Consider the following 72,089-nt stretch of genomic DNA (forward strand, 5'->3'; position numbering starts at 1 on the left):
ACGAACTCATAGTGACCGTACCGAGTCCTGAAAGTTGTCTTCGGTATATCCTCCTCCCTAATCCTCATCTGATGGTATCCCGACCAAAGATCAATCTTGGAGAACCAAGATGCGCCCTGAAGTTGATCAAACAAATCATCGATCCTTGGGAGTGGATAACGGTTCTTCACCATTAGCTTGTTCAGCTCCTGATAATCGATGCACATCCTGTGTGACCCATCCGTCTTCTTCATAAACAGGATCGGTGCTCCCTACGGAGAACTGCTCGGACGAATAAACCCTCGGTCTAGCAGCTCCTGATGCTATGTAAACAGCTCCTGCATCTCGGTCGGAGCTAGCCGGTACGGTGCCTTGGCTATCGGAGCAACACCCGTCACCAAATCAATACGAAACTCTACTTGCCTCTCCGGAGGCACCCCAGGTAATTCGTCGGGAAAGACATCCCGAAAATCCCGTATGACCGGTACACTGCCCAAATATGTCATGGTCTCAAACCTCGTATCTGAGATGTATGCCAAAAATCCCGAACAAAACTGATGGAGAAGTATCCTAGCCCTCGCAGCTGAACAGAGGGTTGGCCCCTGCGAGGCCCTCTCCCCATGAATAACTAGTTCTCCCCCACTTGGGGTTCGAACTCTCACCAGCTGGCGCTCGCAGTCTATCATGGCCCCATTGGCCCCTAACCAGTCCATCCCGACGATCACCTTCAGCCCTCGCAACGGTATAGGAACCAAATCAACACAGAACCTCTCCCCAAATACATTCAGGACACAGTCCCAATATACCCTCGCAGCATTCACGGTGCGGTCATCCGCAATTTCAACCTCCAACGGGGAATCCAAAGTCCCCAGAGCATCCCAGAACTTCTTGCTAAGCGCAATAGATATGAACGATCGGGTAGCTCCCGAATCGAAAAGAACATGAGCCGACATGCCATTGACCAGAAAGGTCCCTATACAAACACACACATATACATATAAGCATAACAAATAATATCAACAAGAAAAATAGATTACGTACCAGCCACGACGTCTGGTGCTGCCCGAGCCTCCTCGGTAGTCAACTGAAATGTGCGGCTCTTCACCGCAGGAGCTTCCGCCTTGGCAGGGCCCATCAGTGATCCTCATTGTGGCGGGCGCAGGCGCCGCCACTGCTCCTCCTCCTCCATGCAATCTCGGACAATCGGCCTTTTTATGTCCGTTATGGTTACAGTGGAAACATATCAAGCCCTTCTTGGGGCAATCCCTGCTCACGTGGCCTAGCTGGCCACACACATAACATCCTCATCCTGCCGCTCGGCAAACCCACTGTGCGGCCTACAAAACTTGGCACACCGGGCACAACCCTGTTGGCCCCTACTGGAAGATTCGGAGGTCTTAGGATTTTTAGCCTGACCAACAGCCGCCTGAACTTGCTCCGGCTTCCGCTTTGTGCGGAGCTCTAACTCAATCTCCCGTTGTCGGGCCTTCTCCACCATCTCATTCAGGGTTTTGCACCCTGAAAAGCTCATGAAATCACGTATATCATCCCTCAACATAGAATGATATCTCGTCCTCCTCATATCCTCATCCGCAATATACTGTGGGATCAACAATGCTCGCTCCCGAAACTTGGCGGTGATCTCCGATACAGTCTCGGTGGTCTGTTGTAGCTCCTGGAACTCCCTCAATAACCGTTGCACCTTGATGGATGGTGCAAAATCCAAATCAAAACACTTGACAAACTCCTCCCATGACATCTCAGCCACCCCGGCTGGTCACCTCCTCCCACCAGTCCCTGGCTCGGTCCCTCAACATACACGAAGCAAACCCCACTTTTGCCGCCTCAGGGCAAGAGCTCGTGCGTTGGGAATTCTCAATGTCTACCACCCAGCGTCGAATAGCTATGGGGTCCCTAGCCCCAAAGAACTCAGGCACCCCATATGCCTTGAACTCCCGGAATGAGGGAGTTCGGGCCCTGACCTGGCCCGTAACAATCTCGGCTCGGAAAAACCTAAGCCGCTCCTCCATGATCTCCATCATCCCCTCCTTCACGGTCCCGAAAATCACTGGGGTAGCGTCAATGATGCCCTTCATAACCTATGTTGCGATAAGCTCGCTCAGCCTCTCGTCAATAGGCTCAGTACCGTAGCCCGACCCAGATCATGATCCTGATCCTGATCTTGATCCCTTTCTCCATGACGTGTCATCACCATACTGCACTGAAATACCATAAGACAGGATGATCAAGATATTCAAAAAGGGGATACTTCCACACTACTCTCATTAGATCTTCCAGATCTAACATTAGTTCGGGTACAGGTCTTGTGCTTTCAGTAGTATGGGACCAATACTACCTTCCACACCTACCTGTACCTTCCCCAAGGCTCTACCTGATAACTCTAATTCGTCCCAGAACAAAACATATCTCACAAACTACCGCATAACTGAAATCTTAGGCTATCCTAAGATTTGCTCCATCCCCATCAAACCAGAACTCAAATCAATCATAACATGTTGCCTTATGCATGCAAATTATACACAGAACATGATCAAATAGAATGTCGAATAACAGACTCTACCCTAGGACCACAACCAAACAAGGAACAAGAAATAATGCCAAATCGATTATTCTAAGGCTACAAGATCCTAACCGTATACAATTTTTAAAGCATACACATAGCAAAATCCATACGACTATCACATTTCAAATATCAATATAGCATGGCTAACATATTGGGGAAAACACTTACTTGAGCTCGCGATTACGCGCATTGCACTCTCCTTTTTTCTTACAAGAAATCGATTTTTAAAAAGTTTTTACTTTGATTTTTGAAAGACACTCTTTACCATTTCCTCAGTTTGAGTTCCGACACACCCAAGAGTGTGCTCGAATCCCTCAAACCAAGACTCTGATACCAACTTGTAATGACCCAAATTTCCAATAAAACTTTTCATTTTTAGTAACGAAATCATTTTCATAAAATATAACATTCCAATCACATATGTTTTCAAAAATCCATGACATCAGATAAATTATTCAAAAAATCAGAGTGTCTAAACTAAAATGTTGGAGAGTGCACGCCGCATCATCATGTCGGGCCCTTGCCATTAGACCCTGAAGTACCTGAAACAACCAACAACCTGTAATCTATATAAACCCACATAAACCACATAATCACATAACCATATAAACCACATATATACTACATAAGCCATTCATACAAACATATACAAATGTCGTGGACTCCCTCCGGGGTCTTACTCCAGGATGATGTGGGCTCCCCCCCTAGGGTCTTATACCTATGTGCCATGGGCTCCCCCACATGGTCTTAAATGGAATGCCATGGGCACCCCCACATGGTCTAATATCTAGCTGCCACGGGCTCCCCCCGGGGTCTTCGCATATCTAACCAATAAGGTACCAACACATTCACATACATACATACTAGGCATATCCATACTGATTCCGCAATAATCATCACAACTAATTGAATGGACCAGCCCTGGTGCCTTCAACCCATTGGTATGGTGAGGAGACTCACCTCTGTCTGCTGAACTCGAAAGTTGCTCGCATAACAGTCCGAAACCATGAGTGCTTAACAATAATACAATTATCCCTAAATTAGGATTAAACACAGTCTGATTGAAGGACCCAATTACCTAAGCCCAAGTCCTTTGATAAAAGCCCAAGAGTCTTTCATTTTTCTAATGGTCCCGAAATCCATGTCCAAATCTATTAATAGTCCACATGGCCCAACTAAAACAACTATGGCCCCAAAACACAATATCAACCCAAAATTCTAAAAGGGAACCAAACCCAACGTTGAATAAGGCCCAATAGGCTTTCAAGCCCAAAACAAGCCCAAACCCATCTGAGAGCGTACGCTTTGTGTACCACTCCAGTATGCTCAGCGTACTTGCTCCTCAAGCCGTACGCGTTGCGTACATGCTACTACGCGTGGCGTACAAGTCAGGCATGCACAAACGACCATTAAGCTCTTAATGCTTGGGATACTAACGTCACGCTTTAGATCTGAGTCCATTAAGATGTTCTAAGGCATAAAGTTGGCAACTTTATGCCCTTGCATGCTCCATATGTTCCCAACAACCCCTTATGACCCATTAAGACCTTTACCAGGATCTTAACTCATGCATGAGGTCAAAACACTCATCAAGACTGCATTTTTATGGTATAAATGAACTAAGGAACCTCAGATCTACTATTCCTAAGCTCTGGAGTTGCTCAAACTCCCAAGAGACGATTCATGAACACAAAAGGGGACAATATAGCAAACCCTAGCTCAATATAATGAATAAGATGGCAAGTTTACTTTATACCTCCAGAAGCTCCTCAAGGTTAACTCGATGCAGGTTCTTGAAGCCCAATACCACACCAAGCTTGCCCACTAACTTCTTCTTCTTGAATAAGCTGCAAAATGGCCACCAACACACTTCTATGATCCAAAATCACACTTTCAAAGGAAAACTAAGGTAAAGGGACGAAATGAGACTATAGAGGTTGATTAGGGTTTGGTCCAAGTGGCTTAAGGATGAATAAATAGGTCTCAAGTCTGGGTTTTAAGGTTTTGGTCCTCTGTCGCGTACACCCCGCGTACCTACATGTACGCCCCGCGTACCCAATATTCCTTCGCGATCCTTCCTCCATAGTACGCTAAGCGTACACTTAGGTACGCCCAGCGTACAAAAGGGACCTATTTTGCCAAATTAAATCATTTCAAGGGGTTGGAACGGTTTACCTGATTTGGAGTGTTAGAATTGTTTCCGCATATGTGTATGTGTATAGCATGCTAGATTAGGGACAAGGATCTGCTTAGAATTCCATGGTAGAAGGCTAGGAGAGATTCATTTGTATGCCCGTTGTATGAACCTTTAAAAATGCCTGCTAGTATAGGTTTCAAATGATTAGTTAGAGTGGGCTGGTTAGGTAGTGCTCTGGTTTAGAACTCAATGCTTGAATGCTGCTTGCTTTGTGCTTTTAGGGACTCCACTGGTGTCGGCTACTTATTAAGTGAATACGTTAAAGTACATGTTGTGGGGATTATATAATTCTCGAAGGTTAGGCTCAACCCTATTGTGCAGCTCTTGTTTGGTTCCAACCGCTATAAGTTGGGATCTAGCAGTCGAAAATTATCTGATGTCGATAACATGTAATTGTTTTCGTGAGGTAGTTAGAAGATGTTGGAAGGAGTCTCTTTTGCAGCTGATGGCAGAGGGTGATGGGAAAAAGAGAATCCTAGGAAAATCCTAGGATATGTCTTAACGCATAGGGGGCTCTATAGTGTGAGTGAAATTAATAGTAGGGAAGTGACTCGGAGGATTTTAGAGAGTACCTGAGGGAGGTATAGATAGGTGTGGAAGGTAGTATTGGGCCCGTACTATTAAAAACACAGGATATATACCCAAGACAAGGAAGGTCTTGATGATTTTGTGAAATTTTAGGAGTGTGAACCTCTTCGTCCGTGTACTGATTTTGTATGTATTGTGTTTCAGCATGGTGATGACACGTGGCGGAGCAGGAGGTTCACGATCTGGATCTGGTTCGGGCACGGGCACCGAACCAATTGATGAGGGGTTATGCAAGTTCATCGCATCTGAGATTACGAGAGGCATCCTTGATGCGACCCCGGTCATGTTCGGGTTAATCAAGAAGAGTATCATCGAGTTGATAGAGGAGCATTTATGGGCCTTTAGATCCGACCAAGCTACTGGTCAGTACGGAGCCCAAATTCTTTCTTTCAAAGACTTTAAGGAATGTGGGGGGCCAGATTTCTTTCGAGTGAAGGACCCCATAGCCACCATACGATTGATAACAGATATGGAGTGTTCTTAGATGACTAGCTTCTACCCCCAGGGGTCGAATGTGCGGTTCACTGCAGGCTGTATGAGGGAGCGAACCCGGGATTGGTGGGAGGAGGTTGGTTGTAACGCCCCGATTCTCAGGTATTGATTTAATATAAGAATTCTCTTGATTTCAAGGGCTACTTGACGAGTTAGTTGACCTACTCGTCGAGTAGCAACGGGTTGGTCCACGTGTTTTAGTGACCTACTCGCCGAGTCCAAGAAGGGACTCGACGAGTAGGAGCTGGGGGATGAAACCCTAATTTCCGGGGTTTTGCACCCTATTTAAGGATCACTTATTCCCCCTTAGCCTCTCTTACTGCTCCCCTCGAATTCAGAAACCCTAATTTGTGCTGGTTCTCTATATTGTTGTGCTGCTTAGCTTGGAAGAGGGATTTTGGTGAGGAAAGGTTTGAAGATCAAGAAGCTTAGAGCAAGGAACAGTTGGGGATCTGAAGTCTACCTCAGTTTGTCACCATTTTGAGGTATCTAGTCATCACCTTGAGCTTCTCCTAATTAGACCCCTTCTATATTTGAGTTTTGGGAGCATTTTGGGCATTTGGTGTTGCATTTCGAGTGATGAACCAAGATCTGAAGTTGCAACTTCAGATCTAGACTCATCTTGGCTCTTATCATCATAAAGTCTCAGTCTTTGGCATGTTGGTGAAGCTCTTTTGCCTAGAACATCTTCTTTAGCTTATTTTGGGTCATTATCATCTTGCATGCACGTAAAGTTTGGAACTTTACGTGATAAACATGCCTTGGGAAGCTGGATCTACAATATGGAGCCTTAGCATGGCCTAAAAAGCATCTGTATGGTTGAAGGATTGAAGGGCCTCGGTGACTCGCAAGGTCGACTCAGCGAGTCATATGAAGATGGCCATGTACTCGACGAGTTGGATGAACAACTCGGCGAGTCCGTTGAAGATTGCCTTGAGCTCGGCGAGTCAGTCGAATGACTCGACGAGTCGACTAGGGTTTTTCCCCAACCCTTGGACACGCATGAACTCGGCGAGTTGCGGGGAAACTCGACGAGTCAACCAAGGATTTCACGACTTCTCGAGTTCAGGAAGGAATCAACGAGTCGGTAAACTGCACTCGACGAGTCGGGTTAACATGGACTGTTGACCTTGACTGTTGGCTTTGGCTTTGACCAAGGGTTGACCAATTGACCTCTGGGGATATTTTAGTAATTTGGAAATTTATGAAAAAGGGTTTTATGGTAACTATAGGTGGTGGAGTTCGTGTTGGTGATTTGAGAGTTGACCCTATCACTTTAGTGCGACATTTGGGAGGTGAGTTATCCTCACTATATCAACCGGGTCTACGGCACCAAGGCCGGTCCTTTATGATTTACATCCTCGTTTAGGATGGTTGCTATGTTATTGTTATGCTAGATTTCATCCTGGTTTAGGATGATTGCTATGTTAGATTACATCCTGGTTTAGGATGGTTGCTATGTTGTTGCTATCTTAGATTTCATCCTGGTTTAGGATGGTTGATATGTTAGATTTCATCCTGGTTTAGGATGGTTGCTATGCTAGACATCGGTTAGATCGGTATCCTGGTTATAGGATGGTTGCCATGTTAGTGATCTGTTAGATCTGCATGTTTACTTGTTTATATGTATGTGCACATGTTTGTTGGTTTGGGGAAAGGGTTGAGGCAGGTCCTGCTGTGTGCAGTAGGCCAAGACACCCTGGGCGGACCGGGTAGAGCGCAGGCCCGGGCCGGGAAAATCTAGTCAGGCCGAAGGCCAGCGAGCGGTCCGGGTAGGCTGAAGGCCCCGAGGAGGGCGGTCCAGACGTGCCGAGGGCTCGGAGAGCGGTCCAGGTAGACCGAGGACCGGGATTTGGTCTAGTCATACATATGGATCATTATGCATGATGTTTGCTTATATGTTATATGATATGATTATGACTGTATGACGTTGGTATTTTGGGGGTAACTCACTAAGCCTTCGAGATTACATCTATTGATTATTTTTTCAGGTACTTCTGATGATCGCGGGAAGGCGAAGGCGTGATCGTACCGCTCCTCAAATTTTATGATTTTATGATTTGATTCTAGGATACTCTGACAATATACTATTTTGAAAACAAGTTTGTAATAATCATGTGTTTTGAAATGTTTTAAAAAGTTTTAAATTTGCTCGAATTTTATGGAAGTTACATTGGTTATGCTCTAGGAGCACCAACCATCGAGGCCATGACTTGGTTGGATTTTGTGACCGGCTGTTAAGGTGCAACAGTTGGCGAGGGAGTTCTAGGATGTGCGTCAGACGACTGAGTCCATGGCGGATATCACCTCCAAGTTCCAAGAGAGAGCTTTATTGGTACCCCAGTATGTTGCAATGAGGCGATGAAGAAGACTCAATACCACGATATGATGAGATCAGATATCAGGGAGTTTGTTAGCTATTCATCCTGTCCGACATTGGAGGACATGATATCCAGGGCCCAGAAACGGGAAATCAATTTGGAGCATATCAGAAATAGGAAGGTAGAGCATGTGTAGACGATTGGGGGTTCAACAAATAAACCCAAGATTTTTGATTCTAGATCGAGGGGCCAACAGGGTCGGGGTCGTTGTAGCAAGTACGACATGATGCATGATGGGGTTTACATGGTGGGTGGTTTGGGCTGCTATAAGTGTGGCAATAGTGGGCACTTCAGCAGAGATTGCACTGTCACCACCACCACCACCCATGCTTCAAGTCTGATCTGCTTCCATTGCAATAAGAGGGGCCACAATAAGGCCGACTACTGTGAAAGAAAAGAACTGCACGGACAAGGTTTGAGAACTCAAACCTTGAATTAACTTAAGATCAATGTATTCTAGTAATAAAGATACAGTCAAGTATGGTAAACCAATCTTGTCTCAGAATTAAGATAATCAACAAAGTGCTCAGTATAAAAAGGATAATGATAAGTATGAACAATATGTAAAGTGATTTAACAACAATAATAATGTAAGAAAATTATTTGAATAAATGATTCTCGATAATGGTGAAAAAAGGTGTACACTTCTTTATATGAGATACAAGGTGGATGACTCCTTAAATAGACAAAGAGTAACTAAAAGATAAATCAGGAAAAGGTGCACATAGACTGAGAGACATATGAAGATCAACAGACTGACACATATGTTGTTGTTGATCTTTTCTCTTGTACAACACTCGAAAACAACAAGAATCATACAAAAAATTACTTGCAACATTAAATGTATTACAGACACAAAACATTTCTAAACAAAGATTCTATCTCGGACTAATCTTAACTTCAGAATGGACTCCCCTTCGAAATGCAGTTATCTCAGACATGTTTCACCTCATATTACATAAGGATCACTTTTCATGTTCTAACAATCTCCCCCCCTAAGTGGCCTTAGAAATCTTGCACCATTCTACTTAGATTCTTGATGTGTTTGGAATAATCACTTTTAGCAGCATTCAAGATAAAATTCTGAAGAATCTTGGTGGGAACGAGATGTTTATCAAGAACTCAAAAAAAATCTTTTTGATTAGACTTTTTCTTGAGATAGACATAACCAAGTTCAGGTTCTTCAATGGGACCTTCTGCTAAGATCTGAGCTTCAGAAAACTCATAGGTTATTTTGGCCAAAAGCTTTTCAGTTCCAAAACGATGAGCAAACTCCACATCGGATCTACAATACTCAATAATGTAGTCCTTGAGAAAGGTGATTGTGGAGTTGTAAGCTTCAATTCTTGATTCATTCATTTGACGATCTCTGAGATGAACAACTATAGTGATAATTTCATTTGGATTCAAAGAGGGAGAGTTTGCATCTGTGATGGTGATAGTGGATTGATTTTTCCAAGATACGAAGTATATGTGAAGAAGACAGTCAATATCAAACTTGATTTGAACCTGATTACCATAGCCAACAATCTTGGTAATTATTTTCTAAGACCAGACTTCCTTTTGAGGCCATGTGTTGTTTGAGTAGAAGGTTCTCAATCTCTCACGCTCAGTTCATATGATGGTTTGAGGATCATCTGATGGATGTAAAGGTGCGAACTTGACGTACTAACGTCCATGATGAAAGATTGGTAAGTCAAGTTGGTATGCATCATTTGTTGGAAGATCAAAGGACATGAAGAGCACAAAATTGATATCGTGTAAGATTCCTTCTCGGAAAAGAGGATATATGCCCAACATCGGATTGGGATTGTGTTTTAGAGATTGAATTCAGATGCTTTCTTCTAGTGCCTGCTGCAATTGTTCTTTGGACCATCCCTCGGAATTTTTAAACTTCACTGGGATGTCCAATTCAAATGTGATCCTTTTTCCTTTGTCTTTTGATTGATCTTCAAGAGTAAAGATGGCTGAGATGATTTGATGACCTGGTTGAGTGATAAATAGCTCAAATGGAGGAGGAACTAAAGGTTCTTCAGGAATTTCATCAGGTTTCCTGATAGGATATACGCGTCAATTTGAACAGTCCTTGGAGCAGGAATTGGAGGAAACATTGGTTGAGTAGTTCGGAAGGCTTCAATTGTCAGCTTTGTTTTTAACTTATCCATGTAAGGACTTCTTTTGAAAGCATCTGCTAGAGTTGATGGCCAAGAAACTCAATGACCATTTCTTCTTCTCTTATTCTGAAAGGATTTTGGAGATGACAGGTTGTTCCTTAATAGCTTGAAGTCCAATAATTGCATTACTCACTAGATCGTTTTTATCAACATCATATTCTTCAGAATCTTCTATTAGCATGATTTCTTCATCAGATTTTTCATCAGTGCGCAAATTATGAGATTAGTTTCCATTGAATTAACCTCTCTACCCCTCTTGCATGGGACAACCATGCCTCCGATGTAACCAATGCATCTGATTTCAACGTGTCTAACCGGTCGAACACCTGTTGAAAGGTCATGTTGATTTGCTTGGAGAGCAAATCATAAGCATCGACTATTGGATCTTGAGCTTTGATATGATTGAAGGTTTCATTTAGAATGATGATTATCTCAGCAAATTTGTGGTTCGGAGTATCCACAAGATTGTTGACCTGAACGGATGACTTTGATAAGCACTTCCTGCATATCCATGTCCATGGAATCCTTGTGATGAATTTCCTTCTCTAACCTCTGAATTTGTTATCATGACGAACATGATGTTGGGTTTTCAGCATAACAACATTCCTATGGTGTACATGCAACCCTAATTGCTTTGGATTTAGGTTTTTCTAATTGGAACATACAATTATGAATACCAAGGCAATAACCCTATAACTAGCATACATATATCGAAATTGACATATGATTAGGGTTAGAATCTTTACCTCTCTTGTTATGTAGCAATAACAAGTTTAATCCTTCTTGATCTTGACTTCTGAAATCCTAGTGCCCCAAGTGTTGCACCTCTAATGGAGTCACAAACACCCAATGCAAGGCGAATGACTTATAAGAGAAGGATTTCGGCTAGGGTTTCTTTCTTGAATGCTTAGGCCGAAAATCCCCTTGTATGGGGTCCTTTATATAGTTGTGGCTGCTAGGGTTTTCAGGTGGAAACCCTAATACCTAACTTAGGCAACAAGCAGCCCATGAACTCTTTCCTTAGAGCCCATGGATGAAATCTATAGGGCTTCCTTATAGGATTTTGTCCACTCCACTCTATGGAGTCCATCAACCCATTTATGCAACTATCAATGATTTGCATAACAGTCCCCCAATTATTAATCACTCTCTTTTAATCCTAAAATTAATACCTGATTAATTTCTGATTAACTACTAATTAATGACATGATTTCCAAATAATATATTAATCTTGTAATATATTAATAAAACCATTTTGAGTACCAATTTATTATTCATATAATAAATTCTACTCTCTCTCCTCTTGTCATCCTATAAAGTTGCATGAGTGAAGGCAACCCAAAAAGACCATGCTCATAATCATATCAAGTACATACCAAAAATAGTTATGGGCTTAGACACCTAATCCAACAGTCTCCCACTTGGATAAGTCTAACAACTATTATTGCGTACGACTTCAGAATCTAATTAGCAATCGTAGCTTTCAAAAGCCGCTGTCAAACTCTGATCTTATCAATAACGCGTCCTTTAGATAAGGGATCATATATTCCTCCATTCTCAATATATCGTATAGACATGAGACATAGATTATAATTATTCTCTTTGTCTATGTGTTGTTTCCCGATTTACGATTTAAGACGACTGGCAATAGACTTCAGTTGAACACATCAACTTAGTCCAGGCTTGGCCAAACGCTTTAGGGTGTCATCACTAAATCATCAAGGGGCCCACATATCGCTTTTATCCCACTTTGGGTAAAAGGAACAGATTGCACTATTTACTCATCAAATCACACACAACAATACGTTTTATAACATCAAGTTACTGATGCGTTTACATATTATCAATGTGCAACCGACTTGTAAACAACAACTCATATCTCTCTGTTTCAAGAATATAAGATATTATCGTCTCACAATCACTCGTGATAAAATCCATGAAGTGATTCACGTGAGCGTGGGTTTAATCCAATACTAAAATCTTATTTCAGGAGCACTCATGAACACTGCAACAGACTTTTGTTATGTCTGAACGCTTTAGACAATCTACAGTCGGATTCATGACAGTCTTACCTCATTATCTACTTCCAAAGTATGATTGATTGTGAATGTTTATATAGCCAGTTATTCAGGAAGTCAAAACATGCGAAGTGAAACACAAGAATAATCGAATCCAATATGGTCTCAAAACTTTTGAGTATAAATAAAACACTTATTATTTAATCACCATATTGATTACACATTATTCATTGTATAATGTTTCGAGTAATCAACTTAATACTTGAATTGAAACAATAGTTTTTCCATGCTCCAAGCATCCACACTATGTTTACCTGTGGTCCTTACTTTGTGAAATAGATCAATTGAACACACTTCCAATGACACACATTTCACAATTCCTAATCCTTATTATAAGTGTAAGAATACCAAATTATTGCCACTATTAGAATATATTAGATTCTAACATTTTACGCAACGATCATTTTGTATCATAGCACCAAAGTCACAAAGACTTTGCCAATGATATTATAAAGCGCTCTATTGGAGATTGTTACACGACAACTCCATAGATATGAAGTCTCACATTCAAAGTACATTCCTTTGAACATCCTTCTTGCATAAAAGTTTCTAATCTACATAGATTCTTAATATCCAACTCCCATTATGGAAACATTTCCATATCTGTCATATGCCAACTCATTCTTAATAGAATCCTATCTATCCATAATAATGTCAATATGGTCCATCATCCATTACTATACTTCCAATTGTGCACAAGAGGCCAATCCTCAGCGAACCTTAGAATTTCCTTAATAGTTGTTTAATTACTTTAGTCATATCCGGTTCTGGTCCCTTTTCCCTCTTAAAGCCCTAGGCATTCGGAAAATCAGAACGGTCGAATATTACAACATATGCAATCGATCCTATACCCGAAGCGTATAGGATACGATACATAATGTCCTACATGAAGACATGATACTTTACCAGTCTCCTTCTATAATATTGCCATATATAGAATTTCCTTATGTTGAACCTTTTCAACATAACGTTCATATATGTCCTTTGACTAAATTTGATTAAAATTTATTAATCTAAGCTTTTAGATTTGAAATGAAGTATAAGTTCCTCTCCCTTAATTATAGCAAAAAAACTTTTCAACCTCTGCAACTTTGCAAATTTAAAGTTTTGTTTTCTATAATTAATATTGTTAACTCGCAACATAATAATCATGCTCCCACTAACACGATAATTATATCCTTACCTGCATAACACTTATGCTCCCACTAGCTTTGACATGTACTTCAGAAATCAACCGGACTTCTAGAAATCAATACTTATTGACTTTCATTACCAAGGTTCATATTTCTGATATGTAATGCTTCGATAAGACTTTATCTAAGCTCATACACCTTTTATTCGAAAGCCCATATGTGTGTCCAAACTATTTCAGAACTTATATCAATAAGTCCCAAATGTTCAGACTAATCGCCAAATCTCACAATTCGAACTATGAAGAGGGATGTTGTAATCATAATCGAATTTGAGAATGTAATTTACACAATCGCTATCTCCTTAAAATCTTCCTAGTGAAAGCGTTTCCTCATAATCATTATCATAAAATGGAGAGAAACCTTACCACATATATTTTATGGTGTATGTGTTCCTATCCATGTGAATTTGTCATAACCATAATCATAAGACAAATCCAACTCATATGGACAGAACTTGTTTAATCTTAATTTCTTGCATCTAGTAGCACAACGGGCTACCATTGCTTCCAAGTTGTTCATTATAATTCCTAATTTATCGCATCTAAACCACACCTTACAGGCAGTGAACCCGATCGAGTATAGTATAGCTTTGATAAGCAAGGGTGTCGAACACAAGGGGAACAGTAATGAATTAATTTAAAATATTTGATTATAGGTTACAAAACATACGAAAGGAATAAATAAATGTTTAATTAAATCTCAAACGAATTACTAAATAGCAAATCTCGATAAACTGGCAGGAAAAAAAATCTCTTTAGGTACTTTGGTTTAGACAGATTACACCTTAAAATCATAGACAATTGCACACACAGATTTATTTATTTATGTTCACCGATTTCTAAAATGATTAGGTTCATGTTCATTATTACTAATCATTTAGCAAACAAGTCAATTCAAGCAGTGATCAATTGATTAAACTAACATGTTTCCTAGTGTTCAGTTCGTATCAAGCAAGACTTGTAATAATAGTTAATCGAATTGGTTAATTCAATTAGCTCATATGTGGTTGGTCGTCACATATGCTCACACATTAATTTACTTATTTCCTAGTTAACCCTAGTTTCATGTTCACTATTCCTAGTCATATAATCTTGATGGTCATCAAAATCATAAGAGGCGAGCAATCAAGCAGACGTTCATACAACTCGATATACTTAATAATTAACAGAAAATAATTGTCATTAACACATGAGGATCTTTTAACAAGCTTAACAAGATAAATTAAACACAAATAAAACAATCCAATATAGCAATTAATCCACAAATCAAGGTTTTATCTAAACATAAACTCAAAGCAAATGGTTTTGATACCAAAATCAGAAAGTAAAAACATAGTAGTATCACAGTGGAATGCTAAACATGGTCACGATAACAAACCACATGATTACCGACACGAATCCGCTCTCTAATCCTTCAGATCTTCGCTCCCGTTAGCTTAACGGCCTTCCGGCCGCCTTCTAGACCCTCAAAACGGCAGCTATGAAGTTTTATTGTTGCACAAGTCGAAGTGGAATATCATAGATTAGGAAAATGGGTGAATGATATGGGGTATTTATAGTTGAATGGAGATGGAATTAATATGGAATATTAGAGTTGGATAGGAATAAGGAAACTAATGCTGGCTTAGGGATTAAGCAAATAAAAATAAGGTAAGTGGTGCTTGGGGAATAAGTAACTTGGAGGGAATTTTCGTACAGCTTTTATGCTTCATCTTCAAGGCCGATTTTGGATAAGATAAGTCCCGAATTAGCAAAAATTCCCTCTCACATAAATCGTAGGAAATTTCTTCTAGTTTTTACAGCCTTTTGAATCTCGTAAATTGGACTTATGAGTCATCAGATATACCCGAAACACTGAAGAGGGGTCAATCTGCCAGCAATATCCTTTTTGCATCTTTTCAGCTCCATTTTCCTCCTTTTGCATTCCAGCTCCCATTTTAATTGTAATTGAATATTTCAAAGCTTATTAAGTATCTTTTAGTTCTAAATAGCATAAAACATAGTATAAAGTAATAAGAAAACATCATAAATGTATGCATAAAATAGACGTTATCAGTTCAGCAGCTCACCCATACAGATCAATGAACTTTCACCAATCAAGGTGCTTTGCCTTATGCAATCAATTGAGAACTCTTAGGACTCACATGCATAGTTAACTTAACTGGAATGGCACGGAAAACAAGAATATGTCAACAAGATAGGTTATAAACCTCAAGTCGTGTGCTAGTGATAGACAATAGGTTTACTCTTGATTAGTTCTTAAAACCTTTTCAAGATCTTTAAGACTCCCACTTTCCTCTTGACATATAAGATTTTCTTGTCAAGAAACATTCCTTGAAAAACAAATATTCAAGAGTTAGTGCGGATTCTTATCAAGACAAACACTTCACACAATTGGTTTTAGTTGGTCTTTGTCTTATCCAAGACATCACAGTTTACCAATTTCAAACGTGTAGGAGTAAGAAACTTTTCTACTCCACATTTGATGAGTGTTATAAACCTTCTTAAGATGATGTCACTCAAGTCACAATCTTGGAGTATGACTCTAAGACTCGATTTTGAAACAAAGTATGATTCACCTTTTGATTTAACCATTCTAACAGTTTCTGATTCCTCTTCTTAGCCATACTAGTGCGCTAAGGTGTCCTTAGAGGATCAATTGTGACACTGTTTCATAATTACTAAGTTAATCATAAAACACAATACTTAAGTACTCTCCCTTCTTTTCAGATTGGAGAAACTTTTATCTTTCTGCCTAATTGATTCTTCCTATTCGTTCTGCTTTACATTGAAACCTTTTCAATGATTCAGAATTACACTTAATCTTGTAAGCATAACCATATTTACTAAACCTTTAGCAAATCATGACAAATATTCTTATCGTTCTTTGTGGTGGACTTGACCAGTGCACAACAATGCGTACTAGATCCTTTAGTCATTCACTTGACTCACATACTTATGTGAACAAGGAATTAGTCTTAATTTCCCAAATACGAAGGTTCTCATTAACCATACAATACAAGTCGCATGATTCCAAGTTTCCGTCCAATTGAAACTTGGGTGATGAGAATCTTCCTTTATTTGGTAAATATTCGACACTACCACAAATAACATAACTAATAATCACATCCATTTTCAATATTGCTGACAATAGAAGCATACAAACATCAATTTTCACAAAAGTCATTGCAATGATACATATAAATAAGACAAAAATCAAAATTTATTTTATTTATAAAAACATGGAAAAAAACTTGTCCTTACAACGTAATTACAAATGAAAACTATGTTACTAAATATTCCTAAGCAATCTATCATAACTACTATGCAGCAGCTCAAAAATCTGATCATTGAACCATGAGATCGAAATTCATCTCTTCGCGATCAGACTCAACATACCTTTCCTTTAAGCTTCCTTTTTTTCTTCGATCCTACAAAACATCAAAATGCAATCTTATCACATCATGCATTAAGAATCTACAAATAGGAGCTTAATAGAGTTAGATAGTGGATTTTACCTGAAGCAGAGTCATACATCTTGACTCTCCCATCCTTGTGATATTTAAGGTAAGTATGACAGCTTCGCAACCAATGCCCCTTTTCTTGGCAGTAGAAGCAAACATACTCTTTTGGAATAGCACATAGGACAATCTCAGACTTAACCTTTCTCTTTACCAGGTGGTCAAACGGTTTAACCTTGGCCGATCCCTTTCCATTGGGAAGAGAAGACTTTTCTGGACTTCCAATTTTGCCATCGTCAGTGTCCATGGAAGTTTGGGAGATTGATCTACCAGGCGAATTTGCTTGACTAGTGCGCCAAATCATTGCTAATTCAACAACAATGAGCAAATAGGTAAGATCGATAAGGGTCATGTCGTGGTCTTTCATATAGTATTCTTTAATGAACTCACTATATGAGTCAGGAAGTGATTGAAGAACCAAGTCAACAGTCAGCTTCCTTGAGACATCGACACCCAACATTCCCAACCTGTCAATATGTAACTTCATCTCCAAGACGTGAGCACATATAGACTTTCCATCTTCGTGTTTGCTTGCCAATAGGGCTTGAGTGACCTTGAACATTTCAAGTCTTCGAACATGTGAGTTAGGGATAATTATTGGAGGAGGTGGAGGAAGTGAAGGATGATTTCCATTTCCACGATCCAATCGTGGAACATCATCTTCATGTGGAAAGCTTTTTCCAAAGGATTCAGGAAGACCATAGTTGTTAGAATTTGAGTCCATACATGGAATCGTCGAGTAGACATGTCAGACAGTAAAATTTTCGACTTTTTGATCTTTTGGCGGTTCAGTTTTGCATCTATTCAATACAAAAACGACATAGGCTATGATACCACTGTTGGGTTTTGAGCATAACAACATTCCTATGGTGTACATGCAACCCTAATTGCTTTGGATCTAGGTTTTTCTAATTAGAACATACAACTATGAATACCAAGACAATAACCCTATAACTAGCATACATATATCGAAATTGACATATGATTAGGGTTAGAATCTTTCCCTTTCTTGTTATGTAGCAATAACAAGTTTAATCCTTCTTGATCTTGACTTCTAAAAGCCTAGTGCCCCAAGTGTTGCGCCTCTAATGGAGTCACAAACACCCAATGCAATGAGAATCTTAGGAGAGAAGGATTTCAACTAGGGTTTCTTTCTTAAATGCTTAGGCTGAAAATCCCCTTGTATGGGGTCCTTTATATAGTTGTGGCTTCTAGGGTTTTCAGGTGGAAACCCTAATACCTAATTTAGGCAACAAGCAACCCCTGAACTCCTTCCTTAGAGCCCATGGACGAAATCTATAGGGCTTCCTTATAGGATTTCGTCCACTCCACTCTATGGAGTCCATCAGCCCATTTATGCAACTATCAATGATTTTCATAACAGTCCCCCAAATCCTAAAATTGATACTTGATTAATTTCTGATTAATTTCTGATTAATAATATGATTTCCAAATGATATATTAATCTTGTAATATATTAATAAAACCATTTTGAGTACCAATTTATTATTCATATAACAAATTATACTCTCTCTCCTCTTGTCATCCTATCAAGTTGCATGAGTGAAGGCAACCCAAAAGGACCATGCTCATAATCAAATCAAGTACATACCAAAAATAGTTATGGGCTTAGACACCTAATCCAACACATGAGTCTGCTTGATACGTTCCTTGGTAGCAGTAATCATGTCTTCATGGATTTTAAGCATGATAGAGGTAGTGGAGATGTGATGATCGAGGTTGTCATTGTATCGTTCCTCAACTTATTCTAAAGTGCGCTTTAGACAAAAAGAGATAAGATGGTCTAACTGATTGGCTCAGTCAAGTTCCGCAGCGACTTTGATCTCGGAAAGAGATTTGAGTACAAGTTCGAGTTTAGAGTCAAGACCTGCGACCTGCTGAGTAACCATTTCAACTTTAGAGTTATCAGTGGCTATATTATCTCAGATATCTAATAAGGCAAACAGATCCACAATGTTTTCGTTAGAGGATATCATGTCCGAATCGGAACTTTCAGACTTCTGATCACCATCCTTATTTACTTCAAAATCTTTACCCTTGTCGTCAACGTGTTGAGCTTCTTGAGTGGGAGTTTCTTGATGGCCTTCTAAGGTGGTTTCTAGATGAGGAGGAGGAATTTCATTTCTTTTAGCATCTTCATTTCCATTAGAAGCTTCCGAGGATGAAGAGAGTCCAAAATTAAAACGATATTTGGAGGAGGAAGGCTTTAGAAAATGTTGAATGAGGTGGAAACTAGGATGACACCGACAGTGGTGTTGTCATCTTCAAATATAATCTCCTTGAAGAGATCTTCTTCAACATTAAGCGAGGAAACATCATCTGCACTTACAAACTTTAGATGAGAATCATCTGAGACATTAGTTGAATCGGGAACATCTCCTTTAACAACAACATTATCACCTTGAGGAGTAGAAACAACATCATTCTTAAAAGCCTTCATAACATCGATGGATGGTTGAAGCTCCTGATTGATTTCTTCATTGGAAGGATACACGAATGGAATGCGACTGTTAAGTACTCGTTGGCGCATTGAAATGAGAGTGAATTAAACCTGATCATGAGATAACTCTGGATTAAGTAAGTGAGCCCTGTCAACAAAATCAGCTCAATATTTGTTAAATATACTTGATCGTCCTCTACCTGAACCAGATATTAATTAGACAGGTTGCAACTTTCGAGATAGAATGGACTACTTCTGTCTCGGAATGCTTAGAATCAGTGACAGGGGCCCCTGATTGTGCTTGTGAAGAAACGAGAGGGATCATCAAATTACTCGTGAGTGTGTCCCAGGGGGCTTCAAGGGACTTTGTTCAATACCAACACCATCTTGTTGGGAAGGTAGGGTAGATTGTGTGCAGACCTCATATTGTGATATTGAAACTTCAAAGGCTACTTCGGAAGAGTGATTGGTTGGGGTTGACAGAGACCCAAAGTTAGGTCAAATACCGATCTGTGAATCCTTTTGAGAGGGTTCATCGGCTTTAGCTCTCTTTTTGGCTTTAACTTTGGAAGGGAATGCCTTTCTCTTGGCAATTTGTTTTACTCGACCTTCCCATGTGTTTTGATCTATTCTCTTCCGAGGCTATGTCATCCGAGACCGGGGAAGGTTGTGTTGGGATAAACATAACCGAAGTCTCAAGATGATATATGAGATATGGAGAATTGGAAGGAATAATGCTTAACATGTGTTGAGGTAAACGTCTGATAGGTCCGAAAGCAGTTTGACTTGGTAACCTATATGTTTTAATTATTTTAAAAGAGCAGTATACCTCTCGGATGTCAGAGTTGAGTGGAATGGTTTCGTGTAGCTCCGAATACAACTGTTGTAGAGTTAGAGCCCAGAATATCAGACTAGGAGTCTCATTTGCTTTCCTTTTGATTGTGAACTTCCTAAAGTCTTTCCAAAGGACTTCCGATAAGTCGACGGCATTGGCTCTTCTGGTGAAGATGTTTTACACCATATAAACCCAATCTTTTCTCATCTTGTCCGTTCCTCCATGTTTTCCCGAAAGACCTCTGAGAATAAAGTACATCAATATGGTCCAAAGACTAGGTATGAATGATTTCTTGAACTCTTTGACTTTGAACCCGCCATTGTGGCCAATCTGGGTCAGGAATGAATGAAATTCTTCTGGTTTGGGCTCTTGCACTTTAAAACCTTGTGGGTTTTCTACAACACCAGTTGCACGTAGAAACGTTATTTTGTGAAGGGGCATAATCCTATCATCTGTGATTTTTACTTATAGAACACCATATTCAATCTTAACACGTTCAAAGGTTTTGTGAATAAGACTGAGAGGGAAATTAGGGTTAGGAATTTTGGTGAATGGAACGACAATGGGATGACAAGATATGAATTTGATCACGATTCTGACTGATTCATCGTAATCCATTGTGTCTAGTGAAAAGAGTTGGGTTGTTTCCCTAAGGATGAGCTAAAATGAGGAATATGATGTAGATTCTTTGGATGATTTCTTATTGGTTGCAGGTTTGGATGATTTAGATGCCATTGTTGCAAATGAGAAAAGCTTAAAGAATAAAGATTACAGAAGAAAAGTTCTAAGGAAGACGATACAAAGTGAAAAGTGGGAAGAGTTAGGATTCAAAATCCTTTTATATGTGATAATTTCTAGGTTGGGTAGAATAATAGAATGATGACACCTGAAATTGGAAATGGGTTGCATTAAATGCATAGGATCAAAATCCTTCCTATGTGACAGTTAAGAACCAAAGGATGAGACATTTGTTTGATAAAAACCATCGATTCAGTTTCAGAAGTATTTAGTACTTTATTGAAACGTGTGCCAAAATTGTATTTATTGTGAATTAATAGGATAATCATAAAAGAAATTACCTTTAAGATGATCATGAGAAAAACGTTTCGGAATTAGCACCTAAATGATAACCTTAAAATTCATTTATTTTTTAGAGTCTCGGAATAATTAGATTCCGAGATGGAAAGTCATAAGATACTTCGGAAACAATTGAAACGCATCATTAATGCATGATATAGATCTGGAGATGACACAATCTCTAAATGAATATTAGAGGTAAAAATGCATGATTATCTTAGAGGACAAGTTTTTGAAAAAGTTATAGGAGATTCCAAGAACTGAAGGAGCAGAGCTCGGAAAGAGACAAGTGAAGAGATCACATTACCATCTCCGATTTGAATTCCGAGGAAAATTTGTCAGTAATAATTCTGAGGTAAAATGCTTCGAGGTGGAACTTTCTCAGGGTATCTGATGTGACTATATCGGACTACACTTCAAGTAAGATAGCAATTTGAAAAACTTAAGACTAGAGGAAAAGGTTAGATAAAAAACAAATATAATGATCCTTTAATTTTCGATAAGAAAAAATTCCTTTGGAGAAAAATGTTTTAAATTGGAATTATTTGAATTTCTAATGTTTCCATTAGAGAGTACAAACTTCTTGGAAGAATTGAGGATCAGACATCATCATTCCCATTTTGTTCAGAAAACCATTGAATTTGGTTTCGTCTGATGCCTTGGTAAAGACATCGGCAATTTCATCGTCAGATGGAACAAAAATGAGCTCAATGTTACGTTTTAGAACATGATCTTTAATGAAATGATACCGAATATGTAGCACCTGGTTCCTGGTATGTATTTTATTTAAGCAATTTTGCATTTTTGGCCTGGGACTCGGCGAGTTGAAGGCCCAACTCGTCGAGTAGAAGCGGGATGAGACGCGAGATTTAAGTATGGGACTCGTCGAGTCAGGTCCTGGACTCGACGAGTAGGCTCTGACTGGACAAAAACCCTAATCTGAGGGTTTGCGCCCTATTTAATCATCTCTTTCAGCCACCACTCGTCCCTATTGCTCCTAGAAACCCTCCATAGCAAACCCTAAGTGTTTTGGTGCAAGATCTAAGGCTTTTGAGTGATTTTGTGGGTTTTGACCACAAGGAAGAAAGAAGAGCATAGAAGGATCAAGAGGAGACTGAAGGATTCGAGTTTGGTACATCATTGTAGTGTTTGAAAGGTATAAAGTCTATACCTTACTTGCTTATTCGTTAGATCCCTTTTTGGGGGAAGATTTAGGGCTTTCAAGCCATATGAGGTAACCAACCATGATTGCAAGCATGGTTGGGGGTCAAAACTTCGGATCTAGGTCTTGGGAAGAGTCACAAGGCAGATTGGGGTTGCTTTTGCACTCAAGGAAGGTCCCATGCAACATAAGAGCCATTTTAGGGCCTTTTAGGCTCAAAAGTCCCATGCATGCACGTAAAGTTCGTGACTTTATGTTCTAGATCGAGCTTAGGGGCTTGGATCTATCATTTGGACAAAAGTTGTACATCAGAAATCGAGAAAATAGGACTTGGACATTATCGACTCGGCGAGTCCGTTCTTGGGACTCGACGAGTCCAAGGCATAAAGTCCCCATATCTGTTGAGGGTCAAAAGAACACAGTTGGGTGTTAGAAGGGTTGTAGAAGGTCCAAAGGAGTGACCCAACGTACTGGACTTAGCCTTTAACCTGGAGTTCATGGGACTCGGCGAGTCCAAGAACAGACTCGGCGAGTCCAAGGCAATCTCCCAACTCTTGAAGATGAACTCGACGAGTTGTTCATACAACTCGGCACGTCGAGGACAAGACGTGTTCATAGGAAGAAGATGAACTCGACGAGTGTCCATACCGCTCGGCGAGTCGGATGAAGGTTCATCTGAGGTTGTGTTAGAAGGAGAACTCGTCGAGTCGTTGCTAAACTCGACGAGTAGAGACGTGGATGAGGACAATTGAAGAGATAGGGACTCGACGAGTTGGGGGCCGAACTCGGCGAGTCGGGTCAACTGGAAGTTGACTTTGACTTTGACTTGGACTTTGTCAGGGGTAAAATGTTCATTTACCCTAAGAATAGATATCAGACTCTGATTAAGTGTTTTGTGGGGATTATAGCCGGAGGATTTCCGGAGCAGCAGCAGACAGAGATTTCCCATCACAGATTACCAGCAGCTACTCGTTCAAGGTGAGTCACCTTCCAGTAGCGGTGGGTTTACGGCCACAATGCCGGCCCACCAATAGGAGTTGTATGTTAGATGATTGTCTTTGTGATATTCATCTAGGTTTGCTACTACCTGATATGTTATATGCTAACATGGTATGTATATGTGACAGTAGTCGAGTTCGGTTGTTAGGACCGGAGGGTAGGTTAGACACCCCAGATATGTCTGACAGTATGTGATGATATGTTTATATGCTGGCATGATATGTTATATGTGATAGTGGTAGTAGGGAGGGAATAGTCCCCAAGTTCGGTTGTTAGGACCGAAGGGTAGGTCGGACACCCCAGATACGTCTGACAGTATGATACATTATGATATATGTGATAGTAGCAGTAGGGGGTGGAATAGTCCCCAAGGTTCGGTTGATAGGACCGAAGGGTAGGTCAGCACCCCAGAATGGCTTGACATGGGTAGGTCAGCACCCCAAAATGGCTTGACACGGGTAGGTCGGCACCCCAGAATGGCCGTACTGGGTAGGTCGGGCATCCCAGAATTGCCCGGCAGTATGTATGCGATGTGCCTGTATGGTATGTGGTATGATGGGGGAACTCACTAAGCTTTGTGCTTACAGTTTTAGTTTTGGTTTCAGGTACCTCTTCGTCTAAGGGGAAGGAGCCGGCAGTGTAGCAGCGCATCACACACACACACATGATTTCCGCATGGGGTTTTCTGGGATTGTACTCTGACTGATTTTACTTGACATTATGATTTTCAGGCACATTGTTATAGTTTTGTTTGCAAATGATATGGCATGGGAAATGTTTTGGTAAACTATGTTGAGAATTACTTAATTAAAAATGAAAAAAAAAATTGGGCTTGGAAATTGGGATGTTACAAGTTGGTATCATAGCCCTGGTTTGAGGGATTCGGACACACCCTCGGGAGTGTCTGGACTCAAACCGAGGGATTTAAAAGATTTTTACAAAGAAAATGGTTTTCTAAAATCTGAGTCAAAGGGTTTTGAGAAAGAACAAGGTGTGTGATGCGTGAGACCAGCCGAGCTCAAGTAAGTTTTCCCCAAGATACCCATACTTGTTCTAATAAGTTATATGATATATGATTCCGAGAACTGCATGCTAGATTAGGGCTAAGGATCTAGGAGGAAGCCTTGTATGCCTGATATATATGATTCTGAGAACTGCATGCTAGAGTAGGGCCAAGGATCTAGGAAGGATTCCTTATATGCCTGTTGTACGAGCTGTATGCTAGGACTGTTTAGTCAGCAGTAGGATAGCCTGATTAGGTTATGCCTGATGTGGTCACTCGATGCACGAATGCTGCTTGCTTTGTGCTTAAGGGGTCCTGGCTAACTTTAACTAACTAGTGAGCGGATATTTAACAGTACTCGCAAGCTAGTTAGGGAAGGGAAATAGGGACTCCTAGTGCAGCTGATGTCGGAGAGTAGATCGGAGAGTGCCCTAGGAAAGCCTGGGATGAGACTAGTTGGAAAGGGATATTGGTTAAGGGACTTGGCAAGTCGAGACAGTCCTTGAGGAAACTACAGATAGATGTGGAAGGTAGTATGGGCCCGTACTACTGAAAGCAGAGGATCCGTACTCGAATCAAGGAAGGTTGAGACAGAACCGGGAAACTTGGAGAGTGTGCTTGACCTCTCGAGAGTATGTATGACCCTGACATTTATGCGTGTATTTTTCAGTATGGTGACCACGCGACATTGAGCAGGAGGTTCCGGATCAGGATCAGGATCAGGCTCGGGTGCAGGATCCGAGCAGGTTGATGACGGGCTGCGCGAGTTCATCGCGTCTGAGATCACGAGAGGCATTCTTGAGTCGAACCCGATCATTTTCGGGTCGATCAAGGAGGGGATTGTTGAGCTGATGGAGGATCGCCTCCGGGCATTCAGGAGTGATATGGCGTCTAGCCAGACGAGTGCGCACACACTGTCCTTTAAGGACTTCCGTGGGAGTGGCGCGCCGGATTATCACGGGGTGAAAGACCCCATCACTGCCAGGAGATGGATCGCAGACATTGAGTCTGCGCAGTTGACGAGCTTCTGCCCGGAAGGGTCGAAGGTCCGCTTTGCTGCGGGATGTTTGAGGGATAGAGCTAGAGACTGGTGGGAGTCGATTGGTGACTCATTGGGAGCCCCAGTCGTCGAGGCTATGACGTGGTCAGATTTCGTGACCAGATTCAGAGCTGAGTTTGCGCCGGCTATAGAGCTTCAGCAGCTGGCCAGAGAGTTTTTGGATATGAGGCAGACTACGGAGACTGTGGCGGAGATCACCGTCAAGTTCCGAGAGAGAGCATTGTTGGTACCCCAATATGCGGGGGATGAGGAGATGCGGAAGACCCGCTACCATGATATGTTGAGGGCTGATATTCGGGAGCATGTCAGCTACTCTGCCTGCCCGACCCTGGAGTCCATGATTGCCAGGGCGCGGGAGAGGGAGCTCGATTTGGAGCATGTGAGGAAGAGGAAAGCCGAGTCTAAGCAGGTTACAGGGCTTTCGGGAAAGAAACCCAAGGGATCCGACGTTAGGTCGAAGGGCCAGCCGGGCCAAAGCCGCTACAGGAAGTGCGGCAGGCCGCATGAGGGAGCTTGTAGAGCGGGATCGTCAGGCTGCTACAAGTACGGCAAGACGGGGCACTTTGGCAGGGATTGTACTGCCCCCACCCCCACAGTACATATGACAGACCTGATTTGCTTCCATTGCAATCAGAGGGGCCACAAAAAGGCCAACTACCCGAGATTGACAGCAGTGTCAGCAGTGGCGCCGGTTTCAGCGACAGCGCGGGTTGCAGATGGCCGGAAGGCCAAGACAGAGGCTCCAGTGGTGCGGAGCCGAGCATTTCAGTTGACAGCCGAGGAGGCACGCGCTGCACCTGATGTAGTGACGGGTATGATTCCTTTCTTATGCTTTTATGTTATGGCGCTGTGATCTTGATATGTTATGTATGTGCTCTGTTTAGGATCGTTCCATGTGAACGGTATCCAAGTTCAGGTATTGTTTGATTTGGGTGCTACCCGATCGTTTGTCTCTCTTGCGCTTAGCAAGAAGTTTACTGAGTCGTCGGGCACGTTGGATTGCCCTCTAGAGGTCGAGATTACGGACGACCGGTCAGTGCGAGCATCAGAAGTCTACCGGGATTGCGTCCTGCGACTGTTTGAGGAGCGTTATCTGGTAGATCTGGTTCCCATACCTTTGCGGGGGAACAAGGTTATTATCAGTATGGATTGGCTAAGCCCAATGGGGCAGTGATTGACTGTGCGCAGCAGTTGGTGCGGATCAGGACCCCAAGTGGGGGAGAGCTGGTGATTCAGGGAGAGAGGCCGCAACAAGGACCAGCTTTATGTTCAGCAGCGAGAGCTAGGCGTTACCTTCAGCAGGGTTGCGCAAGATTTGTTGCCTATGTGATGGATACCCGAGAGATGGGTAAGGCAACGATGAGCGATGTGCCCGTGGTACGAGAGTTTGCGGACGTATTCCCCGAGGGGTTGCCTGGGATACCTCCGGAGAGGCAGGTAGAGTTCAGGATTGAACTAGTCCCTGGTGCGGCTCCGATAGCCAAGGCACCGTATCGGTTGGCTCCTCCTGAGATGCAGGAGTTGTCTACACAGCTGCAGGAGCTGTTAGATAAGGGATTCATTAGACCGAGTAGTTCACCCTGGGGAGCCCCGATTCTGTTTGTGAAGAAGAAGGACGGGTCGCATCAGATGTGTATAGATTATAGGGAGCTGAATAAGGTAACGGTGAAGAACCGTTACCCACTCTCGAGGATTGATGACCTCTTTGACCAGCTACAGGGAGCATCTTTGTTCTCCAAGATTGATTTGCGATCAGGGTATCATCAGATGAGGGTCAGAGAGGAGGATGTACAGAAGACTGCGTTCCGGACGTGCTATGGCCACTACGAGTTCGTGGTGATGCCCTTCGGGCTCACCAATGCTCATGCCGCGTTCATGGACCTCATGAACCGCGTGTGTAGACTGATGTTAGACCGGTCTGTGATAGTGTTTATTGATGATATCTTGGTTTACTCCAAAACACAGGAGGAGCACGAAGAGCATCTGCGAGAGGTTCTGGAGACTTTGAGAAGGGAGAGCTTGTATGCTAAGTTCTCCAAGTGTGAGTTCTGGTTGCGCGAGGTGCAGTTCCTCGGGCACCTTGTCAACCAGAACGGGATATCGGTGGACCCGGCCAAAGTAGAGGCCGTGATGAGATGGGAGGTTCCGAGGTCTCCATCTGAGATTCGAAGTTTCCTAGGATTAGCCGGCTACTATCAGAGATTCATCCAGGGTTTCTCCAAAATAGCTGTACCCCTGACCAGGCTAACGAGGAAAGTTGTGGTCTTTCATTGGGGGCCTGAGCAGCAGGCCGCATTTGAGACACTGAGACAGAGATTGTGCGAGGCGCCGATCTTAGCCCTGCCAGAGGGCGTAGAGGATTTTGTGGTATATTGTGATGCGTCCATCTCAGTTTTGGGCGCGGTACTGATGCAGAGAGAGCATGTTATTGCATACGCTTCGAGGCAGCTGAAGCCTCACGAGGCGAATTACCCGACGCATGATTTAGAGCTGGGGGCTATTGTTTTTGCCCTCAAAATTTGGCGTCATTACCTCTATGGTGTTCGTTGTACCATTTACACAGACCACAAGAGTTTGAGGTACCTCATGGATCAGCCGAACCTGAAGATGAGGCAGCGTCGGTGGCTTGATGTGGTTAAAGATTATGATTGCGAGATCCTCTACCACCCGGGGAAGGCCAATGTCGTGGCCGATGCGCTTAGCCGCAAGGCAGCGCCAATCAGGGACATCTGTCTGAGGATGACAGTGGTGACTCCACTGTTGGAGCGGATCCGGGAGGCTCAGCAGGAGGCTATGAAGGAGGAACATCGGAAGAGCGAGCGTATAGTGGGTCAGGTTTCCTCCTTCGCCTATGATAGCCGAGGGTTATTGACTTTTCACCGTAGGGTGTGGGTCCCTTATCATGTAGGCGTGCGCCAGATCCTGATGGAGGAGGCACAAAAATCCAGATTTTCTATCCATCCCGGAGCGACGAAGATGTATAGAGATCTTCGTCTTGATTATTGGTGGCCCTGCATGAAGCGGGATGTAGCATGGTATGTGGAGCGGTGCTTGACCTGCAGGAAGGTCAAGGCCGAGCACCAGAGGCCACACGGCAAGATGCAGCCGTTAGATATTCCCATGTGTAAATGGGAAGATATTACCACAAATTTCATCACCAAGCTTCCCAAGACTGCACGGGGAGTGGATTCGATTTGGGTAATCGTGGATCGGTTGACCAAGAGTGCCCATTTCATACCGATCCAGGAGAGCATCTCGGCCGAGAAATTGGCCGACATATATATCCGAGAGGTGGTAGCTCGGCACGGAGTGCCAGTTTCAGTGATTTCCGACAGGGATGTGCGGTTCCCTTCCAGGTTTTGGAAGGAGTTTCATGCCGAGCTGGGTACTCGACTGCATTTTAGCACCGCCTTTCACCCGCAGACGGATGGTCAGAGCGAGCGGACCATCCATACACTAGAGGATATGCTGCGAGCATGTGTTTTAGACTTCGGAGGCAGCTGGGATACCTACCTTCCGTTGGCGGAGTTCTCGTATAATAATAGCTATCATGCGAGTATTGACCGTCCTCCCTTCGAGATGTTATACGGGAGGAAGTGCAGGACCCCGATATGTTGGGGTGAGGTTGGCCAGAGGGTCATGGGGAGCACCGAAGTGGTGCTCAAGACGACAGAGAGGATTCAGCAGGTTAGGAGCAGACTTCAGACTGCTCAGAGTCGGCAGAAAAGTTATGCCGACAAGCGCCGATCAGACCTGGAGTTCCAGGTCGGGGACATGGTTCTCCTGAAGGTGTCGCCATGGAAGGGCGTCATCCGATTCAGGAAACGGGGCAAGTTGGGCCCCAGGTACATTGGACCGTTCAGGGTCTTAGCCCGGGTGGGAAAGGTGGCGTACAGGTTGGATCTGCCAGCCGAACTCAGCCAGATCCACAACACTTTCCACGTCTCTCAGCTGCGGAAGTGCCTGGTGGACGACTCAGCAGTAGTACCCTTAGAGGACATTCAGGTCGATGACAGCCTGAATTACATTGAGCGACCTGTAGAAATCCTCGACCGAAAGTCGAAGGATCTGAGGAACAAGAGGGTGGAGCTCGTGAAGGTGCAATGGCAGCACCGGAAGGGCTCGGAATGGACCTGGGAGCCGGTGGATGAGATGATGGAGCATTACCGAGAGCTGTTCCAGGATCGAGCAGCAGACTTCGAGGACGAAGTCTGAAATAAGTGGGGGAGATTTGTAGCACCTGGTTCCTGGTATGTACTTTATTTAAGTAATTTTGCATTTTTGGCCTGGGACTCGGCGAGTTGAAGGCCCAACTCGCCGAGTAGAAGCGGGATGAGACGCGAGATTTAAGTATGGGACTCGTCGATTCGGGTCCTGGACTCGACGAGTAGGCTCTGACTGGACAAAAACCCTAATCTGAGGGTTTGCGCCCTATTTAATCATTTCTTTCAGCCACCACTCGTCTCTATTGCTCCTAGAAACCCTCCATAGCAAACCCTAAGTGTTTTGGTACAAGATCTAAGGCTTTTGAGTGATTTTGTGGGTTTTGACCACAAGGAAGAAGGAAGAGCATAGAAGGATCAAGAGGAGACTGAAGGATTCGAGTTTGGTACATCATTGCAGTGTTTGAAAGGTATAAAGTCTATACCTTGCTTGCTTATTCGTTAGATCCCTTTTTGGGGGGGAGATTTAGGGCTTTCAAGCCATATGAGGTAACCAACCATGATTGCAAGCATGGTTGGGGGTCAAAACTTCGGATCTAGGTCTTGGGAAGAGTCACAAGGCAGATTGGGGTTGCTTTTGCACTTAAGGAAGGTCCCATGCAACATAAGAGCCATTTTAGGGCCTTTTAGGCTCAAAAGTCCCATGCATGCACGTAAAGTTCGTGACTTTATGTTCTAGATCGAGCTTAGGGGCTTGGATCTATCATTTGGACAAAAGTTGTACATCAGAAATCTAGAAAATAGGACTTGGACGTTATCGACTCGGCGAGTCCGTTCTTGGGACTCGACGAGTCCAAGGCATAAAGTCTCCATATCTGTTGAGGGTCAAAAGAACACAGTTGGGTGTTAGAAGGGTTGTAGAAGGTCCAAAGGAGTGACCCAACGTACTGGACTTAGCCTTCAACCTGGAGTTCATGGGACTCGACGAGTCCATGAACAGACTCGGCGAGTCCAAGGCAATCTCCCAACTCTTGAAGATGAACTCGACGAGTTGTTCATACAACTCGGCGAGTCGATGACAAGACGTGTTCATAGGATGAAGATGAACTCGACGAGTGTCCATACCGCTCGGCGAGTCGGTTGAAGGTTCATCTGAGGTTGTGTTAGAAGGAGAACTCGTCGAGTCGTTGCTAAACTCGACGAGTAGAGACGTGGATGAGGACAATTGAAGAGATAGGGACACGACGAGTTGGCGGCCCAACTCGGCGAGTCGGGTCAACTGGAAGTTGACTTTGACTTTGACTTGGACTTGGTCAGGGGTAAAATGTTCATTTACCCTAAGAATAGATATCAGACTCTGATTAAGTGTTTTGTGGGTATTATAGCCGGATGATTTCCGGAGCAGCAGCAAACAGATATTTCCCGCACAGATTACCAGCAACTACTCGTTCAAGGTGAGTCACCTTCCAGTAGCGGTGGGTCTACGGCCACAATGTCGGCCCACCAGTAGGAGTTATATGTTAGATGATTGTCTTTGTGATATTCATCTAGGTTTGCTACTACCTGATATGTTATATGCTAGCATGGTATGTATATGTGACAGTAGTCGAGTTCGGTTGTTAGGACCGGAGGGTAGGTTAGACACCCCAGATATGTCTGACAGTATGTGATGATATGTTTATATGCTGGCATGATATGTTATATGTGATAGTGGTAGTAGGGAGGGAATAGTCCCCAAGTTCGGTTGTTAGGACCGAAGGGTAGGTCGGACACCCCAGATACGTCTGACAGTATGATACATTATGATATATGTGATAGTAGCAGTAGGGGGGTGGAATAGTCCCCAAGGTTCGGTTGATAGGACCGAAGGGTAGGTCAGCACCCCAGAATGGCTTGACATGGGTAGGTCAGCACCCCAAAATGGCTTGACACGGGTAGGTCGGCACCCCATAATGGCCGTACTGGGTAGGTCGGGCATCCCAGAATTTCCCGGCAGTATGTATGCGATGTGCCTGTATGGTATGTGGTATGATGGGGGAACTCACTAAGCTTTGTGCTTACAGTTTTAGTTTTGGTTTCAGATACCTCTTCGTCTAAGGGGAAGGAGCCGGCAGTGTAGCAGCGCATCACACACACACATGATTTCCGCATGGGGTTTTCTGGGATTGTACTATGACTGATTTTACTTGACATTATGATTTTCAGACACATTGTTATAGTTTTGTTTGCTAATGATATGGCATGGGAAATGTTTTGGTAAACTATGTTGAGAATTACTCAATTAAAAATGAAAAAAAAATTGGGCTTGGAAATTGGGATGTTACTGAATATCAATGTGTTTGGTCATGGAGTGATGGATTGGATTATAAGAGATCGTAATTGCACTTTGAGAATGACAGTAAACAAGAATCTGTTGAAATTGATAACCATAGTCGAAAAGATGATATTTCATCCATAAAACTTGTTAGGTGCAGCTTGCATCAGTACCATAGGGAGCACTGATCGTGTTCGTAAAAAAGAAGGACGGTTCATACAGGATGTGCATTGACTGCATTTGATCATTTAGGTTAGAATTTCTTAGACGTGTTCTCTTTAAACTATCGCTAAAATTAGAGACAATGTAATTTAAATCATCTAATTTAGATTCGTAACGAGTAACTGGAATATTAAGAGATTGGAGTATAGAGTGTACCTTACTGATGACCTTCTCGCATTCACTCACCTGTTCAGAAACAGGCCTCGCAGCAAAACAATTTTCAGAGGGCCGACCGCCATCAGTCGCGTATCCTCTCTGTTTCGAGACCCCGCTCTGAACCATCATACATCTTCCTTCGTACTCCTGCGCTTCAGACTTTGCAACAAAACATCCACCATGCGTAGGCTTCCGAACCTCATCATCTTTAGAATTTGTGGACCATACTTCAACATGTCCATGTTCGTCACTACCTTCCTGCACAATTAAAGCAGGCTTCGCATTTCCAACGCTCTTTTTCCTCAAATCCTCTATCTTCTGAAGATCATAGGCTTCATCTTTCTTAACCTCCTTCTTCTCATTCAACCTTCTCAACATACACTCCTTAGCAAAATGATTCTTTCCATGACAATAATTGCAATCATATCCAGAATCTCCCAATAACTTCTTCTATTGTTTTTCTTCATCCTATTGAGAGATCTTAAAGCTGTCATCTTTTAGCTTGTCTGAACTGTAGTTTCCCATCATATTCTTATTCTTGAAACGTCCAAAGATCTTTTTAGCAAACTTCTTGGGATTATACACTAACATAGCATATTCTTCTTTCGTAAGATCACAATCCGAAAGGTCGGATTCAAAATCTTCTTCAGCTACCTTTTTGCCCTTCGCAACCAAGGCCAACGATCCCATGCTAGACACAAGCTTCACATCCTTCGTCACTTCATCTTCTTGGGATCTTAGAATTCCCACAAGATTTGCCAAAGTGTAACTCTTGAACTGTTCATGATCTTTTACTGTGGATACTACTGCTTTCCATCCCGATCTCAATCCATTCATAAACGTGACTTTTTGCTCTATTATTTCACGCTTGATTTTTTGTTTTAACATCCTACTCAAAAGATGATTAAAACGATTGAATGTTTGATCAAGATTTTCTTCTGGCTTTTGAACAAAATCAACAAACTTCGATAGAAGCAACATTTGAACTGAGTGTTCCAAACCGGCATCGCTTGAACAAAGCTCCTTTAACCTATCCCATATTTTCTTTGCCGTCTCACATGCACTCACCAGACGAAAAGTATCTGGTGGAAGAGCAAACCTTATTATTCTCAATGCCTTGATGTTACTCAGAAACGTCTCTTTTCATCCTAAGGAATATTTGTGTGTTCAACAAGAAGAGTGTTGTATTCAGCTTGAGTTTTGATAACTCTTCGGGTTGCTGTGTGAGAAAACATCTATTGTGTCATTGCTTGCCATATGGTTGAGTCGTGTTCTTCAAGACCTATAACATAGTCTTCGAAGTGTAAGGCCCAGACTTTATAATCCTGTGGGAAGAGGATTGGGATCCTGGTAGTAGATCCAATGCTACTGGATAGATTGAAAGAAAGAGTATGTGGATATTCATGCTGCATGATTTAGAGATTCACAGAAACTTGTATAGAATCAGATGTGTAAAACAATAAACGAGTTTAGGGTAAAACTACGATTTAGATTTGACGTCTACAATCGATAGAAACGATGAAGACGACAAGAGAAATCCAATAAAAAAGCAAACCCTAATAGAACTCGACAAAAGATTAGCATATGGGTTCCACAATCTCCTCCTCTGATACCAATTGTTGAAACAATAAAACTTAAGATCGATAGATTCTAAACAGTGGAGTGAATCAGATAACAAGAGCAATGATCAAAGATGTACCGAATGCTTAATATTATCAAAGCTTTAGAAGAGTTCAACGTGAACTTTTCTGTAAAAGCTAAGTAGGGCAATACAATCGATCAAACCTAACGATACATGCATGCACATTAAATAGTCTAACCCTAGCAAACCATAAAGACGGATGGACAAGTCCAACCCCTTATAAATGAGACTATTCTAGTACAAAACACTTTGACACAATACATTAATAACCCAACATCTCCAAACCCGTCCATAAGAGGAGGGTTCTGGAACCTCTCATCTGCTCAACTTTTAAACAATTACAACTTTAATCCTTCAACCTTTAATTAATTATAATTAACCCATAGTTAATTCCAAAATAATTCTAAGTTAATTATAACTATTTCTAACTAATATATTAATCATATAATATATTAATCATATAATATATTAATAAATCATTTATCTCTCTCCTATAATCAATCTAAGCAATTTCTTGGTCATGAGGTCAACCCCAAAAGGACTTTACTTTTATTTATCAACATTATACCAATTTATTTAGGACCTTAGACACCTTAATCCAACATCTCTCTCTTTCTCCCTCCGTCTCTCTCTCTCTCTCTCTCTCTCTCTCTCTCTCTCTCTCTCTCTCTCTCTCTCTCTCTCTCTCTCTCTCTCTCTCGCTCGCTCGCTCGCTCGCTCTCTTTTATTTTGAGCTTGTAATCCATTTTGGGAGATTATTTGTCTTTGTTTTGAGTGAAGCTTGAAGGTGAAGGTCTTTGTTGTGTGCATTATATGAAGCCTTAAGTGTAGATCCAACAAAGTTGCATCATTTCTAAACTTTTGTGAGTAAAAAGATTCAAGCTTGCTCTTTTTGATTCATTAGATCTTGATATATGTCTTGTTATGCACTTTTTGGTTATTTGTTTTGGTGACCTTGGAGTTGAGAGGACTATAGCACGTTTTGAGCAATTTAAAATGCTTATTGGATCTCATGGACTACGGAAGTTATGATCTTTTGCCTTCCCAATAAGCCATGCAAGTTGTCATTTAGGCCATTTTGGTGTAATAAAGTTTATATATTGAATTTTTGGTATGTCTTAATGGATAAATGTGGGAACTTTATCCATTAATACCTTGTTAAGGACCATATCTAAAAGTTTGAGCTTTGACTTAAGGGATTAAATCGGGTTTCCCTTGTGTTTATGACCTAGACGCGACATGTCTTTCCTAGGCGTGACACGTCTTATGAAGTCTTGTGATGCGTGTCTGATTTAGACTAGAAACTCAACTATATTGTCTTGTAATGGACATGGGGAGTCCCTTATAGGGCGTAGGGCGCTTGTTTGACCAAGTGTTGACATGTTGACTTTTTGACTAAGTTTGACATTGGATAAACTTTAGGGTTTTAGGTCATAGACTTAAGTTTGACCTTTTATTTAATTTTTAGGTGGTTTGTGGGACCAACATCTCGAACAACTGCTCCAAATCTAGCGAAAATGGAAAATAATAATATCTTTTTTCGTGAACTCGTTTGTGTTGTTCCTTAGATAACTTCGATATCATTCTCAGCTATACATATTTGGATTACTCTTCCTATCATACCCCTACTTATAAAATCATCCAAATATCTTAGTTTCAAACATATGATTGCGCCCCACACCCACATGAAAATTAAGGCATGATGTATTCCAGCATTACAAAGCAATATTGTTAACACATTTTATATTAAAATATTTTTAAACATAAAATATCATAATATTACAAATATTATATATTTATTAATACTATAATATTAAAATGATTTACTAGAAAAAAATAAAGTCACGATATCAAAAAATAGGTCCATCTCACATGAACATTTTTTTTTCTCTTTCTTTATTTATTTCTTTCTCTCTCTCTCTCTCTCTCTCTATATATATATATATATATATATATATATATATATATATATATATATATATATATATATATGACATAAACCTCTACTTATAATTTTCTTTTAACATGATAAATTTTTTATTAAAAAATTAACAAAATATTATACATATAAAATCATAGAATAACTACAATAACAATAACATATTGATGGATGATCCGCTGATAGGAATGCATCTACTATCAGCAAACAAGTTGGCGTTAGTTTATTTGGCTAACAAAGTGTCTAATAAAATATTTTTAACAAGATAATCACGAGTTCAATCCCATATATATATATATATATATATATATATATATATATATATATATATATATATATATATATATATAGGCTTAGGTTATTCTATTCAAAGTAATTATTGTGTTATTGTATGCATAAATGTGAGCCAATCACTTTTACTTATTTTAAGAAAGTGATTAATATATATTATTGAATTAAATATAATTGAAAAATATCATCTAATTTAATTACAAGGGTATTTTAGTCAATTAATATAGATTTAATAAAGGAAAATTGCATATTTTAAGGGATCATAGATTCTATTAATTTTAAAAATCCGATTTTACGAATTATAATTCTTTTAATTCGGACATTCTGACAGAATATGTATATGAGTATATTCAAAAATAAAAATATTCTTGAACCATAAATAATAAAAGTATTCTTGAACCTATTTCTTGATCATGACTTTAAAAACTTCTTGTAGAATAACAAATTCTTGAACAATCAATTGAAGAATAAAAACAATAAATACATAATTTCTTATAGAATACGAGTAACAATTGTTAAGAATTAATACATTCTAAAAGAATAATGTTGCTTAGAATCACTTTCAATTTTGTGGTCCATTCTTCAAGCATCAACTTCTGTGAAAACAAAACCAAATTGCAGTTTTGATCCAATAATGCATTAACAAATGAAAAATAAAAAACTAAATTCATTTGGAAAAATATGTGGACTTGTGAATTGCACCAAAACCAATAACCAAGAATTGTAGAACATGCATACTCCATTCCAACATAATTATAATTCATGATTTCATTCCAACAGAATTGGAATTCGTGATTCCTTTAGCATGTATATAAATCAAGAACCTTCCAACAGAATTATACTCCAGGGTTCTCTTGGACCTTTTATACCTGGCTATTGTGGATAATTTGTCCATTAAATAAGGTAACATGTATGAATTTATATAAAATAATACAGTAGTATATAAACTTAGAGGAAGTGTTGGATTATGGTAGTCATTTTCAAACACTGTATCAAGATCACGAAATAAACGATGTTCTGGTGTGTCATAGCGTCCATCATAGAGGTCCAAACCACTAATAAAAGCAGAGATCTTTCTGTAATTTCCATGGGCTTGTATGTCCACTATAACACATTTTTGATGATGGGTGTAAAGGGTCCCAACCACCTGTGTATATCATTTTGGAACTTTCAGAAATCTTTAGAGTTTGGGAATGGTAGCATTTAGAAGTCTAGATAAAAGAGAAAAAATGAAGATGAATTAAAAACAAATGTTAGACAAAGGATTTGAGATGAAATTCATACCATTTTGATTCTCTCAGTCCAATTCGATCTCCGGTAACTGCCCCTCCTGGAGGTGCGCATCCTGATACAGCGTCACATTCCCCCCGTGTCTCACAGGAAAATAACTATCCTTCAGGCCAAATAACTCATCGGCAAGAATTGATTTTTCCTTGTTCTGATCATCACAAGATGCGAATTTGATCCGTAATCGTATTGCGGTATTAGGTTTTGCCGGTTTACCACTATGACCAATTATCGGGAACCAATCATCGATTAACTCTCCGGACATTACGCTCTCGGCGGAGGAGTGAAAAACGATTGCCAGAATCACAACATCAATCCCTAAGAATCTGGTGGTGTTGACCAAAGTCTTCTTCTATGTCGTTCATTTTCTCGTTCCTACTTTAGTCGATCATATGGGGCGATGGTAGCTTGGTGGTGGGTGATGGTATTGATCGGCGGCTGTGTATATAAGAAAATAAATTAGGTTAAAAGTTAATTCTAGCATGATTATAGGGATTATTTGTGGAAGCTATTTATCAAATTACTAAAATACCCTTGTTTATTTATTTAATTATTAAATTTTTTATTTTAATTTTGATTGGTCCACATTTATGCATACAATAACACAATAATTATTTTAAACACCTGAACCTATCTATCTATCTATCTATATATATATATATATATATATATATATATATATATATATATATATATATATATATATATATATATTAACTTGTCATTTGAAAAAAATACTATTGGCAAATTGACATTTTTAAATATACTTTTCAACCACTATTAAATATTAACAAACAACGATAAAAAACTATATTGACTATTATTGTCATTATCATAAATAAATCGATGATGCTGGTTTCTCTTATCACATAAACATGCAATTTCTTTTATAGATCAAGATATGTATGATAATGATCATTCGGAATTAAAATATTTTATAATGAAGTGATCAATGTTTAAATCTTACAATCTATTGATTCAAGTTTATAAGTTCTAATACAAAATTGATTGTGGACCATTCATCCAAACATCTTACATTCAAGTTTACTCTCTCTCTCTCTCTCTCTCTCTCTCTATATATATATATATATATATATATATATATATATATATATATATATATATATATATATATATAGAGGTAAGTTCAATTGAGAAAATAAAAAATGTTGAGAATGGATGAATCATTCTCAACCACTCATTTATTTTTGCGGCAAAAGCCTCCGTTGTACCAGCGGAAATGGATAAGGAATGCACATGTGTTTCTAACAAAACATGTTTCCTTAAACTATGTTAATCATTACCTTAATATATACAAAAACATAGTTTTTTTTTCGTTTTTTTAATTTTTAAGAATCTATTTTTATCGAAAAATGATTTTAAATATACCAAAATTCATGATTTTTTATTCTCTACAAATAGACATCCATATTGATATACTTTTAAGATAAAATAAAAAATTTATTTTTTTTATATGTTCAGGTATCGTTATTCATAAGTGAATAAAAATGCATCAGATTTTTGCTACAGTACATTCGTTATTCACTTATGAATAAAAATATATAATTAATTTTTTTTACAGTTTAAGTATCATTAATACTACTTATTCATATATGAATAACAAATTAAATGCAACAAAAATCTGATAAATGTTTTATTCATATATGAATATAAAATATGACGACAACTAATACACGTTTTATTCATATATAAATATAATATATGACGGAAGATGATGTAAAAAATATATTTTAAGTAAGAAAACTTTATTACTTGTCATATTCATATATGAACGATACTTAAACTATAAAAAAAGTTAATCATACGTTTTATTTATAAGTGAATAACGAATTACTGTAATAAAAATCTGATAGATTTTTATTCACTTATGAATAACGATAGCTGAAACTCTAAAAAAAATAAATTTTTTATTTTATCTTAAAACTTTATCAATATGAATGTCTATTTATAAAGAATAAAAAATTATGAATTTTAATATATTTAAAATAATTTTTCGATAAAAATGGCTTTCTTAAAATAATATAAAACAAAAAAAAAGTATGTTTTTGTGTATATTAAGGTAATGATTAACATAGTTTAAGTAAACATGTTTGGTTGGAAAACACATGTTTATCCGTTATCCATTTGGGACGGTACGCCTAAGTGTTTTGCGACAAAATAAATGTGTGGCTGAGAATGCTTCCCCCATTTTCAACCTTTTTTTTCTCAATTGAACCCTCCTATATATATATATATATATATATATATATATATATATATATATATATATATATATATATATATATATATAGGAGGGTTATTGTGTTCTAACTATATATTATGTGCATGTAAGATTGGTTGTGGTCCAATCATTTTAGTTATTTTAAGAAACTAATTAATACATGTTTAATATTGAAGATATAATAATTTAATAGTTGTATGTTTCAAATATATTATTACAGTATATAATAATTTAATAGTTGTACGTTTCAAGAAGAATGACGAGGCATTTTGGTTGTTGGAATATTTTAAGAGGGCATTTGATACACTAAATACTTTTGAAGGTAATGAAATTTGAGGGAACTAAAATTTGAATGAATAAAATTTCAAAGAGATTAGAATTTATGATTTATTTGGTTGACATAAAATCGATTGAAATTATGTTTTGTTCTTTGTTTGAGTTAATTTTATTAAATAAAAGATAAATATGAACACTTTTGTGATATAATTTTATTAAATAAAGTTAATAGAAGACTATATAGAAAAAAATTAGAACAAAGATATTTTATTAAGCTATTAAGGAGCTAAGCTAAACAAAAACAATTACATCAAGAAAATAAACTCTATCTATCTAATTGTTTCAAACATATTATCTTTAATTTGTTGATTTTTAAGTAAAAGTCATATTTGATGTTGATTTCATTTTAATATGATATATAGTTTTATAAATAAAGGACAATAAATTTATTATATGATTGTAATGTTATGTTTATTTGATTATGTTGACTATTGATTAATGTCTTTAATATTATATATATATATATATATATATATATATATATATTAATTTTGATTTTGCATATAAAATAAAATAAATTACCTAGTCAAAAAATAATTAATAATTAAATTTGTATTACTATTAAGAGGGAAACAAATTATTATTAAAAGCGGGGATAAAATATATAAATAAAATAGACGATCAAATGGATAGAAAAAAATAAATGGTTGGCTAAAGCTTCATAAAGATGGTATACTTAAATGATAATAGATTGTATCAAATTATTTTAAATAGTAAAAAAAAAACAAGTAACTTCTACTATAAGAGTTACTATTGCCTTTACACTATTTTGACAATTTTAATAACCCTCACAAAATTATATATAGAAAATTAAATTAAATTTCATTTAATTTTTTATCAATAAAACACCCAACACATTTCTGTTTTTCTTTTTGTTCCTTTTTCTTTTTTAATTTGATTATTTTCAAAAGCAATTTTTGAACCACATATTTTTCTGAGTGTTTTATATTTCGTTAAAGTATATAATATCTTTTTTTGGAAAGAACCCAAGTCTCGGCAGAAAAGTATATAATATCTTATTAAACCAAATAGATGAATAACCAACTAACTTTTAATTATTAATTATCCCACCACTAAAAACAATCGACATATCATCAATTGACATCATAACCGATTAATATACATAAAGACGAGAGATAGCAAAAAAATAAATAAAAAGATAGGACATGCTAAGTCGAAATAAACTCCATACAAAAATTCATCTCATATGCAAAATGTCTCAAATAATGATAACAATAATAAAAAAATATTAAAGAGCTTCTACCCCGTGGGATCATATTTTTTATTTTATTTTATTAAAGATCGAAAGTAAGTCTTGTATGAGGCATAAGGTGGAATTAGAAATAGGTAGAAGTAAATTATATTTGAACGTTAAAAAAGATAATAAAGAATCATAGATGAAAACATTATTATTACTTTGTTGTTTCAAATCACCCATTAGCAAAAAATAAAACAAAATTTATAAAGAAAAGTTACAAATAAAAATGTTATATTCAAAAGTTGTATTACGATTACAGATAAAATATTACTATCATTGTGTGCTGTGTTAATGAAGGAAAGTAAAGTATGGGGGTTTTAAGGAAGTCAAATGTGGAATGTGGAATGTGGATGTATGTATTTTAGTTTCAGTGAGTGGAGATACAGCAAGGATCCATCAGCGAACACCGTCCAATTGAAAATAACACTCTTTCTTCTCTTTCTTTCTTTATGCCCTAAAAATGTAAAAGCTGCTGATTATGATTCGCAATATCCCCCATTGGACTCAATTTATATACGTCGGTAATATTCTAATTTTTAGTAAAACTTCAATTCACATTTCGATTCTTTAACCCACTTGATCCTATTATATTCCCACTTCATGATCTGCTGTTTTTTCACACTTCTTTGATATCTTCACTCAACACCGGTCGTCAAATCAGAATCAGTCCCTGTATTGTATCTCTCTATTAATTGCTCCGGTGCCGGCTCCGTTGAGGTCTGGAGTGAGATGAGAGTGTGAGCTGCTTTCCATTATAAAGTATAAACACACTCTCTTTTGTATTTGACAATAGGAAAGCCCACAGAAAGTCGGTTTTTTGTATTTTTCTGTTAGGGTTTTGATCAATTTTAATCTTTTAAATTCAGAATTCTCTCTCTTCCTCTCTCTTGTGTTTGTTTGTGTCTGTCTGTCTATATAGAGATAATCACGCAGAGGAGAAGAAGAATACAAAACAAGCTGAGAGGAGAGAGAGATTTGAAGGTTTTGTTGTTCATAGAGGATGAAGGTGTTGTTTGTCTTCATTTGCTAATTCCCTGCTATTGCTTTGGTCTCTTTCTTTACAAACCCCCCATCTGTAAGAATCAGTGCCACATGGTAAAATGCTCTTGCCACGATTTGAAAGCTATCTCACTATTAAACTACTCACTGTATCGTCGTTTTGATTCCAATTGCAATTCCAATTGATGATTCCTACGAAACTCATGGGTTCTGACAAGGATTTGAAGGTCTTGGAGAACAGTGCAATCGTGTTCAATTTGGCGTTGGTGGTTTTATCTCTTCTGATTGTATTGGTGAGGAAGATTGCGGTTTATACTTGGCACAATAGAGTTACAAAGGAGGAAGCTGATGAAATTGGGAGTAGGGTTTCTGCAGTAGAAACTCAATTTCTCAATGTCGAAATCGGTAAAGTTTATAAAGCATCAGTTTGTTGTTGCTTTTATGTTCTCCTTCTACAGGCTGTGGTTTTATGTTATGATGGTGTTTGTTTAATTGCAAAATCTGCACAAGGGGAAAAGGGTGTGAGCTTGGAACCTCTGTTCTTGCCCGCATCACAGTTTTTCGCTTGGTTCGTTTTGAGTTTTTCAACACTTAGTTGTAAGGTTAAGACCCTTGAAAGACTTCCATTACTTATCAGGGTATGGTGGGTTACCTCTTTTATGATCAGTTTACTTAGCCTTTATCTTGATGGGAAAGAATTTGCAATTGAAGGGCTTGAACACTTGAAAAACTCCCATCTTCTAGCTAATCTTGCAGCAAGCCCAGCTTTGGGTTTCCTGTTTCTTCTTGGTCTAAGAGGTGCGACTGGCATACACATCATTAGAGGTTCTGGTCTTCAAGAACCATTGCTGGTTGAAGAAGATGCAGGGTGTCTGAAAGTGACACCATATAGTGAGGCTGGTATCTTTAGTTTAGCCACATTATCATGGCTAAACAATCTTCTTTCGATTGGTGTGAAGAGACCACTCGAGCTTAGAGACATCCCACTTCTTGCTCCTGAAGATCGCTCTAAGTTCAATTACAAGATCTTGAACATAAATTGGGAACGTTTAAAGGCTGAAAATCAAGCTTCATTAGCTTGGGCTCTTCTTCGATCATTCTGGAAAGAAGCTGCCAAGAACGCGATTTTTGCAGGGTTATACACACTTGTCTCATACGTAGGCCCTTATATGATATCCGATTTTGTTGATTACTTGGGTGGAATTGAGCATTACCCTCATGAAGGGTATATCCTTGCTGGTGTGTTCTTTGTAGCAAAACTAATTGAAACTTTAACCACACGCCAGTGGTACCTTGGTGTTGATATTTTGGGAATGCATGTGAGATCAGCTCTCACAGCCATGGTTTACAGAAAGGGACTCAGGCTTTCAAGTTCAGCTAGGCAAAGTCACACCAGTGGCGAAATCGTAAATTACATGGCTGTTGATGTACAAAGGGTAGGTGATTACGCGTGGTATCTCCATGACATATGGATGTTACCATTGCAGATCATTCTCGCCCTTGCAATTCTTTACAAGAGTGTTGGTATTGCCTGTATTGCAACCTTAATCGCCACCATTTTATCTATAGTTATAACCATCCCTCTAGCACAAGTCCAAGAGCTTTACCAAGATAAATTAATGGCTGCAAAAGATGATAGAATGAGGAAAACATCCGAATGCCTTAGAAACATGAGGATTCTGAAATCACAAGCATGGGAAGATAGGTATAAGGTGAGGCTGGAAGAAATGCGGAGTGTTGAATTTAAGTGGCTCAAGAAGGCTTTATATTCACAGGCTTTTATCACTTTCTTTTTCTGGAGTTCACCTATCTTTGTAGCTGCGGTTACTTTTGGAACTTCAATCTTGATTGGTGGACAGCTTACAGCTGGTGGTGTTCTTTCAGCTTTAGCCACATTCCGGATTCTTCAAGAACCTCTTAGAAATTTCCCTGATTTGGTTTCAATGATGGCTCAGACAAAAGTCTCGCTTGATAGAATCACAGGGTTTTTACAGGAGGAAGAGTTACAAGAAGATGCAACAATTGTATTGCAACGAGGCATGTCAAATGTGGCAATAGAAATCAAGGATGGTGAATTCCAGTGGGACTCATCTTCTCCAAGGCCCACATTGTCTGGTATTCAGATGAAAGTGGAGAGAGGGATGCATGTGGCGGTTTGTGGCAGTGTTGGGTCTGGGAAATCAAGCTTTCTTTCTTGTATTCTTGGTGAAATCCCAAAAACTTCTGGTGAAGTAAGTCCCAACTTTGTATATTTTTAAAGTTAAAGTATTTTTTGGTTGTTTTGCATCCGTATCAATATTAACATCTTTCTTTGTGGTTTTTCTGTTTTGGTTCAGGTTAGAATATGTGGTTCTGCAGCTTATGTATCTCAGTCAGCATGGATACAATCGGGAAATATAGAAGAAAATGTGTTATTTGGTAATCCAATGGATAAGGCCAAGTACAAGAGGGTACTTCATGCGTGTTCCTTGAAAAAAGATTTGGAGCTTTTCTCACATGGAGATCAAACCATCATTGGTGATCGAGGTATAAACTTGAGTGGTGGTCAGAAACAAAGGGTGCAGCTAGCAAGGGCGCTTTATCAAGATGCTGACATTTATCTACTTGATGATCCATTCAGTGCTGTTGATGCACACACTGGTTCAGAACTTTTCAAGGTTTGAATTATTAAAAAGAGTATCAACAGTCTATATGTTATTGAAAGTTTTGAGAGTGATCTAACAGTGGAATTTGGTTTTCCAGGAGTACATACTGACAGCATTAGCTACTAAAACAGTAGTTTTTGTAACTCACCAAGTTGAATTTCTGCCAGCTGCTGACTTGATTCTGGTAAAACCTTCTTCTTTTTCTATCTTTAATGCATAAAGATGCATGTGGATCTTGAGAGTTAAGAAATGTAGATGAAAATGGCTACCCTAGTCACCTTTATACAAACGTTTCCCTTGCATTTTTCACCTTAGGGTTTGTTTCTGCAACTCAAAACCATGAATGTTTGATCAAAAAGGAATAAACTTTATAGCGTTAACTGTTTTCATTGGGTGAAATGCGTACTTGTTTGTAATATTCTTGGTTACATCATAAATATAGGGTGGTATTACTATTATTTTACCATGGTTAATCTTTCTGTAGGAAAGTTATCGGACGCTAATCTTTTGTTTGAATGATGATGTGATGGTATACATTTGCAGGTTCTTAAAGAAGGTCAAATCATTCAGGCTGGAAAATACGATGAACTTCTGCAAGCAGGAACCGATTTTAACACATTGGTTTCAGCTCACCAAGAAGCAATTGAAGCTATGGATATCTACAATCACTCAGACGATGAGTCAGATGATAACCATGGTTTGATTAAGAACTGTGAGTCAATTGTAAGCAGCATAGACACTACAACAATGGTTCCAAACGAAAGCACATCCGCTTCAGACAAAAAAGCCATCAAAGAAAAAAAGAAAGCAAAACGTTCACGGAAAAAACAACTGGTTCAAGAAGAGGAAAGAGAACGAGGGAAAATCAGCATGAAAATTTACCTCTCGTATATGGCTGCAGCCTACAAGGGGTTATTAATCCCACTTATCATCATTGCACAAACTCTATTTCAAGTCCTTCAGATTGCTAGTAACTGGTGGATGGCTTGGGCTAATCCCCAAACAGAAGGGGACACAGCTAGGGTTAGTAATTTGGTCCTAATTGCAGTTTATATGGCCCTTGCTTTTGGGAGCTCTTGGTTCATATTTGTTAGGGCTGTTTTAGTAGCTACATTCGGTCTAGCTGCTGCACAGAAACTGTTTATGAAAATGCTCACTAATGTGTTCAGGGCACCCATGTCATTCTTTGACTCTACTCCAGCTGGACGTATACTAAATCGGGTACGCATGAATCATGATTTATCAATTTAATTTTGATGGGTTAATAATAATGTTTATGTAAATTTCAGGTGTCTGTTGATCAAAGCGTTGTGGATCTTGACATTCCTTTCAGACTTGGTGGATTTGCATCAACAACAATCCAGCTTCTTGGTATAGTTGGGGTGATGACTCAGGTGACATGGCAAGTGTTGCTTCTAATTGTCCCAATGGCAATTGCTTGCTTATGGATGCAGAAGTATTACATGGCTTCATCGAGGGAGTTGGTGAGGATTGTTAGCATACAGAAATCTCCAATTATTAATCTTTTTGGAGAATCGATTGCTGGAGCAGCCACAATTCGGGGTTTTGGACAAGAAAAAAGGTTCATGAAGAGGAATCTTTATCTTCTTGATTGCTTTGCTCGTCCGTTCTTCTGTAGTATTGCAGCTATTGAATGGCTTTGCTTACGCATGGAGTTGATTTCAACATTTGTATTTGCTTTCTGTCTCGTTTTGTTAGTCAGTTTTCCACGTAAAGCTATAGATCCCAGTAAGTTCTTCCTTCCATTTCCATTCTTCTTGTTGTGTTGTTCATTAAGGGGGGAGGGAGTCGTTCCCTCCCAACCCACCGAATCCACTGCCACATCATTTTTTCTCTTTTATTTTTCCGAACCCACAACACACGGAAATCCTATCTTTTTGAACCCACTCAATTAAAAAAAATACAAAACAATCAAATGTAAAATCTTAATTAGCAATAGAGTTATCGGCGGTACCACTCCCGCTTCAACGAGTGGGTTGATTGGTTTCACCAACCCACTTCATCATCTCTCTCTACTTTCTCTTTCTTATTTTCTATTGTACCATGTGTTTTAAAACTTGTACCTTAGTTGTTTTGTATTTTTTTTAATTGAGTGGGTTCAAAAAGATAGGATTTCCGTGTGTTGTGGGTTCGGAAAAATAAAAGAGAAAAAATGATGTGGCAGTGGGTTCGGTGGGTTGGGAGGGAACGACTCCCTCCTCCCTAAATATGTGATTTTGTTTTGTTTGATGTGTAACTTTTTGATTAAATAATCAGGTATGGCTGGGCTGGCTGTGACTTATGGGCTTCAACTGAATGCGCGTTTATCAAGGTGGATACTTAGCTTTTGCAAGCTTGAAAACAAGATTATTTCCATTGAAAGGATTCATCAATATTGCCACATTCCAAGTGAAGCTCCCCCAATCATTGAAGGAAACCGTCCCCCGCCCTCATGGCCAGTCGAAGGGAAAATTGAAATCATAGATTTGAAGGTATATATATATATATATATATATATATATATATATATATATATATATATTTAATAGTTATTGGCGTGCTAAATAAATAGAAAAATTGAATTTTTTTTATTTTTATGTGGTTTTAAAGGGTAATTTTGTATTTTGTTAGGTTCGTTACAAGGAGAGTTTGCCAGTGGTACTGCGGGGAGTGACATGCGAATTCCCGGGAGGGAAAAAGATCGGGATTGTCGGTCGTACGGGAAGCGGTAAATCAACTTTGATTCAGGCGCTATTTCGACTGATTGAACCAGAAAGCGGGAGAATTATTATCGATAATATTGATATTTCCACTATTGGCCTTCATGATCTACGTGGCAGACTTAGTATCATACCCCAAGATCCCACCTTGTTTGAAGGCACCATTCGGGGTAACCTTGATCCCCTTGAAGAACACACAGATCAAGAAGTTTGGGAGGTTAGATAGATCATAGATATATCTACTTCCAAATCCAACTTCAAGTTGAACATATGTTAATTTAGACTTTTGTAATGGCATGTAATATATATTTTATTTTATCAACAGGCACTTGATAAATCTCAACTTGGAGATACGGTTCGCGAGAAGGAGCAAAAGCTTGATGCACCAGGTATTTATTTATTTTGTACCAAAAAATAGAAATAAAAGGAGGAATGTTTGGTAATTGGTATGTGGTGTGATGAAATTGTTGCAGTTCTTGAAAATGGTGATAATTGGAGTGTGGGTCAGAGACAGCTTGTGTCACTGGGGAGGGCTTTGCTAAAACAGGCACGGATCCTGGTGCTTGATGAAGCAACTGCTTCTGTGGATTCAGCAACCGATAATTTAATACAGAAGATCATCCGGATGGAATTCAAAGACTGTACTGTTTGTACAATTGCTCACCGCATCCCCACAGTAATCGATAGTGATCTTGTCCTTGTTCTTAGTGATGGTATGTTCATTTCCATTTCCATCATGTCTTTAATGCTTAAAAAAGTTGCTTTCTTAAATGTTGATTATAAGATTTTGTAATTGATATTGGTTTGACATGGTTTTTACTTTTTTATAGGGCAAGTTGCGGAATTTGATTCGCCAATCCGGCTATTAGAAGATAAATCATCAATGTTTTATAAGTTGGTAACAGAATACTCATCTAGATCAAATGGTATCCCAGATTATTCATAATCATCATACAAATGTCAACTTGGAAAGGAATATACACACCCCCTTCAAAACAAATCAAATGGGGGACCATGGGACCATGGCACGTGCACGGGCCCACCTCAAGCATACGTTCACCAAACTCAAATCAATGAGGTAGTACCCACACACGTGCCAAAATCGTACATTCTAAAGAGCCGAGTCTATGAATCTTGTGAGTGATTCACATGTTGTTGACATAATTTTGTAAAATAAATAAACCTGGACTAGAAACAAAAGTTGGGATTTTTTTGGTAATAATAATTAGTGAAAAGAAGCATTCGGCAACAATCTATTTTTGTTATCTTACTAATGATTTTGCTGACCTTTTGACTTTTAAGTCCAAAATCTTATTTAAGGGATATTCATATGCCTTTAAACTTGATAGAACCTGTAACAGCAATTGGGTAGGCTTTGTTAGAATTTAGAAATACCAATAGTCAAGACTTTATTTGAATAGTAGCATAGTCATAGTACATGAGGATGAGGTTTTACAAATCAAACAACATTGGACTTGCAATGTGGTGTTGCCAAGTGATATGGGTCATGGACATTTCTGGCATCTCTTGTTCATTATAATTTTGCGTAATTATTTAATATATATTTTAGAGTAGTTTCTTCATTCTTGTTCGTATATTTGGTATTTTATAGAAAGATGCTCCATTTTTGGTGGGTTTGGTAACATATTCAAATTTCAAAACATAATTCATGGGGGATGGAAAAAAAAATACTTAAATTAGACAATTGATGGAAAGAAATTTTAGATTTCATCAAAAACTAAAATTATCGGTAAAATCATGACCGTTAATTTTAACTAGGAAAAGGCCCGTGCATTGCACGGGTGAAAGTTTAGTGGCAAAAATATAAAGAAGTAAAAATAAAGTGTCAAAATTATAAAGCGGAAAAGTTTGTTGAAACTTTAGTGGCAAAATTAGTAAAAATAAAGTACCAAAACTATAAAAATGAAAAAGTTTTTTGAAACTTTAGTGGCAAAATTATAAAAAAGTAAAAATCAAGTGGTAAAATTATAAAAGAATAAAGAAAAAGGGTTTTAAAAAGTAAAAATGAAAGTTTAGTGGCAAAAATATGAAGAAGTAAAAATAAAGTGACAAAATTATAAAAAAAAAAGTTTATTGAAACTTTAGTGGCAAAACTAAGAAAAACAAAAAATGTAGTGTGAAAATTATAAAGATGTAAATGTTACTGTTAAAATGCGCCATGGGCTTTAATATATATATATATATATATATATATATATATATATATATATATATATATATATATATATAATAACCTGTGTCGACATAAAAACTTGTCACGTGTAACAATACATGTTGCTATGGAAATTGATTATTTTCTTAAAAACGTCACTTTTGTAAAATGTTGTTAAAGAAACTTGGTTTTATTTTTTAAGATAATTAATTTTAATAACCCCGTGTCGACATAAAAACTTGTCACGTTTAACATTACATGTTGCTATGGAGATTGATTATTTTCTTAAAAACGACACTTTTTGTAAAAGGTTGTTAAAGAAACTTGGTTTTATTTTTTAAGATAAAAAACTTGGTTTTATTTTTTAAGATAATTAATTTTAATAACCCTGTGTCGACATAAAAACTTGTCACGTTTAACAATACATGTTGCTATGGAAATTGATTATTTTCTTAAAAACGTCAATTTTTGTAAAAAGTTGTTAATGAATTTAGAAAAGTAATCTTTAAGTTTCAATTTCGGGCCACGGTGATCTATCTATCGGTAGGACTCTCTCGGATTAATGCGGTATAAAGAAAATTCGAGTTAAGATGATATTTATTCTCATATAAAATCTATCATTTTAGTTTCATATATACACTAACATTGGTGAAAAAATTTAGGAAATCACACTAGTCAAATAATTATGTTTGTATGGTTAAATCATAAAAGGTAGAAACTTTTATGATTTTATGTATTTTAGCTTAGATCTGATAATGGAACGGGTTTAGAACGAATCAACATTGATCCAAACATTTTTACCAAATTTTAAAATTTGATCCAAACTCATTCCGTCACCCGCATGATTTTGAATAATCAAACTAATGCTCTTATCTACCGAATCAACAAATATTCAAACCCTCCCCGTAATCCGTAGGTTTTTTGAATAACCAAACACATATTATTTAATTCTTAAAGTTACATTTTTACATAAAAAAAATGTCTACTATAACTTAATATCTAAAACAACATTTCTCAAATAAAACAAATGTTGGTTTAGAAAACATATTATGTACTCGAGGATTTACGATTGGAATTAAAAAACATTATTGCAAAAACTTCCAACTGATTTCTGATTGTCGGTTGCAGTGATAGATAATAATGCTTGCAAATTTTATTCCAATTGATAAATGATTTTATCGATTTATAAATGACATTGGTGGTTGCTTGATGAAATTTAGAATGAATGACATCATGATTCTTACAGAAAACTGGAAATCTGGATGTAGACTCTTCAAGCCTTTGGTAAACACGGTTTGGACTTTCAATTGGTTTGAAAAGTTGTCGAACCAAGCTAACCACCAATGTTGCCACCTAAAAACCAACTTTATTGAACTAACAAATGTGACAAAACTTACCAGACTCGAATGAATCGAAACTTTGAGTATTCAGTTGATATAAAGCTTGCACCTTTCCATTTTAATCACTAGATCTAGCTAGGGTTTTCTAGTTTTGTCCCTTTGGTTGGTTTTGTTCCTCCTCTTGTGAACTAAGTAACTCCAAAGGATGGAAATGATAGATCTGAGGTCCCTTAGTCATTTTCAACATAAAAATGGAGTCTTGGTGGGTATTTTGACCTCATGCATGGGTTAAGAGCTTTAAAAAGGTCTTAATGAGGGTATTGGGAGCATATGGGACATGCAAAGGCATAAAGTTGCCAACTTTATGCCTTAGGTCGTCTAAATAGGCTTAGATCTGACTTCTGGACGTAAATGAATCGAGTATTAAGCACTTACTATAAAAAGTGCTTAATCTGTTAGTACGCTAGGCGTAACCCAGTGTACGTTGCGCGTAAGCCCCGGAACCCCAGTACGCTGCACGTACCGGGATGGTACGCTAAGCGTACGCATCATAGTTGGGCTTGGATCTGTTTTGGGCTTTTGGACTGTTGGGCCTCATTTGGTTTTTGGACTTGGTTGCATTTTTAGAATAGTGAGCCATTTTATCTGTTTGGGCCATTGGTGTTATGATTGGGTCTTATTGGGCCAAGAGGCCCATTAATGATTTTTAGTCATGGACTTTGGGCCCATTATCAAAGAAAGGGGATTTGGGCCTTTATGGAAGGACTTGGGGTTTGGGTCTTCCCTTTTATTGTAATGTCCTAACATGGGTTAATATTATTATTCAACACGGGAGGTTATCGACTGTTAGGAGAGCAGCTTTCGCATTCAGCAGACAAAGGTGAGTCTTCTCACCATACCCATGGGTCTAAGGCACCAAGGTCGGCGCATTATGTGATTATGTTTATGTGATAGTTATTTCAATGATTTGATATGCTATGTGACTGCGTGTTATTTGATGCAAGACCATGTGGAGTAGCTCATGGCATTCCTAGGTAAAGACCATGTGGGGTAGCCCATGACACTGGATGTAAGACCATGTGGGGTAGCCCATGACATTCTTAGGTAAAGACCATGTAGGGTAGCCCATGACACAAAGGTGTAAGACCCTGGGGGGAACCCATGGCATCCTTACAGGTTTATTTATGAATGACTTATGTGTTATATGTAGCTTTTATAGCTAACAAGATATGTGATATGTGTATTTTGTGTGGTATGCTCTGGGAAACTCAATAAGCATTAGCTTACATGTTGTGAATTTGTTTCAGGTACTTCTGGTCCCAAGGGCAAAGGCAAGGCGTGATGACGCGGCGTGCACTCTCTCCCAGGCGTTTTTATGGACACTCTGATGTTGGAATAAAAGTTGTATTTGACATATGCTTTGAAAACAATTATGATTGAATTTCTTAAATCATGGAAATGTATTTGACTATTCAAAAATGAAAATTTTCTTTGAAAAATTGGGTCGTTACAAATTGTAATAGATATAATGATTTTTCACTATCTATTTCTTATTTCCAATAACATTTTCAAGATGATTTTGCTCTGCAAGAATTTTATTAGAAATCTATTTTTCTGTAATTTTATTTATTTATTAATATCAATAACCTATATTTTTAGGATCTCTAATGTGGGAGCATCTGTACATGCTTTAATTACTGAAATCGTTATGAGTTTGTTCTAAATGCATTAATTACCCAACATCGTTCTAGGTCTGCCCTTTGGTCTTTTTCATCATCTTTCATAGGTTTGGAAATACAATCGATCATTTTAGATGAAAATAATGTATTACGATAGAAGTCTGATGAGTTAAGAATGAAACAATGACATTCTTCATATTCGCAATGATAACGACCACATTTGTAGGTATTGAATGAGGTTTCAACTTATTTATTTTCTTGGACTTGTTGGATGACCTAATGTACATTTTCTTGATAAGGTCGTCCGGTGTACACTACACGAACCGGCTCGTGGTCTACGTGGCCACGAAAAACGCCTGTGTACACTACCCGGGCCATTCGTGGTCGGGCATGTTCGTGATGGGTCGTGATGCAGACGACGAACAACAACGAAGGTCTCTCTGTCTCTCTCTCACCCTTCTACTTCTTCTTCTCTCTCTCTTCGTTCTTTTCTTCTTCATCGTGGAGAGTACTCCATGGAAAAGTGGTGGCTCGTGGTGGCCAGTCTGAAAGCTCTCCACGACATTTGTCGTGGAGAGTATAGCAGATGATCTAACAAAGAGATATGAAGTGATTACTTTGTATGAATTATGTTTTATTTTAATTTATTTATAGTAGTTGGATAAGGTGTTAGGTGAAACATTTAATACCATTTTTAGATGAAAGAGTTAATAATAATGTTAAAATTAAATTAAAAAAAAAAGCAAGTTAGGTGACACAGGGTGAGAGAATTTAGAATTATTGTTGTTTTATTTTTTTTTTTTTTTAAAAAAAAATCTAAATGTTCCCATTTGTTGCAAGACCCATTACATAATGTTTTCACTATTTCGCAAGGTCATTATGAAATGGCCAAACTAATATCCTTTTGGGAGATTTGGTGTCATCAGGATTTCCGGAGGGCTTGACGTAAAATACATGAGTATTGGCGTAATTTGTTAACTATAAGATAATTTTATAGAATCTACCTCTACCTCTTCTAATAAATGAAACCTAAAAATGACACGTTTCAGTTTTTTTAGAATGTCTCTTTGACACGTGACATTTTTCTATGATCTTTATTATTTCATTTTTTTGGTAACAAATTAAATTAAATTCAAATTTTGAAAATACGAAATCATATATTAATAACATTATTATGTTTATTTTGATTAAAAAATTAATTTATAATTACTTATGATCGACAAGATCTTGTTTTTTTAGACATTTATTATTTATTTTATCTATATAAAATTTTTAGATATACTGACTGTAGTTTCCACGAGTTATACTCTAGTCTGTCATTTTTTTTTCTAGTGAAAAACTCAAAAGTTTTTTATCTTAAACTTGTAAAAGTCAAAATTAACCTCAAATTCTTTGTAGTGAAAATTACAAAGATTTTGTTAGCTTTGACTTGTAAATGTCAAAATTAACCTCAAAATTTAGGGTAATAGTGTAATACCGTAATAGAGTATACTGATAATAAGATTTAGAAATTAGAACCTCGAATTGAAAAGTGGCTTTTTATACACACTCAGGCGCAAGTTAGAAGAGGCCTCTGTTGGGTTTTTCATCGTATCACGAATCTCTTCCCCTTTGGAGTTTCTCTGGATTGGAACGATGCAGACGATCTCGAGAAAATTAGCTCGTGAATCCTTCCCTCGGCCGGCGATTTACTCTTTTAAATCGCTTTACCCTATTTCTGATCAGTGTAATTTGTTTTCTATCGGTTCATTTCTAGGGTTCATTTAACTGTTTTCTTACGGATTTTGTTTAAATTTAATTTAACTGATGTAATGCAGATTATGGTGCTTATGACCGGCGGTACGTGTCTACGCTTGCTACCAAAGGCGTCGGACATTTGGTCCGAAAGGGTACTGGTGGAAGATCATCCGTTAGGTATTTCGGTTTCTGTATTTATTCATTGAAATTTGAAAGCTTTAATCTCATTAGTTCATGAGCTTGGTGTATTCGGTTTTGGATTTAGAGGAGTTCGAAAATTTGTAAATCTTCAGTGGTAAATTTGGGACAGCAGCTCAATTTGCTTTAGCAGCCCGTAATTGGTTTAACAGTATAAAAAGCTACTCTATATATAACTTAATTTGTTTATAATCGCAATCTCATTAGTTCCTGAGTTTTGTATACTTGGTTTTGTATCAAGTATAATTGGGATATTTGTGAATCTTTAGTGCCATTTTGGCTCAGCAGCTCGATCTTGATTAGTAGCCCATAATTGTTTTAACAGTATGAAATTGAATTTGTTTCCTTGCTGCAATCACGAAAAACATATACCTTAATAGATGTTAAATCCAGTATTTTAGTTCCAATCATAATATGAATGTAATACTCTTTGAAATGGTTGCTATAGCCTATAGGGTAAGACACACTTAGCAAGAATTTTTACTGAATGGTTTATAATTGATAATCTTTGAAGTTGAAACTTGAAACATGATACATTTGACATTCAAGTCAAACTGCATCTTCTTTCTTGAAGCTATGCGAGTAACAATTGTTTTCTTCTTTTTAAAGTCTAATGCGATTTGTATTTATTTATTTATTGGCAGTGGCATAGTTGCTACAGTTTTTGGAGCTACTGGTTTCCTTGGGCGTTACTTGGTGCAAGAGCTTGGTTAGTGGAATGCTGAACTTAGTTTACTGCTTTAGAAGATTATAAGATCATATTACAGATAATGCAATAAACCAGTATATCATAGAAACTTGTAACATTCTATATTGAACTGAATATACTTTGATAAAATTGTGTACTGATATTGAATTTGTATTTATTTGCAGCTAAAATGGGATCTCAAGTGCTTGTACCTTTTAGAGGCTCTGAGGATGCACCACGTCATCTCAAACTGATGGGTGATTTGGGACAGGTAACTTAGAAGTTAGAACATTAATTGTTTTGTTAGAATCTGTGATTGCTTGCTTACTCTTTTTAACTCACACAGATTGTTCCCATGAAATATAACCCAAGAGATGAAGACTCTATTAAGGCAGTTATGGCCAAGGCAAACGTTGTTATCAATCTAATAGGTGCATACATGTTTAAGAATCTTATCTTTTATTGGGTTTCCCTTGATTACTTGTCTGACATTTAAAACCGTTTTTATTTTTTATTTTCTTACAGGAAGGGAATATGAAACTAGAAATTATAGTTTTGAGGTGGTGAACCATCATATGGCTGAACAACTTGCAAAGGTATGTTTTTGCATCTCCCTTTTGTCTATAATAATTTATTCATGCTTTTAAATGGACATATCATGATATGCAGATTTCTAAAGAACATGGTGGAATCATGAGATTTATACAACTTTCTTGCTTAGGAGCCTCTCAATCATCTCCCTCCAGAATGCTCCAAGCTAAAGCTGCTGCAGAAGAATCCATCCTACGTGAATTGCCTGAGGTGTGTGATTTTAGCATAAACATATGATACAAGACATTTAAATGCATTCTTAAAGAATAAGCCAAGTAATTAATTAATTAATTAATTAATTAATGATTTGTTTATGTTCAGGCCACAATACTGAGACCTGCAGTGATGCTTGGCACAGAGGATCGGCTCTTGAATCCATGGGCTCAATTTGCAAAAAAATATAACTTTCTTCCACTTATTGGGAATGGATCCACCAAGTATATGACTTAATTCTCTTCTCTTTACTTGATATGATGAATTATTTTTCTCAACAGTTTGGTAAATGTGTGTGTGTGTGTGTGTTTTTTTTTTTTTGTACAGGATTCAGCCTGTGTATGTTGCTGATGTGGCATCTGCAGTTGTTGCAGCCTTGAAAGATGATGGTAGCAGCATGGGAAAAGTATATGAACTTGGTGGGCCAGATGTGTATACATTGCATGAATTGGTGATTGATTCTCATGATTTCTTTTTTCCTGCTCAAAATTCAAATTAAGTTTGAGTCATCATAATTTGATCTTTATTATTTTTACAGGCTGACCTTATGTACGAAGTGATTCGAGAATGGCCTCATTATGTTAATGTCCCTTTCCCAATTGCTAAGGTATGAAATAGCAAAACACTTCCATTTATTTGTGTATTATTATATTATATAGCATCCTAATTTCAAATAGTTTTAGTTTATTAACATTAATTCTGTTTTGTTTATGTTATTATGACACACAGGCAATCTCAACGCCTCGTGAGTTGTTGCTAAATAAAGTTCCTTTCCCATTGCCAACACCATCTATCTTCAATCTGGATTTGATTCATGCTCTTTCCTCAGATAAACTCGTCTCACAAGATGGTTTGTGTTTCAACTTTCAAATCGATTCTTGATTTTATTAAGATTTAACTGATAATTTTGGTGTGTTTTGCAGCTCTAACATTCAATGATCTTGGGATTGTGCCACATAAAGTGAAGGGATATCCTATTGAGTTCCTTATTCAGTACCGAAAGGGTGGGCCCAATTATGGTTCTACAGTCAGCGAAAGAGTCACTCCAGATTCATATCCTTAAGTGGACTTGAGTTGCTTCCATCTTTTTGATGTATTTCTTTTCCCCAATACAAACAAGGGAGGAATAAAAAGATTTCATGTCTCATTTCTTGGAGGATTTGAATCATTTGTATAATTTTGATTTTCTTTTTACACCCTCCTGTTATGTTAATTTTAGAAAGAAGCCAACTGAATTTATTTTGGCATCTCACACTTCTTGAGAATAACATGCATGTTTTTTTATCCTGAATATTATTTATGTGAATGTATGTTGTCTTTGCAACAAATCTTTATGTGCTAGAGACTATTTTATGGCAAACTAAAACTTAGGATTTATTGTCTGAATCTTTGCTGGTGATACATGTCTATTTTGTGAAAATGTAATCTAATTTGTCTCTGTGCTAAACTGATCCATGTTGAAATTCTTTCTGCTTAATCAAACAAATATATGATTGTTGAAGCTAATTCATAATTGTCAAGTTGGGAGAAATTGTTTGCTTTAAGTTTATTTGCATGAATGATCTTAGAGAAATCAAATATCTTTCACACTTTTTCTTCCTATACACTTAAGAATATGATATTTGTCACATTTAATAAAATTAATAAATTTTTATTGCATTTTGCATCATCTAAAAGTGGTAGGAGGATGTGTATGAAGAAAAAGTAGAAAAATATTTTAATTCTCATGATTTTAATATTCATTCATTTTAAAAGTTATTGATTGAATTGGATCTGATTGAATCATGGACGCCTGATACGACCTTGTATCTCACCAAGCAAAAGACATATTAGAGGAGATGTAGACATGATTGAGTTAGAGACTTCTAACTAATAAATGAAAATCTATTTTACCGCATGTCACATTCTCATTGATTTCGATATATGTTACTTTTTGGTTATTTTTAATTAAAATTTTTTCATATGGTATTTTTTTTTTTTTGCTTTTTATTATTTTCTTTGATTATTTTTTATGTAACTAGTTGTGAGACTCATGTATTATATGAGTTTATTCAAATAAATAAATAAATAAACATTAAGATCTAACAATTTAGAAAATTTAAATTTATAAGAAAAAAAAGTATTTAATTATTAAAATTGAAATGCTTATTTATCTTTTAAATTTAAACTAATAATTTAAATAAATAAATAACTAAAATAATTGGATTCAATTTAGAAATTTAGAAATTATAAGGAAAGTTGCATTAATGAATTGGATATATATTTATTACATTTAAGTATTATATGAAATTTGATAAAATGGAAAAAACCACAAAATGACACATAGATATAATTAAATCTAAATTTACCATAAAATGACATATGACATATTGCATAAGAGGATGACAAATAACAAAATTATCTTCACTTATTAGGGAGGATAAATGTAATAAATGTCTTTAAATTTCAAAATTCAGTAATTAATTCACTTTCCTTATAAATTCAGTAATTGACTTATCTTCCTTATAAATTCAATGATTGACTCACTTCCCTTATAAAATTCAAAATTCCGAAATTCAAACAATTCAAAGAAGTCCTTAGAGTGATCGGAGTGGGCAACAGGGAGGGGCGTTATGCCCATGTGGCATCCTAATAACGGCGCCATAACGGGAGGAATACTGCCCCCTAGCTGTTATTAGGTGTTACATTAGCGATTGTTATCGTGAACACGGGAGGAAACACCGATTTTGCATAACCTTTTTCCTCAAACGGTCACAATTTCGATCGTTTAAAAACGGTCATTGGCGATTAAAAAAAAACAAAATTTAATTATACTATAAATACACATAATTTATATCAATTTTACCTACAAAATACATAAATTTCTCTCAATTACATATTTTTTTCAATAATTCAAAACCAAAATATGGATCGTTTTGATCCGGCCCATCCGTACAACGATGATAACGACGAAGACGATATGTTCGTGAGTATGATGTACCGGTATTATACAGACAAGCTACTACAGTCAGATCCAGCTCCACTACTCACGCGACGTGCGACGTTAAATAGAGATCGTGAGGTAGGACATAGACGGCTAGTTAATGATTATTTTGTGGATAATTATATCTACCAGCCAAGCGATTTCAAAAGGAAGGTTTCGTTTGCGAAAAAAATGTGTTTGAAAGGATAGCCAACGCCATGGAAGCAAGGTATCGTTTGTTTCAACTTTTCTAATTTATAAATGTCACTTTTAGATAAAATAAATACAATTTTTACATGTTAAATATATATTTAGGTATGCATTTTTCCAATTGAGATATGATGCTAGAGGTAAACGAGGCTTCACAGGGTTGTAGAAATGTGTTGCTGCAATTAAACTTATGGCAATGGGGGAGTCGCCCGATTGTGTTGACGATTATATGAGAATGTCTGAGAGGACCGCACGAGAAAGTTTGTATTTATTGGCAAGATGTGTTGTTGAAACCTTCGGTGACCAATACTTGCGCAAACATTATGCAACAACTATATGCGGCACATGAAGAAAGACATGGTTTTCCGGGTATGCTTGAGAGCATTGATTGCACACACTAGAACTAGAGAAATTGCCCTGTGGCGTGGAAAGGCCAGTATTCGAGTGGTCATCATGGAGCGCATTCGTTGGTATTAGAGGCTGTTGCTTCATAAGATTTATGGATTTAGCATGCTTATTTCGGGGTTGCGGGTTCCAATAACAACGTCAACGTTCTCGATCAATCACCAATATTTGACGATCTTTTGTCAGGAAAAGCACCGTATGCTCCTTTCACAGTGAATGAAAATGAATAAAAGTTTGGGTATTACCTTACAGATGGAATGTGTCCACCATATTCCACGTTTGTGAAGGCGTTTCGACACCCAATAGACACAAGAGACAAATATTTCAAGAGACGACAAGAAGGAGCACGTAAGGACGTTGAACGTGCTTTTGGGGTTTTGAAATCAAAATGACACATAGTTGAACATGCAGCGAGACCTTATGAGTTAGATACTCTACGAGATATCATGTATGCATGTATCATAATGCATAACATGGTTGTCAAAGATAAAGGACACAATATTGCAACGTATTTGCCTACGGAACCTAGACACGTGCAATTTCAACCTGGGACATCGGAATATTTTCATAGAGTGGTTGATATTCAAGACCAACGAAAACACAAGCAACTCCGTGAAGACTTGGCGGATTACATCTATGTTGGTCACGAAGATGAATAATTTAGGTCAAAAAATGTAGGTTTTATCATCCTTTTTTTTGTTTTTTAGGTTTTTAAATGTTTTTGTCTTTTATTGTAATTTTTTTAATGTTGTTTTTAATTTAAGATTTATTAAAATTTTATTTTTACTTTTCAAATGTTATTTTTAATTTATGATTTAATTTATATGATAAATATAATTATTATGATATAAATAAAAAACAAATTCGAAATATAGAAAAGAAAAACATCAAAAAGAAATTAAAAAATAAAATAGAAATAAATGGTGTTATCACATGTTATTAGATGTTGCCCATTTCCACATAGGGTGTTATAACACCCATGTATGAGTAAGATGCTGACGAGACACCTTTTGGGTATAGTAACATGTAATAACATGTTGCCCATACCTAGTAGTCTTAGAAAATTTTGATTTAAGACAATTTTTTAAAGGAAAATATGCAATAAAGTCCCTAAAGTTTGGTTCTATTAATGCAAAATCCATCTCTGATTTATTTATTTATTATTATTATTATTATTATTATTATTATTGATATTATTTAACCCAAAAAACCGATAAATACTTGCAAAAAACCTTTGTTCCCGACTAATATTGGTTTTTAGGGCTTTTCTGAAAATTTGAAGGACTTTTATTAAATTAACAGGGTTAAAGTTTAAGGACTTTTCTGAAAATTTATTCTTTTTATATCTACTAAATTAATAAAGAAAACTCATACAGATGGAATCTTAATGATTGTAGTTATCATACATAATTTAAAAGAACTTTGTTGATTTGTAGTATGAACCGTGTTTTTAGACCACATGCTACCTTCACTGTTGAATATTCAGGTCGTAGGTGTAAAAAAGAAGTGACTTAGGTGTAAAGAATAACAATGGAAGGAGTTTATACATTTTTAGAAGTGACACAATTAAGTTCAAGTTGTTATAGAATACATAACTTAAATGCTAACATGGTTAAGTAATTACAAATAACGTTATAAAAACTATAATATTTATAAAAGGACATACTAACCACTGACTGAACTAACATGTTGGTAGGGGTATCATGTGATACCCCTCCTCATTTTCTTCCTAAATCATTATAAATATTTGTGTGACAACCGTCACTTTATGGTCAGGTCAAAGTAAAAAAAAGTCAACAAGTCAAACTGGTCAACTCAACTAGTACTAATATGATTAGGGATTTCTTTATGGTTATTAATGTAAGACTCTAAATCTTAAATGCAAAGTAACACTTGAAAGTTTCAAATGTTCAAAATTCTAAACCCTAATCAGAATGAGAGAAGTAACAACTCTATAAAACACTATCACGTTCCCTTCGGGGGTGTATAACACTCAAAATGGGATGTAACTAAGCCTACGGTCTTTGAAATACGAAGAAAAACATTAATAAAGGCTCCCGACAAAGTCTCTCTCAATCTCTCCCATTGTATCTATCTCTCTCCCAAATCTCTCCAAGTATGTGAAATCTCTCCCAAATCTCTCCAAGAATGTGAAATCTCTTCCAAATCTCTCCAAGTATGTGAAATCTCTCCAAAATCTCTCCAAGTATGTGAAATCTCTCCCAAATCTCTCTATGTACCTTCCTCAGTCGAAAACAACCCAAAACCGAAAGAGAAAACCCAAAGGAACCCTTTTGGTCCGGAACCCTCTTGAGAACCGGATAATTTCGCATCTTCGGACCTCCCTCAGCTTCGGAACTCCTTCACTCCGGAATGTAGCTCCGGAATGCTCTGCTTCGGACTACCTCGCACGTCTCGGAAGACCTCGCCCCGGACAGCCTCGCATCTCGGAAGCCTCTGATCCGCTCCGGAAGCTGCTGACCCGCTCTGGAATCGTAGAAATGACTTCAGAATATCCACCTTTGGCTCCGGAATTGTGATTTTGACTCCGGAACCCTCGCAAATCCGAGCCCCACTCCGGATTTTCAAGCATTTCGGACTTTTTAATGATTTTGAGTGATTCTGACTCTGGAAATTCCCTCAGACTTGTAATTTTCATGACTTAAACTCTCCAAACTCATATTTTGGCTTTTAAGACCCTATATATTCATATTTTAATCACATTTTAGGGGAAATCTGTAACATCCCGTTTAAAATATAGTAGTTGAATAATAAACCCGGAACCCCGAGAAGTAATTTTATTATTATTTTAGATTATTATAGCCCAAAAACAAAAAATAATTAGTGGGGTGTTGGTTTCGGGAAGCCAAATGACAAGATTGGAATCTCTAGGGGTTAAAGTGTAATTTTGGGACTCAATTTGTAAAGATTTTCATAAGGAAAGGGGTGTTTGGTATTATTTGGACTTAATTTGAAAAGGATTCTTGAAGCTAGGGTAGAAAGGGTATCATATGGACTTTATTGGAGAATAATTTGTAAAGGAGGGGGCTGAATGGTAACTATGAGACTAAATATGAAAGGAATTATGTGAGCAAGGGTAGGAAGTGTAAGTTATGGACTTTCTGTGAAAAAATTTTATGGGGAGGGACCATTTATGACATTATGGAATGAAGTTTGAGTGGGTGTCGGGTATTTATGCAATGCGAACCCTAACCCTATTGACCATGTTACAGCCGCCTCCCAGCCTTATACCTCCCTTCCGGCGCCACTTCTCCTTCTTCAACTTCCGACCACCACTGCCTAACCGAGTTCCACCACCATAAGAACCATCCTCAGCCACCGTTACCGTTGCTGCCTCGTCGGCGGACGTCCGTCTCTACTATTGCCCCAGCCGCCATCAACGAAAATCCTCCAGCCGCCATGCGTGAAGTCGGCCGCCACCACCTCCCTTTCGTTCGCTATTCCGATCAAATGGGGGCGCCTGCTGCCTCGTCATTGAGCACCGCCGGCCGCTACGCTATTGTTGAAGGTCGCCATTGCGACGCTGCTGCAGGAGAACCGCCGAGAGTCGATGAAACCCGCTGTGCCGTCCTTGTGCCAGTCGTCTGGTCCGACGGATGCCACCATATGGGTGGCTGTGTCCGTGCCTTGCGTACCAGGTGTGTGTTGCTGCCGTTCTTCCGTGTCGACCACCACCGCCCCAAGCAGCAGAAGGGCTGCCGTCGCTTGCTGCCGTATTTCCGTCGCCACCAGCCACCATAGAAGGTGGCTGTGTGTGTGTGTGATTGCTGAATACCTTAGGTGGGGGGGGGGGGGGTAATTTAGTGTGTGTATTATGTGTTGTGGGTGTTGTCTAGCCGAAAATCGAGAAAAGGCCACCACCACCACCGTGAGGTGGTGGCTGCCACCATGAACCACCACCGGCTACCACAAGGGTGGCTGTGTGTGTGTTATTGTGTGTTTTCTTAATGTGTATGTGTGTGTGTGTTATTTTGAGATTTTCATTGTAAAGTTGTAATAGTGTAGGAATAATGGAAAAGAAAAGTCTAAACCACCACCGTGAGGTGGTGGCTGCCGCCTCCTGCCGTCACCGGCCGCCGTGTCAGGTGGCAGTATGCTTTGTTTGCGTTTGGACCTTGTTTGGGGGATGTTTGGACAACGTGGGACCAATGAAACCCTAATGGGACCAATGAAACCCTAATGGGCCTAAAGAAACCCTAGTAGGCCCAATGGAAAACCCTAAGAGCATAAAACCCTAAATGTGGGAATTGTTTGGGACACATACGAAAATTAATTATTAAACCTAAAATAATAATTATTAATCATTGGCAAACTAACTTAAGGCAAGAATGGACTTAGTGGATTAAGTCCTTAATGGGTTAAGTAAGAAACACTTAACCCTAATTGTCATTTTATGTGAAACCCTAATTTCACTTGGGCCTTTCTATGAGGTTTTGGTGGTTGGACTATTGATGGACCATCCAAGAACAAGTTGATGGACCAAAGTAATTAGATGAGCTTTAAGATAAGGCCCATGTGAGGACTTGGGCCCAATTTGGAAAATTGGGCCATAGATGGGTCATAATTGGGCCTTTATGATTATGTGATAATGGGCCATGGGAATTGGATTGGAATAATTGGATAGGCCTTAAGGAAAGACCATGTAGAGGTTTGTGTCCAATTTGGAAGATTGGGCCATATATTGGGCTTTGGCCATCATTTGATTTTTGGGCTTTTGTAGTGTGAGTTGGACCTTGGGCTTGGGACCCAATTATTAATTGGGTATTGTTTGATGTTGACAGTTCGGGAAGCTGTCAACCAACAGCTGGAGTTTATTCTGCGGGACTTCAGCAGTGACAGGTGAGTTCTCCTCACTATACTGATAGGGTCTACGACACTAGGTCGGTCCCTTTGGATTATTATCCTGCATTTAGTATGTTGTTATGCATTCGTGATCTGCTAGATCTGTACCCTGGTAGTTAGGGTGTTGTTATGCTGTTATGATCTGTTAGATCCTTACCCTGGTAATTAGGGTGTTGTTATGTTGTTATGATCTGTTAGATCGGTACCCTGGTAATTAGGGTGTCGTTATGCTGTTATGATCTGTTAGGTCGGTACCCTGGTAGTTAGGGTGGCGATATGTTGTTATGATCTGTTAGCTCGGTACCCTGATAGTTAGGGTGTTGTTATGCTGTTATGATCTGTTAGATCAGTATCCTGATAGATAAGATGATGCTATGCCTAGCAGTTTGTATGATTTATGCTTATTGTTTGATTATGTGTTGTACGTATGTCGACGATGTGGTTGGGTTGGGTTGAGGCGATCCTGCTTTGTGTTGTAGGCCAACATACCCGGCGAGCGGTCTGGATAGGCTGTAGGCCCTGCGGGGCGGTCCAGTCATGCCTAAGGCTCGAGAGCGGTCCAGATAGGCTGTAGGCCTTGAGAGGCGGTCCAGTCAGGCTGAAGGCTCATTATGCACACTGTTCTGTATTTGTATTGATATGATATTTGTTCTTGTTAGTATGGGTTGGTATTTTGGGGGTAACTCACTAAGCCTTCGAGCTTACATTTATCGATTATTGTTTCAGGTATTCTGATGATCGCGGGAAGGCGAAGGCGTGATCGTGCACCTCCTTACATTTTCATGATTGACTCTGGGGATACTCTGATGATTAAACTATTTTGAAAGTAAACTGTAATAACTTAATGGTTTTAAATGATTTAAAAAGTTTTAAATTGGCTCGAAAATTTTGGATGTTACAAAATCTCAACTTAAGAACAATATCTATTGGGTGAGATATTGTGTTAGAGTGTTGACTTGCCATGAAGTGTGACTCAAGCTAACCCCCATACCCACATAGGACAACCCTCAGTCACTATTCATCCATACCTAGTCACTATTTTTCCTCACACCTCACCTCTAGCTGGTAACTTGATTAAAAGCTGGAAACCCCCAACTCCCCTTCCACTTTACTGACTCTCTCACCAAGAAGTAAACACTTCTCTCCCATTTCCCTCTCTAAGAACTCGAGACTCCAAGGCTGCCTTTAAGCTTTTCACCCTCTTCAACTCTCCAAGCTCCTACCAAGTGTTCTTGACTTGGAAACCCTTTCTCTTCAGCATACATCTAAGGAAATAACTCAAGGTGAGTTTATACCCCTACATTTTCATGTTTTCTTCTAGTTTTAAGAGGGGGGGGGGGGGGGTGGGGGAATACAAGTTAATACATCAAAAACTTAACTAAGCTCAAACAACAGCTTTCATCAGAAAAGTTGAGTCCCATTCACGGACTGTTTTGACCATCTTAAACTTAATATCTTTCAAAACTGTTTTATATGCAAGTATTTCAGGTTTATACCCTTCTAATGACTACTTGCACATCTCAATACGATTTTTCTACAATTTATGGTGATTTTTATAAAATTGTCTATCAATTCAGAAACAAATCCGGACCAGTCTGTGAATATGAGCATTTTTACACAAGTTAGAGACTTCTAAAAATCATAACAAAAATTATGAATAAACTAGACACAATTACTAAACTCTCCGAGTTTACGGATTTAGTTTTCGGGTTCGTATGATTTTTCTAAAAGAGTGCAGAGAGGTTAAAAACTAGTTAACAACTTACAATTTCCAAAACACTTTGTAACATGTTGAGCAAAGTGTTTATCCTTGATGACTTTATAATTTACATGTGTTTTCTGTTGAGTTACACTTAAATAACAGAAATTACTCACTGAATTGTAAGAGTCCTTTATCATCACAAGCATACAAGAGGAAATATAAGGAGTATAGTTTATGGATTGTACTTCTCAAACATACTACATAAAAAGGGGATTTATTTCCACCACACAAAAGGTTTTACACTCAAACCACACGTAAACTCGTTAACGTAAGTTGTGAGACAATTCTTCAATTGTACTCTTAGAGTACGGGTCAAAAATTCCTGTAAGTTATAACCAGAATCTTTTGTATGGAGAGCGTGATAATTGTATATAGATCTATATTGGGATTGACACCCACACCTTGCTGCTAGCTACAGCGGGACCTGCAGGTCTACGGGTGACAAAAGTCATAGGATCTTGACGTCTGAAAAACGTTGTAGCAGGTTCATTCTAGTTATAGTATGGTTATAACGACTCACATAGGGAGTTAACAACATTTCAAGTTTACGGGAAAATGCTACTTTAAAAAGGGTTTATCTATCTAAAACTGCATACTCTCAGTCTTGGGATTTAAGACTACACGACTTTGTATAAGGAAAATATTGAATTTTTTTGGGTACACATTACAATTACAAACACGTTATAAGTACAAAATACGCACATACTCTCGGTCTTGGGATTTAAGGCTACATAACATTTTATAAGGAAAATATTAGATTTTTCTTGAGTATTCATTTACATTTACAAACAAAGGTTTTTCCAACATTTCATCCAAAAGCTTATGAACTCACCAACTTAATTGTTGACACTCTTTCAAAACTAGTTGTATTCTCAGGAAATCAGTGAAACAGGAAATCAACAGCTTTTGAGGATGGGACGTTAAATCGTCAAACATTTCATTTTGTCATCATAGTGTAATTGATTGTGAAACATGTAAACTCATACTACGATGTAACCTTTTCAATTATAATTATGATGATTGTATTTACTATGAGCACTATTATACTCGTTGTTGTGATACTATAAATGAAGTCATTCCCACCCCCGGACGTTTCCGCCATCCTTAGTTTGGGGGTGTGACAATTTGGCTTTTTTTTTTATATACATGGTGCACACAAGTTTAGTTAATAGGATAAATAAAAAGTCAAAAATTCTAATTCCAAATCTAAATAACAACCTACTAAATAAGTTATTAAGCCCACAAAATAAAAAGAAAGATCGACGGTGGAATTAGCAATACATGGTGATAGCCTTGCGTCTCCTCCACTATGAAAGGTGGAAATTATTTATTTTGATCATTAATGTTTTACTATTCTAGTTTAATTTAAGGGAAAACTGCAATAAAGTCCCTACATATTGGCCTCATAATCGATTTAGTCGCTATATATTTTTTTATTCAATTAAGTCTCAAATATCGGTAATCGTATTCAATTTAACCCTTTGACCCTGTCAACAAGTCATCCAACTTTCAAAAATTACATTTTTGACCTAGATTGCAAAATTTATTACAAATTTGGTCCAAAATTTACACTTTTGGCCCAGATTTTAAATTTTGTTACAAATTTGGTCCAAACTTTACCATTTTTGCCCAAATTTTAGAATTTTATTATGAATTCATCCTAACTTTAGGTTTTTTACAACTTTTTTTCTCAAAGAATTGTTTCTAATATGTTTTTTTCTTCATAAAATCATATTTATACAAAAAAAAACATATTTTCACATAAAAATCTTATATTTTCTATATAAAAACTTTTTATAAAAACTTTTTTGTATATGAAATATCTAGTTATAAAAATAGGTATTTATTAAGTATATAAATATATACAAATCCATTTTTATAAAAAAAATATATACAAAAACGTATTTTACAAAAAAATGTAAACAAACACAATTTTATAAAAAAAAATATAGATAAAATAGGTGTTTGTATACATTTTTTTTAGAAAAATGTGTTTGAATAATTGTTTATATAATACATGTTTGTATACATTATGTATACCAACACGATTTTATAAAATATATACAAACACGTATTATATAAAACTTTATTCAAACACGTTTTTATAAAATGTATACAAACACGATTTTATAAAAAAAGTTCTTATATAGAAAATATAAATTTTTTTTGTAAAAATATGTTTTTCTTTTGTATAAATATGATTTTTATAAGGAAAAAACATATTAGAAACAATTTTTTGAGAAACAAAGTTGTAAAAAAAACTAAAGTTAGGATGAATTCATAAGAAAATTATAAAATTTGGGCAAAAAGGGTAAAGTTTAGACCAAATTTGTAACAAAATTTAAAATCAGGGCCAAAAAAGTAAATTTTGGACCAAATTTGTAATAAATTTTGAAATCTGGGCCAAAAATGTAATTTTTGAAAGTTTGATGACCTGTTGACCGGGTCAAAGGGTTAAATTGAATACGATTACCGGTATTTAGGACTTAATTGAATAAAAAAAATATATAGAGACTAAATCGATTATGAAGCCAATACGTAGGGACTTTATTGCAGTTTTCCCTAAATTTAATGGTTCAAATTGAAAACCTTAAGTTAACTAATGAAATCCTATTTTTTTTATAACCAATGCGGTAATGGAACTGTATTTTGGAAGTTACTCTTTTGGTGAAAGTGACAATGAGAATGAGAATGCTGAAAGCTTTTATAACTAATGAAATCGTAATTTAAAATAGTTTGTCTTATAATTTTTTATCAGAATTATATTTATGCTATCCCTTGCAAAACTCTAGTTCCGCCGTTGATGCTAACTATATATTATTTTTAGATTGTGTTTTTATAACTATTGTAGCTCTTATAACGTTATTTGCTACTGTTTAACCATGTTGGCATTTAAGTTATATGTTGTAGAACAATTTGAATTTAATTTGGTCATTTCTAAAAAAATAGAAACTCCATCATTTGTCAATTTTTTTACACCTAAGTCATTTTTTTTATACTTAAGATATGAATATTTAACAATGAAGGTAGAATGTGGTTTTGAAACACACTTCATAGACAAATCAAAAGTCTTCTTAAATTAAATATGATAACTACAATCATTAAGATACCATCTATATCCTATATAATTTAAGAAGATTTTGTTGATTTGTCGTATGGAGCGCGTTTCCAGGTCATATGCTGCCTTTAAAGAATAGCAATGAAAGTGACAATGAGAATGAGAATGCTGAAAGCTTTTATAACTAATGAAATCGTAATTTAAAAAAGTTTGTCTTATAATTTTTTATCAGAATTATATTTATGCTATCCCTTGCAAAACTCTAGTTCCGCCGTTGATGCTAACTATATATCATTTTTAGATTGTGTTTTTATAACTATTGTAGCTCTTATAACGTTATTTGCTACTGTTTAACCATGTTGGCATTTAAGTTATATGTTGTAGAACAATTTGAATTTAATTTGGTCATTTCTAAAAAAATAGAAACTCCATCATTTGTCATTTTTTTACACCTAAGTCATTTTTTTTATACTTAAGATATGAATATTTAACAATGAAGGTAGAATGTGGTTTTGAAACACACTTCATAGACAAATCAAAAGTCTTCTTAAATTAAATATGATAACTACAATCATTAAGATACCATCTATATCCTATATAATTTAAGAAGATTTTGTTGATTTGTCGTATGGAGCGCGTTTCCAGGTCATATGCTGCCTTTAAAGAATAGCAATGAAGGGAGTTTCCATTTTTTAGAAGTGACCAAATTAACTTCAATTTGTTGTAGAACACATAACTTAGTAGATATAAAAAGAATTTTTTTTTTCAGAAAAGTCCTTAAACTTTAACCATATTAACGAAAACGCCATATTTGATTGTTTATTTTCAAAAAAGTTCTCAAAATTTTCAGAAAAGCCCTGAAAATCAACACTAGCTAGGAAAAAGTGTTTTTTTTTTTAAGTGTTTACCAGTTTTTTTATGCTAAACTATAAAAAAAAGATTGACTTTTGTTTTAATAGAGCCAAACTTCAAGGACTTTATTGCAAATTTTCCTTTTTTAAAATATGTCAATAGTTTATTTATTTATTTTATTTGTATAGATTGGAGTACCTATTCATCATACTTAATGTTTACATCTTCATATTTAACTTTTTTTTAATCGATCCGCATAATACACGTGTCTCATAATTAGTGTGATATCAAACAATCTGAATCTGATCAAATAAGAGTCAATCTCTTACCACACTCGGTAAAAAAAACATATCAAACCGCCCCTATCAGTTCCTTGGTTATATGCTTTGATAACTTGCCGATTTGAATGATCTCTTAAACCAAAATGTTTAGGATAATTTGGTAGAAATTTATATGTTTATTACTTGTCTTACGTGATTGATACAACTTGTTTGCTTATGTGTAGTTTCTTAGTACATTGTTAGTTGGGTATGTAATGTTCTACAATTACAATTGGTATGTAATTAATTTAATTTTTGTACGACTAAATATTAATTTTATATCTTGATTTGTATTTGCTACTTTACGTGATAAAGTCAAAATTTACCAATTATGTGAAAATGTACGTGCTCATCCACTAGCTATTTGAATGCATTGTCTCATAAGAAATGATATTAAAAGGCAAACAATATTTAGAGTTTGTGATTGAACACACAAAACAGCGGGGGTCTACATTTTAATGAGCTACATGTGAAGACATGAAGTGCATTAAACTATCAATATCTATAGTAATGCTTGCATCATGATTAAACCATAAAATATTATTAAAACTGAATTTAACTTCCACCATATCCTTATGAATGGACATTTATATATAACGAGTTAGAGTATTTTCATAATATTATAATTATTACAATTATATTTAACATATTAGTTGTCTACAAAAAAAAAATGAAAAAATGAAAATAAAATAGGCCTATTTATTTTGACTTGATTTCATTTTAACTCATACCCGAACCCTCCCATCTTGTTATTTGTTAGTTAACAAATGATGAAAGTTAATTTAACGCAAATTTTTATTTAGACAACTTATTTTTTAAATACAATAAGGGCCGATGCAAACATTTTTTCATGCCTGAGGCAAGAGAAAAAATAAGGCTCCTCAAAAACACAAATTTTACAAAAGTCCACTAGTATATGAAAAAAAAAAAAATATATTTTTAACATTTTTCAGACGCCATATACAAAAGATTGAAAACATTTAGACAAATTACATAGCCAAACCTGGATAATGTAATCAAATTTGAGATGTAAAACAAACA

General features: G+C 37.4%; 2 protein-coding genes and 1 long non-coding RNA gene across 3 annotated transcripts; all 3 read left to right on the forward strand.

Annotated features, from left to right (window-relative positions):
* The first annotated feature begins 41,985 nt into the window (after positions 1–41,985).
* ABCC5 (multidrug resistance-associated protein 5) lies at positions 41,986–49,249 on the forward strand. Its single transcript, XM_079050363.1, has 10 exons — positions 41,986–44,863; positions 44,969–45,289; positions 45,375–45,461; positions 45,821–46,498; positions 46,567–47,026; positions 47,555–47,769; positions 47,909–48,214; positions 48,323–48,386; positions 48,471–48,710; positions 48,828–49,249. Exons 1-10 carry the CDS (start codon positions 42,818–42,820, stop codon positions 48,941–48,943), a joined length of 4,533 nt encoding a protein of 1,510 aa, XP_078906489.1. The 5' UTR covers positions 41,986–42,817; the 3' UTR covers positions 48,944–49,249.
* A 5,469-nt stretch (positions 49,250–54,718) lies between these two features.
* On the forward strand, positions 54,719–57,900 carry LOC145114373 (NAD(P)-binding Rossmann-fold superfamily protein). The gene is made up of 12 exons (XM_079050365.1): positions 54,719–54,915; positions 55,007–55,103; positions 55,769–55,833; positions 55,998–56,083; positions 56,159–56,243; positions 56,338–56,408; positions 56,482–56,613; positions 56,725–56,840; positions 56,944–57,067; positions 57,155–57,223; positions 57,346–57,466; positions 57,540–57,900. Exons 1-12 carry the CDS (start codon positions 54,825–54,827, stop codon positions 57,677–57,679), a joined length of 1,197 nt encoding a protein of 398 aa, XP_078906491.1. The 5' UTR covers positions 54,719–54,824; the 3' UTR covers positions 57,680–57,900.
* Positions 57,901–63,431: 5,531 nt separating this feature from the next.
* On the forward strand, positions 63,432–65,949 carry LOC145114375 (uncharacterized). The gene is made up of 3 exons (XR_013710976.1): positions 63,432–63,994; positions 64,996–65,053; positions 65,783–65,949. It is a non-coding gene; the product is annotated as an uncharacterized LOC145114375 (long non-coding RNA).
* Positions 65,950–72,089: the final 6,140 nt, after the last annotated feature.

The sequence above is a fragment of the Lactuca virosa genome, chromosome 5 (assembly GCF_052849685.1).
Source record: "Lactuca virosa cultivar CGN04683 chromosome 5, Lactuca_virosa_CGN04683_v6, whole genome shotgun sequence".
NCBI lineage: Eukaryota > Viridiplantae > Streptophyta > Magnoliopsida > Asterales > Asteraceae > Lactuca > Lactuca virosa.

Coding starts and splice junctions, on each gene's coding strand:
- ABCC5 (XM_079050363.1), top strand. CDS start 42,818: ATGATTCCTACGAAACTCATGGGTTCTGACAAGGATTTGAAGGTCTTG. Junction 45,290..45,374: donor CTGGTTCAGAACTTTTCAAG/GTTTGAATTATT, acceptor TTGGTTTTCCAG/GAGTACATACTGACAGCATT. Junction 47,027..47,554: donor ACGTAAAGCTATAGATCCCA/GTAAGTTCTTCC, acceptor TTAAATAATCAG/GTATGGCTGGGCTGGCTGTG.
- LOC145114373 (XM_079050365.1), top strand. CDS start 54,825: ATGCAGACGATCTCGAGAAAATTAGCTCGTGAATCCTTCCCTCGGCCG. Junction 55,834..55,997: donor TTACTTGGTGCAAGAGCTTG/GTTAGTGGAATG, acceptor ATTTATTTGCAG/CTAAAATGGGATCTCAAGTG. Junction 56,084..56,158: donor TGATGGGTGATTTGGGACAG/GTAACTTAGAAG, acceptor TAACTCACACAG/ATTGTTCCCATGAAATATAA.